This window comes from Lissotriton vulgaris, chromosome 9 (genome assembly GCF_964263255.1).
Source record: "Lissotriton vulgaris chromosome 9, aLisVul1.2, whole genome shotgun sequence".
Classification (NCBI taxonomy): domain Eukaryota; kingdom Metazoa; phylum Chordata; class Amphibia; order Caudata; family Salamandridae; genus Lissotriton; species Lissotriton vulgaris.
In genome coordinates, this window is record NC_141697.1 from 296410842 (window position 1) to 296482930 (window position 72089).

Here is a 72089-nt window from a genome sequence, read left to right on the forward strand (position 1 = left end):
CAATTCTGTGCCCACACATGTGCAGGTATTGTGTAGCCTGCACCTCCTGGCCTCCGGAAGCTTCCAGGGGGTAGTAGCGGCCGCTGGGGGAATATCCCAGCCCACCATGTCACGCTGCCTCAACAGTTTTGTAGATGCCATGCTCACCCAGCTACACCGTCACATCAAATTCCCCGCCAGCCAACAGGAATTGGACATGACAAAGCTACAATTCTACAATGTAGCCCATTTTCCACATGTGCTCGGATGCATATACTGTACCCACGTCGCCGTCTGCCCACCAGCTGGCATGGAGTATATGTTCCGCAACAGAAAGTGCTACCACTCCCTCAACATCCAGATGGTCTGCAATGCCAAGACATACATCACTGACATTGTCTCACGGTACCCAGGGAGTACCCATGACTCCTTCATCTTCCGGCACAGCGCACTCCACACACGGCTGGTCAGGGGAGAGTTTGGGGAAGGACACCTACTTGGTAAGTACACTTTGATTGAAATGTCACATTGCAAAGATGTAACAGCGCAGCACAGGCAATCACCATCTGCTCCTCTCATTCAGGTGACAGTGGCTACGCCCTCCGTGAATACCTCCTGACCCCATACCTCAACCCTGCTACACCCCAGCAACGGCGCTACAATATTGCTCACATACGGACAAGAAATTGCATAGAAAGGACATTTGGCCTGCTCAAGAGCAGGTTCCGCATACTGCACAAGACAGGTGGGGCCATGTATTACAGTCCTGCAAAGTGCTGCCGCATAGTGGCTGTCTGCGCAATACTACATAACATTGCAACCAAGCGCCGGATACCTGTTGACATCTCTGGCAGTGAATCTGAGGGGGACAACCGGCCACCTGCACATGCGCGCCATGCACAAGGGGAGACCCCAGCAGAAGGGCACAGACGTCGCAACCACATCACAGTGAACAGTTTCTAGTACAACCACTGCCATCACCCCACTAATCAACAATGCATGCAAAATGTAAAGAAGACACAACGCTAATGTGTGTAGGAAAATAAATGTATTTGTTCAATTCACAAATGTCAATATAAGGGTCTGTGCCAAAGGTCAAAATAAAAGTACATGTTCAATTCACAAAAGTAAATGTAATGGTCCGTGCCAAAGGTCAAAATAAAAGTACCTGTTCAATTCACAAAAGTAAATGTAATGGTCCGTGCCAAAGGTCAAAATAAAAGTACCTGTTCAATTCACAAAAGTAAATGTAAGGGTCTGTGCCAAATTAGTCCCACAAACAGTATTACGCCATACTGCTGTGCTTGCCAGGCTTGGCCTCAGCCTGTGCCAGTGGTGATTACAGTCCTCTAGGTGTGCCTAGAGCGTGTCCCTCCACAACGCCTCTGAGGGCCTTCCTCCTCCGGGGCGTCAGGCAATGGGGGGGTCCTGGTGCTGCGGGTGGGTAGTGGGGCCTGTGAGGCTGATTGCGAGCTCAGGCTGGACGCCCCCTCACTCGCATCATCACCCCCCACAACAGATGGAATGGGTGGAGGGTGAAGAGCCACGACAGCCGTGGTGAGGGTCTCCAGCACCCTCGACATGTCCACACTGCACTGGATGACAGTGTGCTGCTGTGTCAGACAGCGCCTCGCCAATAGGGAGGTGGCATTTGCCGACACATACCTTGCCCTGCTGTAGGTGCCAAGCTGGGTCAACAGTTGGCGGTGGTGCCGGCGTTGGCCACCGTACATTCTATTCATGGCGCGGGTGTTGGCCTCCACGGCTGCAGCAATGCGGGCCATTCCATTGCCCACACTGGCCAGGTCGGCCCTCGTGCCTTCAATCTGGGTAGCAACACATGCCACGTTGCGGCCAATGTTGCATAGTTGGAGGTGAATTGCCCCCTGCTGCCGTGCCTGGCGCTGGTGTATGTGCAGCATCCGTCGCTCGATGCTGAGCCGCGCCTGTCCATCACCATTGGCCCGCCTGGTAGCAGCTGCGGATCGCTGGCGTGACCTGCCACGCCTGCCCTGCTGGCCGGATTGTGAGGCTGGGGGCTGACTGGACAGTGGCGCAGCCCCGGATGTTGAGGTGCCAGCTGATGGGGGTGAGGCCACCGGTGTTGCAGGTGTGCTCGTCGCTGGGGGTGTGCCTGCTGGTGTGGCTGTGGCAGTCGCTGCGGGGGCCACAGGAGTGACTGACCTGGCTGCAGCTCTGGGAGGAGCAGCGGTGGCAGGGAGCACAATGGGGGCTGCGATGGCAGCAGATGAGGGCGCTGCAGCAGTTGCAGGTGGGACGCTGCTGGTGATAGTTGATGGTGGTACAGTTGCAATGGTAGGGGCTGGTGCCTGGGTATGTGTTGGCACCTCCAGGACGCTGTCGTCGATCACCAGCCTGTCACTGTCACTGGTATCTCCACCTGTGGGGGTAAGTGGAGGACCATTAGTTGTATGCATCTGGCAGACGTGCAGTTGCTACATGCATGCTGGGTGACATTACCTGAATGGCAGTGGCTTTGTGTGCATTGGGACCTGACTACATCTCCCACAATGGCTGCATTGTGGTACTACTACATTGTGGCCAGACTACATCTCCCACAATGCTTCAGGACAATCCTTGATGTGCAACAATTACATGCCTATGGGACATTGGGGGGGCCTATTTGGTCATGGACATCCATAGGGGGCAGGGTCGCAGTCGCATGCCACTTACCTTGGGTGTCTTGTGTGGGGGCGGATGAGTCCAGTGCAGTGAAACCCACAACGGCCTCCATCTCGAGGGTGTTTTCCACCTGGTCCTCCAGGGCGGTGTTCGGTGGTACCGTCGGACCTCCTCCTCCTGTGCCCGAGGACTCCCCAAGGCGCGCCGCCACCTTCTCCTTGGCACGGCCTCGGAGGTCGTACCACCTCTTTTTCAGTTCTTCCAGGGACCTGGCTGCCACTCCCACCGAGTTAACTGCAGAGGCTATCCCCTGCCAAATGCGCCTCTTCTCCATTTCTGGGACCCTCCTGGAATTGGCACCGAACAGTTGGTCGTGGTTAGCCACAACTCCCTCGATAAGGTGCTCCAGCTCCTGCTCGCTGAATTTGAGCTTTCGCTTCCTCCCAGCCGAGCTGCTGGTCCCTGGTGCAGCTTCCTCAGCCATGTTATGGGTTGTGGCTCTGTGGTTCACTCTACAAGCCAAGATGTGCAGCTGCTCTTCTATCTGCTCCCTGTCTCTCTGCCTCAATGTGCAAAATGGTGCTGGGAACCGGCAGCTTCCTGGTTGTGATGTCATCACTGGGCTCGAAATGCGACTTCCCGTTTTCCCGATCTCGCGAGTTTGCGATCTCGCAAATAGCGATATCGCTAATAGCGATATCGCTATTTGCGAGATCGCAGTCCAGCCGCGGGTAGGCCGAAATAGCGATTAATCTGCGATTAATCGCAATTTCGATCGGATCGCTATCGGATTTTGCGATCGCGTGCGAATCGCTTTTTTTATCGCAATTCTTCATGAATTCGGATTTGCGATTTCTGAATAGCGACTCGCTATTTTTCGCTATTTCAGAATCGCAAATGCCGATTTTCATGAATATGGCGGTTGGTTTACTGCTGAGCAGCCGCAGCCGGTAGTGGGAGTACCTGCCGGGCGGTAACGTGGGGAGGGGGAGGGGCAGGGTGGGGGGTAGTTATGTATGGATTACGGACCTTAACAGTTAAGTAAACATATAAATAAATAAAACGAATTTCGTTGAGCGCACTGCATTGCATTTGATGATGCAGTGCACACAACAAAATTCGTTTTATTTATTTATATTTTTACTTACCTGTTAAAGTCCGTAATCCATACATTACTAGCCCTCACCCTGCCCCTCCCCCTCCCCACGTCACCGCCCGGCAGGTACTCCAAATACCGGCCGTGGCTGCTGCTGAGCTCTGTCATTCGTGAGCCCGGCAGTGCAGATCTACCCTGGTCTGCGCTTCTCTCCTGGTCTGCAACCAAGGATAGCTGTAAAACTTACAGTGATGGCACTATGAAGTAGGGGTCCTCAGAATAAGGACATCATACCTCCTGCTGTATTTAGAGTGGATTGTCTGATGTCCTTTCCTTTTGCCTGCGACTGCCAGGTAATACATGGAAGTCTTGGACAGAAAAAAACGACCCTCCAACGCTCTGGGAAAAAACTTCCTGGATGTAGGGTCTGCTTTTTTATGTTTCTCAGAAACAAAATCTTGGTTTGGGAATTTGTTTCTGAAAATCAAATACATGTAAAACGTAGCTCTCAGAAGCATGGCACACTTGTTGTGCCTTCATAAGAACAGCCTGTTGTTATCTGCTGTGAAGCCACAGAGATCACTGCAGGGTCAGTGGGGATCTCATTATTTTTTTGATTTTTTGATTTGATCTCATTATTTGCCAGGTGGCAGTCTGGCCAGGATGGCCGAGGAGATGGCCTTTGTCACCCTGACAAATGGCAGGCCATCGATTAGAATCTAATTGACTTCTTAATTTTAATTTTTCCAACTTCCAACACACTCAAGTGGCATTTAAAATCAAAGATACATTATTCCTTCATTATTGTTTTGGAATGGGCTGTGATCCGATTGTGAATTAGAGGGGGGATTCATGATGAGCTAAAGTTTGTTCAAACTTGCCTTATCTGTGAACTTAAACTTGAGTGCTTGCCACAAGTACACCGAGCAATGAGATCAGGACTTCCTCTAAAATCTGCAGACTTGTTGCAGAGTCTATGAACTTTACACAGTCATAATATCATTCTCATATTTTCGTTGGCTGAAACTTAATATTTCCTTCCACCACATCGTAATATGCTTATCCCATAACATCCAAAGCCATTTTATGAAGAGTAAGAGACATTGAATAAAGGTGTGTGGAAGTGGAGATGCAGACTAAAGATTGGATCATGTGGAAGTGTCTTTACTCATCAGCCAGGAGTGCAGAAGCTGAATCTGAGAAGGATCACCTGCAAGCTCTCTGGCCAGAAGCCAAGCAGGGAGCAGATAGAGGTTTACAGCTTTGGCACTTCGAACATGAGAAGATATGTCAGAATGAATATTGACCAGCAGTATTTGAGGTTTCAGTGTTAAAAAGAAAGAACTCCCGATACAGTAACACACAGAATGTTCCTGAACAGGAGCTGCACAAAGCAAATATGGAAGCTAATCTTCATAAAAAATCTTCGAGCTTTATTACATGAAATGCAAAACTAATATATAGTACTTAGAGCAGAACCTGAAAATGAGAGTGAAAAGACTAAAGACTTACAAAAATAAATCAGTATTGAAAAGCCACCCTCAGTGGGTTGGACACTGAGCCTGGTTGTAGAACAGGCCTTTCAGCCAGCTTATGTAATTCACAGCCAAAGGGCAACAGCAGCGTCTGAGGGTTGCCAGCATAGAACAGTATGAGGGCCTCATTTATGAAAAGTGTTGCATTGTGAGTTAAAAACAGTGATGCAACATTATTCAGTGTGCCCTCCTTGCAACACCGTGGATATAGTGCTCCATGTCACAAGAACCGACCAGATACATCAGGAATCGTGACATATCTGTTGTAGCCGTAATGACACATTGCTGGAGTGTGTCGCAAAACAGACGCAACTCCAGCAATTTGCCATTACACTTGGGCTAATTCCTGGTTAAAGGGCCTGTGTCAGTCCTTAGGCGTAAGGATTTGACTCCGTGAACTCGTAGAAGTGGTGCACATATCACTACACCACTTCTGCAAGCCTTTTTATGGGGTAACGCCCACCCTGCAAACATTATACCTGACGCAGGTATAAGGTAGCCCAGGGGTTTACAAAGTGAGGCATCTGCCTAGGTGCGTCACTTTGCAAATAGGGCTCAGTTTGGCGCATTGTTTATGCCGCCGCACCTTCACAAAAACGTGGCACAACGGCGGCGTAAGGCCTCATAAATAAGGCTCTAAATGAGGTAAATCACAAAAAACAAAAAAAAATTCACTGAAATATTCAATTTGTTTTTTGAACGGATTATAAGACCTTAACGCCTGTTTAAAAAACCTCTGCAATGGACCTAAAAAACAATCTTAAAATAAAGTTCTGGTTTGAAATTGAAAATAAATGGGCACTGGAATCCACAGGTAACTCGCACATCAAATGTAATGCTTATGATCCTACACAATTTATACCAATAATTAAAAATTGCTAAAAGGTATATGTCAATAAAAAAACAACTAATCAAACCAATAAATAATATATTCATAGCTGTCTCCTGAAATAACTATGCTAATGTGTTAATGATGAGTAATGTCAAGTCCCAACTGAAGATATTTATATATTTGTGTTGCAGTCATGTAAGAAGTTATTGAATCCAAACTTCTGTTTCTCAAACACTGTTTAGACTGCGTTCCACTCCGGCATTTTCATACAAGTGAGTCTTTCGTATGTAGCCTTTTGTAAACTGTGTGAACTGAACGACAATATAGTACATTCATTTTTTGAATTATGTATTCGTTTTCTAAAACCCCAAAACTGGATTTCCCAGAATGTACTTCATAACATATTGATCCTCTGACCACGAGCCAAGGTGGTCTGAACTCTAGAAATATTTGCTTTTTATCTACACAAAAATATATTCGGCTGAAGGTCAGGTCAGCTTAATTATTATTTTAAACGGAGCCTTAAGTGCATTTATTTATCTATGTTTTCTGATAAATCATTGGAGATCGTTGTTTTTCTAAAAGTGGGGTTCTGGTGTTTCCTAGGTCTACTTTCATCTGTGTTTTAGGTTTTTGATCACCCTCCATCCCCAAACATTATGTTGATGTTGGTTTTAATGTTAAAGAGCAGGCCAGACCTTATTTCAGATTTTTTTAGCGTTAAAATTAACAATTCCTTTTCACATAAATAATTGTGCGGTTTCTTCCGAAGCGGAGAAACGCACACTCTCTCCTAAAATGACGCTGGCCACATGGCCTAATCGCGGCGGGATATAAATTGTCCTTCACGTTGCCAAGAATGTGTTACAAGAAGCTTTATGTGTTTTTTGTTGCAGGTTTGCACTTTGTTTTTTTTATTATTGCGGTCGCCATTTCCTGCGCATAGTCCGTGTCTGTTGGGCTGACAGGCTCATTTCTTAAAATCTGCAGGCCTCAATCTCGTGCTAATGAGCGCGTTTTTCAGACCGCCCTGCTAGGCCTGAAACTCCCGAAAGTCACATGAACTAGAGACGAAAGCTATAAGGATCAGGGAAGGGGCGAATGGCTCTCTGCATTGAAAGTCTCAGCAGCGCTTACGGAGAAATGCTTAGCTTATAATACCCAGTGGCGTAGCCAGGGTGTCCCGACTCCCAGGCCCTAGTGCAAGAAACTAGAAAGGGTATGGGCTGGCGTTTGAATTCTGAAATATGTTAATATTCGGGTTAATTGGGATACTCATGCCACCAGGTTGAAATTGCCCTTCACCTGCTGCACCAAAGGAAGCTATGCGCCTGGTACAACCACAAGGATACTTTTTGTTTCAATGTCAACCCTTTCATCAAGCTGACAAGGAGCACTTCCAGTCCAACAAATAGGATTCATAGGTATGATGTCCCTTTTATGCGCCGTTTTCTGTATATTTACCAATAATGCAACAAAGCTATCTAACTAGTGAGCAAGGACACTACCTAAAACAAGCATTGGAAAAGACACCTTTGATAGGTGCTAGCTGAATTTTTGGTTTTGCCAATACAACATTGGCAAAAATAAAAAAAAAAGATTATTGCTGATGCTGAAAAAAAAATGACAAAATCCTGCTCCAGCATGATAATGTATGTGTGACACATACACCAGCAATGTATGTTGATGTGGAGTTATATACCTTGCACATTTGTATAGTGTCAAGGTATGCAGATGTTGAGTTATGCGGTTAAGAGTTATGATTAGTAAACCTAGTAATTCCAGGATGTGGCATGGGTTGATATTCTGGATTCCAAATTGTGTAGGTCAGTAAAAAAAAACTCAATATTTGAAATAAAAAGTACATCCCATGACATTGTTACTCATTCTTTCCACCTGACCTTTGTGGATTCTAATATTTCAAAGGGTGGTGCTATGTTTTTAGAATGTATCAGTGAGGGGAGGGGGAATAAAACGCCTGCCTTCCAATTTGAGAAGTTAAAAAGACGATTTTGGTGTACAGACCAGGTAAACATTTAATAATTAGGGAAAAAAGTTTTTACAGCTGTGCAGGTTTTTCAGTACTCTTCATTCTCATCTTAGGCCTCATTTATGAGAAATGACGCATCGCTGTGTGAAAGCAGCGATGCGTCACTTCTCACTGCGCACTCCTTGCGACATTCCTGATGCGTCATATTTAATGTATGACGCATCATGTCGCAAGGCGTTACAGATACGTCAGTTTTTCTAATGTATCTGTAAGTGCAAAAGTGACGCATTGCGGGAGTGTGTCACAAAAGTGACGCAACTCCAGCAATGCGTCCTTTCACATGAGACAAGCCCCATGTGAAAGGGCCTGCGTCAGTCTTACGCCTGCTGTGAGGCAGGCGCAAGATTTTGACGCAACAGCGTACTAAAAGTGACGCAGTGAAATCTCATAGATTTCACTGGTCACTTCTACGACCCTTCCTTGCGTCAATACGCCCCCCCTTGCATACATTATACCTGGCACAGGTATAATGTGGCGCAGGGGGTTTACAAACTGACGCATCTACCTAGATGCGTCACTTTGTAAATATGGTGCAACAAGGCGCATTTTTTTACGCCATTGGTGCGTCACAAAAAGTGATGCACCGGCGGCATAGAAGTGGCACACAGCCTCATAAATGAGGCCCCTTATTTTTAAAGTAAAATAAGATTCCACTTGCAAGCGTTTGGGAGAAAAGAAAAACTGGATAATGTCTCTCATCCCTCCTACGGAATTATTGTCATGTAGGTAAGGGCATTAGAATCAATCAGACCTTTCAGAGAATCTGTCATCTTCAGATGATTATGCTCAACCACACACTAAACAGCAGATACACACCAATTATATTTGTCATCAATTTAGAGTACCTTATACTGAGTTATGTAAAATCCCACGTACCTTTTTGCCATAGGGCCTGATATCAGAGACCCTTCCTTCTTTTGGCATCCTGCTAGCAACCACTTCATCTGCCATGCCCCACCCAAGTCACTGATCTGTTATACAGTTTTCATAGATGGGGGTCTATAGAGCAGGGAAAGGTTTGTTAATGCTGGCCTCCTGTATTTGTGATATTAGACAGTCAGCAATGCCTCTGTTCATATTTTAGGAAGCACAGAGATGCTGCTGCTGCATCTGTCGTCTTCCTCTGATTCAGAACCATTCAATAGCTTTTGCACATGCCAACCCAATCCCATGCCATCTTGAAATGTAAATGCTTCTGAGGATTGAAACATCCCTTCCCCGACTTATACAATTGTGCAGCAGAACAGTGCATAACAACTGAGCAGATATCATTATTAAGTTTTCCTAGAGCTGAGGAGTCCACATTAGTAATAAACAGATCTGTCTTCTAGGTCTCAGCCCAGTACAAACAATAACCACCAAAACCTAGGTTACACCTACTATCTGGGCGCATAAAATGGCATGCTTCATATGTCAGTATACCACTGACACACACATAAGATATAGTGTATTAAAGACTAGAAAATAAACCCAAAGTAGCCAAACTGAGACCGGCTTCCAAACTGGATAAGTACAAAAGAATCAAGTCTAAAGTGCCAGGTCGATCATGAAGCATATTTTTTTCCCCCACTAATGAATGAAATATTTGGGATTTGGAGATGTTAACACTCAGCCTGTGCTTCACAAGTCTATAAAAAGACTCACAACACTGTAGACGTTCAGTGACCATAATAGCTGACTTGAATTTTTGTTTTGAAGATCACAGGAATCCAGTGCAGCTCTCTCAAGAATCTTATGTTTTGAAGTCAGAACATTATGTCTGCATGTAGAATGCATATGTAACAACTGCACTAATTATATTTTGTATTCATTTGAATGTACATAATCATTTGAGTGAAGAACCTGAAAATGAACAGAATTGTTGGAACGTAAACTGTGGTGGGAGAGGAGAAGGGTTTGGGAATTTAATATAAGGAGCATACAAGACAACGATAAAGTAAAGTCAGGCAGGAAAGTCATTGCTATGCAATATTAGTGCATGGGTACTTCTATATCACATAGCTTTAAAACTGTGCTCAGGGTATAGAAGATGTGTCGTAGCAACTGGCTATTAGGAGTGACTTCAATCATTTTAAAGGTGATAAAGTGATCTCATTGAATGGCAAGCTGATCATTGAATGGGGAAGAAGAGTGTGTGGTACTGCAGCTAGGTGGCTCGAAGGGCGGATGGGGGGTCAGATGTTAAGATGCTGAGATTGGGTGCAGTGTTTATGTTGTGATTGCTTTTGGCAGGTGATTGGGGGACATTCTGTGGTTCAACTTGTATATTTGTGGGAAGATCTTGACAGCACTGTTTCTAATTGAGAATCAGCGGATCTGCTAATGGAATGTGGTGGTGAAGGGAGAGAAGTGAGTTCTTTGAGCATGCTCTGGGTGTGAAATTCAGGATTTTTTGTAGGGGAGAAAGGAATAGTGGGGGATTTGAAGTCCTAGTCTCCTGCGGGGCTCTTGTTTGATAAATGTATCTATTGTCCTTTAGGATTATTTAGTTATATTTTATCAGGTGCACAGAGAGATTTGCCTACAAGATATTTCCATACTGCTAATGCTTTGAGATAGGTAGTGTCTTCTTCTTTACAAAGTAATCAGAAGTGAGCAGCTTAATGAAATGGAGTGAAGCAATATATAGGGGCTAATTTATGAGCCTTTGCTGCACTTTTGTGCCGCTGGTGCATCAATTTTGTGACGCACCGGCAGCGTAAAAAATGCGCCATGTTGCACCCTAGTTACAAAGTTATGCATCTAGGCAGATGTGTCACTTTATAATCCCCTGCGCCTCTTTATTCCTGTGCTAGGTATAGTGTATGTAGGTCAGGTGTTCCCCCGCATTAAAGCCTCGTAGAAGTGGCGTATTGAAATCCATAAGATTTCAGTGTGCCACTTCTTGGACGCCATTGTGTCAAATCCTTACGCTTGCCTCATAGCAGGCATAAGGGTGATGCAGTGCTATATGCATAGCTCTTGCTGCATTGCTCGTGTTGCGTCGCGTTTCGGACACAACTCCAGCAATGCATCAGTTTTGCACCAACAGATACATCAGTAATACTGACATATCTGTTATTCCTTTCAACATGATGCCTCATACAGTAAATATGATGCATCCATCATGTCACACGGGGGGGGGGGCGCACTGAAAAGTGACGCATCGCTTGTTTTCACTCAGTGATGCATCACTTCTCATAAATAAGGCCCTTCATTTCTTTGACCTAGGCAGAAGTAACTCTCCAAATCCATATCATAGTTTCTGTTTTAACATTGAGCGAGAGTTGAAAATCAAGATAATTAAGTAAAATAAATGTTGGAACATTAAAATTGTCGACATGTAATTGATTGTGAAGCAAACCTAGTGTAGTGAAAATGTTGTCACTGTTTGCATCTTACAGAATAGCATCCTTGGGTTTCCCTATGTCTGGCCGTAGCACATAAGAATGTGTCATGAAAATGTCAAAGTGATGATTGTGGATGAAATTATAATTGTTACTAAAATCAAACACTGGCTTTTGAAGTGAAAACTTGCCAGTCCAGAATGGATACTAGCCGACATGTAATCGGCAGTTCAACCTGCCAAATTAGGATTCCACTGCGTTGCAGGCAGTTGGAAACATGCTGTTTTCTATTGTGGCTTGTGGTGTGGCCCAGAAAAGGGCCACAGAATAACCCGCAATAAAAATAGGCATGTTTCAAACATCCATTCACCATGTGCCAGGCACGCCTGGCACATGGTGCATTGATGTTTGGGGGCACCACATTTCCCCCCCCCCCTCATTGCCCTCATAGCAGAGGACAATGGGTTACGGGGGCTCTGCTAGGGGCACCCAAAGACCCTTTGCATCTGCCTGTACCTGGCGGTGGGACCGCCATGTACAGGCAAGGGAAAAAGGGCTTCCTAATCCCTATGGAGGTACCTGAGCAGGCACCACCCCAATTGTAAGGATTAAGATCCCAGGCTGCCCCGACAGGCTCCTTGATAAGCAACAGTCAGTTCATACGACCAACTCCGGCTGTCGGCCAGCTTCAATGGATAATGGTGGGCCCACCACCTATTGCCTGCCGGTGACGGGCCCACTGACATTAGAATGAGGCCCTAAATTGTCTGACAACTTATTTGTTAAGTTTTAAGATGTATATATACTAAACTGCCAAAAACATACTACATTTTCAGAAAAAAGGCATAAATATGTTGACTACGAATGGGCATTTGATAGAAATGATGGCAATGATGGACATAATAAAGTGTTTTGGATAAAGAAAAACTGATGTTTGAGAAAAACTGGTATGATTTCTGGAAATAAACGAGGTTACATATGAATCATAAGTAGGTTGTTTGGCACAAAAACTGTGTGAGCCAAATAAACACAATTGGCAGCCATTTCTGCAAACATATATTTAAACATATGCCTATGCATAAATCTCTGCCTAACAGCAACTTAGCAAGTCTGGGTCGAGATTTCCACCGTGAAAGAAGGGACAAGCAGAATTTAAAATAGCAGTAACCTTTTTGGATGCATTATATATGTACATCTACCCAATGTAGTCCTACATTAAGTAGGTAGAGTTTTCTGCCTTTGCTGTGTGGAACTAAGAATTCAAACAACTTGGGAAACAGGGATCACCTGAGCAAAATAATGCACACCGAACAAACATTATTACTGAGAGCATATACATAGAGCTCAAAAACCGGATTGTTTCTCTTTCTCTTGTGCTGTGAGATCTTTCTCTTTCTCTGGAGCCAGACATCTTATAGAGTTGTGTGTTTCGGAAATGCAACTTGATATGATGTGCCTTAAAAAGTGTGTAGAGTAGTGAAAGATGTGAGATGATTATTGTATTTATTTATAATTATTTACAAATGTACAGATTTGTACTTTCTATATCTTTGTATCACTTATGTTTACGTTTAAATATTCTGATTTGTATATTGTTTGCAGTGCATACAATTGTAGGAATATTTTTTATATTAATTTGATTAATTATTTTATTTTTTTACATTTTGTTTGGATGTGTCTGTAATAGTTATAGACATACAACTAATTTTACATTAATAATATGTTTTACTTTTTTTAAAAACATTTATTGCGTGTGACACATTTAGTATTAATGATTATCCTTTACACATTTTCTTCAACTAATTATATTTGTAAATATTTGCTTATAAATTTTAAATATGATTTGTTTAGGTGTGTGCAGCATCCAAAGTTACCTTACCATGTATTTCTTTTATTGTTTTGTTTGTTAGATTCAGAGAATCTGCTATTGTTAATAATGCTGATTAAAGCTAAAAAGCCAGGTCGTTAATGTTTTTATAAAAGCAAAATGATTTGATTTGAATTTAGATGAAAATGTCTAGTCTTTGTAAAGCACAAACAATTACTCGAAGGTGTCAAGGTCTGGGGGCCGTCGGGAAGATTAAGCAAGCTATTTCCCAGAGATACATGGTGCTGGGGAGACCCCTGGTGCCGGGGATCGAACTGTGATCCCCAGCATCCAGCGTCAGTCCCCCTGGCCGCTGCGCCACTCCTCTTCCACAAAACGCAGCAAGTTACATGGTTTTGGGGCACAAGCAAATAAAGAATTCTCCCGCTCAGCCTTACTCTTCTGTACAGCAGAATAGAAATATAATGAATTGCTTACCCTTGTTGCAGGGGAAGCACTTTGTGCAAGACCACACGTCACACTAAAGCCCCTTGCATCCCTCAACCCCTCACTGCGAGAGAGCTGATCCTCAATTAGGTCCTGGAAAACACAATGGTGGAGGGGCATGAGCTCCATGGCATTGGATTTCTGGGGAGTTGGGACAAACAACCCAGCCCCTTCCGCAATCAATGTGCTGGTATAGCCTGGATTTTGGGAGACCTACTGGCGTCCACCTGGTATTCTGTCGGCTACCTGCTTGCTGTGCGCATGACTGTTCCACCTCCAAAGATGATGCTGCAATATCTCAGAACAATAAGCATCAGTGATTCAGGAACTCCAAGAGATCTGTTTGGAATGTATGAGTTCACAATATTTTTTATGTAGGACAGCCCTCTGTAATAAATGGCGCGATGGATGATATTGAGACTGTTAAACACAATGGACCTAAATATGATGTCACACCATTGCGGATTGGGAAATGCCGGACCTTAGGTCACCAGTTCCACCTGCAGTATTTGGATACAACCACCCATAGAGCAGTAGGAAATATACATTTTTCAATGAAAGCTTGTGCTGCAGGCAGAAAAGGCGAGCAGCACTAGCTTCAATTAAAAAATGTATATTTTCAAGTATCCCTGCACTATGTGGCAGGCACCATGCAGTGCCTGCCACACGGTGCAGGGATGTTGAGTGGAGCACCAGGCCCCACTGTTGGTGGCCACGGGGAAGGGGGCCCCGTTAGTGGCCCCGATAGACACTTTCTGACAGCCTTTCTATATCGGACAGGCCAACATGGATAGGCTGTCGGATGCTGCAATCAAAGTTCCGACGGCGGCGATCTGCTTGCATCAGTCAGATCGCAGCAGTAGATGGCGGATGGACTGCCGCCGACGAGCCGACCGTTGCAATCTGACTGCCATCGTAATCGGCCACAATATGTTTATTTACAGGAGGCCAGTGATGTTTAGCCAGAATGCAATACATCAAGTATACCTATGTAACCCTAAAACAGTACAGAGAGACTGGTTCTGCAGCAGTTGCAATTTACATTATTGTCATTTGGTTGAGCTCGATTAGAGAGCATTGAAGTAATCCAAATGTCCTAAAATTGTGACCCGAAAGACCACGTTACAGCAATCCAGTTGAATGAAGGGAAGCTTATTATAACATGGATTTAATTAGAACAAATAAGAGAATGTAATCTTGTTAATGTGAGGCCTTAGAGATAAAGCTGATTTTGAGAATTAATTATTCAAAGAAGAAACCAAGAAAAGTGAAGTGCTAATTTCGAAGGCCACCATTCAGGACCAATTATTATGTGAATCTCCAGGAATGAGAATTTCAGTCTTATCTGTGTTTAGTTTTAATGCATTATTTTCATCCATGAAGCAAGCCCTTGAATTAAAAGTCTTACATTTCAATAAGGTGTAGTCTGAGGTGTTGTGGAATACAATAACCATTTTTTTTAAAGTAATTTTTATTGCAGATTTACAGGTCACACAATTCTTCCATACAAAACTGCTATATCTGGTTTCAACAGTATGCTGAGCTCTATTCAATTCCGTACACAGCCACTAAGCCCACATCCCAGAGGGCGGGCGGCGTTAAGCGGGTAGATGATAGAAGCAAGAGCACCACAACAATCTATAATCAGTTTTAAGGTTTTCCATGTCCGCTTTTCCTTTTTTTTTTTCCCCCTTTAATTTTTCCCCTTTCACTTAAAACCATCTCACTCCCCCCCTTGAACTTATAACTTATTCTCAACTACCCAACCCTCCCCCCGAATTTCACCACCTACGCCTGCAAGCTTGTCTAGTCCCCATCTGTGGGTGTGGTCAGAACCAAAGAAGTGTCTAACCATGTGATGTGCCTGGCGTGCCTTGGGGATTGTCAATGTCAGCGTCAGGCCCTTCCTCCTCGTCGTGCGAGGTACAGTCGTATAAGGCCTGTACTAATGCTTCCCAAGCAGCTGCTGCCTCCAGCGCCCTATCGTCTAGTTTTCGACGTGCCATTTGGTATCGGAGTGTGCTTTCACTAGCGGCCCATTTCAGTAATTCGTTGTGCCATCTCCCGTACGTGGGACCTGATCTCGTCTTCCAGAGCCTCGGGATTTCTTTCTTGGCCAGAAGAAGTCCCATGTCTATAAATTTGCTAGTGGTCCTATTTTTGGGAGTGTGCTGGAACCAATGTAACACACTGGTAGCCATGTCAAATTGCATCTGCCTCTCCGTCACCTCATTCAACGTGTCACCCACTGCCTTCCAGTAATCCCCCAATGCTGGACAGGACCACAGCTTATCGCCCAGCTCTGCCCCCTCTATGGTACATCTAGGACACGCTGCCTCAGCTGCTCCGAAATATTTCTTGATTTTACCAGGTGTTAAGTAGGCCCTATGGAGGATAAAGAAATGTATCTGCTGAAAGCGTGCATTCCTCGTACTCTTCCGTGCTCGTCTTACAATCCGCATCCAGGCCATCTCGGGGATCTCCTTATTCAGATCCGTCTCCCATTTGGCCTTCAACGCCGTCAATGGCGGCAAATTCTCCCGGATCATTCTAGAGTATAAGCATGTGACTGCTTTGTAGATCCCCGCTGCCTTCATGGTGTACTGGCAGGCCATAGTCGTTGTGGGTTCTAATAGCCCTTCCTTCCAGTGTGCTTGCATAGCTCTAGTGACCGCAGCATGTAGTATGTATCCTCTTCTCGGGAGGTCAAACCACTCTTGGAGTGTCCGGAACGGCAATAGCGCTCCATCCTCAAACAAATCACCTGCAGCCCCGCGTCTTCCCAAACCTGTAATTGCGACCAATCTCCTCCGTGAGGTAGCGCCATTTTCATTCCGAGAGGAATCTCAGGTGCGTAAGGATGTTGCACGCCCGCTCGGCATTGGGAGCGATTCCAGCAAAGCCAAAACGTCTTCTCTTCAAGCGTTAAGTCACTAGTGGCTAGCCGCTGCTGTAGGGTTATATAAGCAAGGACATGCCGTGGGGTACCTCCTTCTCTATCATTTTCTGGACCTTGAAAGACCCTCGCTACTTCCTGCGTGAAAAGTTGCAGCTGAGCTGCTAGATAATAAAGCTCAAAGTCTGGGACCTCTAAGCCCCCCTCATCTTTCAGACGGGTGAGCATTGTTAGCGAAATTCTGCTCCTACCCGATCCCCTAATAAATGAGGTCAGCTGTGATTTCAGCTGTCGGAAGGTGGTACTGGGGATCCACACAGGTATTGTGAGGAAGTAATATAGAAGGCGCGGTAGTGCTATCATTTTCAATAGTGAGATCCGGCCCGTGACCGAGAGCAGCAGGATGGCCCAGAAGGCCATGCTACCCTTCAACGCTCGCATGCATCGGCCCACATTTCCCTCCAGCATATCTGCTACCGTGTGATATATATATACCCCAAGGTATTTCAGGCAGGTGGGCTCCCATTTGAGTAAGGGACGGATGGCAGGACATGCCTCCCCCCGTCTCACAGGGAATAAGCAGGTCTTGGACCAGTTAACTTTTAGTCCCGAGAGGTCACCAAAATGCATTAGTAATCTCTCCGCTCCCTCTATCACCGCTCCTGCGTCCTCCAGGAATAACAACAGGTCATCCGCATACAAGGAAATAAACTGATGTCCCTCTCTGTTGATTAAACCCTTATAATGTTTCCCTGTCCGGACCACCGCCACGGGGAGTTCAATCGCTAACGCGAACAAGAGGGGGGACAGTGAGCACCCTTGTCTTGTTCCGCACTCTACCGGATATTGCTGGGAGATGACCGAACCCACCCGTACTCTTGCCACTGCCGAGGCATAGAGCACTTTCGTCCATTGGATATAGCCATCTCCTAACCCAAATTGTTGCATAATATTATATAAATACTCCCACTCTAAGCTGTCGAACGCTTTCTCGATGTCTATTGATAGGATCATTGCGTTAGGTGCCTCCGGATGGGTGTCATCCAGTAGTCCTATAAGCTGTCTGATATTTGTAGTCGTGTTGCACTTGGGGTTGAATCCGGACTGATCTTTGTGGATCAGGTCGGTCATATATTGTAGCATTCTGGCCGCCAGAATGTTACTCAATATTTTATAATTGGTAGTGAACATGGACAATGGTCTATATGAATCCGTACTGCGGCTTTCCCTCCCTGACTTCAACAAGGGGATCACTAGCACCTCTCGCATTGATTGGGGCAAGCGGCCTGCCGTCTTGGCCTCCCTATACACCTCTTGGAGTCGAGGTGCCAGCAGGTCTGCATATTTGCTATAGAATTGTGCGGGCAGTCCGTCCATTCCCGGCGTTTTGTTGCGGGCCATCCGTTTAATAGCACCCCTGATTTCTCCCAGGTCTATGTCCCTGCCCAGATCTTCCGCCTGATCTTGGTCTAGCCGTGGTAGAAGCAGCCCCTCCAAGAAAGCATCAATGTCAGAGCTATCTCTCTCTAGCATGCTTCTATATGGCGTTTCATAATTGCAGTGAAACCGTTGTAGTATTTTAGTTTGAGCATGTATCGTGCCACCCTCTTCTCCTTCTAGCGCCAGGATAGGGGAGCTTCGTTTAGTTGGGTTAGCCAGCCATGCCAGTTGCGTCCCAGCCTTGTCCCCCACAGCATGAGCTCGAAGTGTATAAGCCTTGTAGTCGAAATTACGTAGTCGTTCCACCTCGACTGCCATTGCTTCTCTAGACTCATTAACAGCTTCCTGGAGTTCAGGGTGGTCTGGTCGTGCCACTTCCACCTCTCCCAGTTTATTCTCCGCTTTGTCGAGATCACTTAACAGAGCTTTACGTGCCCCTACATACTTCCCGATACAGTGCCCTCTAATAACTACTTTAAAGGCCTCCCATTCGGTTGCCCTAGAAGTCGATGTGCTAGCGTTTTCCACGAAATACTGAGTTATCTCCTCCTCCAGTGTTGCATGAAACAGGGGATCGTCCAATGTCTCAGGCCGTAGCTTCCAAGTTGGAACACATGAGGTCTTGGTCATCCAATCTATAACAGCAAGCATGGGGTTGTGATCCGATATTGTCCTGGCAAGGTACTCAGTTCGCGCAACGGTTGGCATCACTGATGAGGAGCACAGTATTGTGTCAAGTCGGACATGTAGGTCATGTAGACTAGAAAAGTATGAATAGTCCCTGTCATTGATGTGTTGAGTCCGCCAAGTATCTATCAGGTCCCATCTCCCCTGCCAGTCTATTCTCCCTCTAGTGAGTCTGTGTACTGGGGAGTCTCCTAGCGGAGGATGAGATCTGTCAAGGGTAACGTCCGCCACTGAGTTGAAGTCCCCTCCTACCACTATAGGGCCCGTCAGATAGTGCGCAAGCACTCCTGAAAGCCTTGTCAGGAAGGACAGCTGGTCAGTGTTTGGTGCGTATATACTGCATAAGGACACATCCCTGCCCCATAGCTTACCCTCAATAGCCACGTATCGGCCCTCGGGGTCTATCATCTGTCTGGTCATTTGGAATGGAGTACCCGCCCTGATCCAAACAGTGTGCCTCTAGCAATTGCGGAGTAAGTAGTGTTAAATAGTTGCCCTCGCCATCTGCGTTGTAGAGCTAAACCCTCTTTTTTTGTCAGGTGCGTTTCTTGAAGGAATGCGATGTGCACTCCCCTACGGACTAGATAGGCATGAACCTAATGTCTCCCCGCAATTGTGTGTAACCCCCTCACATTCCAGGTCATACATCTCAAAGTGCCTGTATTAGCCATTGTCCCAGAACAACAGATGTGGTGCAAGCCAGTTGCTCTCTCTAGCGCCAGTGGTGAAAATTCCCCAACATTTCTTCAGTTTCTCTCGTAAGCCAACTCCCAACAAAACAGAAGCAAGTGGTTCCAAGTGGATAGTATCCCCAAAAATCCCCTCTTCCCACCCCCAGAACAGGACCCAATATCAGTCTATCAGTTCCCATCCAAGCACTGATAAACAACCCAACCTCCCGCCTATTCCGCAGTCGTCACTGCGGTTGCCTTAAGGGCTAGTGGAGTGCGGCTCCTAACAGGAAGGCAGCTACGCCAGCCCCGCACCCCCGCACCCAGTGTCCCCCCATGAACAGCAACTGTAAACCTTTGCAGTCTGCAACAGACATCTGCATTATCTAGCATAGACTCCCCTGATTATCAGTAGTGTCCAAAAGGACTGTCAATGGTCTGTACAACTAGTGGGGGCAAAAAAAATGTGACGGACTCTGTGTCTACCTATAAAGTGTGCACAACAAAAAGGAAATGAATCCCATCAGACCACCCATATGGCAGAGCTTCATCATCTGGGATAGAACCAAAGATGGTCCAGTTAAGGAGCCACACACCTGTTGGAATTATGTGCTTCTCTAAACCCAAGGAACCACCAGTGATGGATCGTACCAAAAGTCAAATCAGTTTGGAATGGTGTGGGATGTTAAATTGCAGTGAGAAAAAAGTGTGCAAAAAGAATCAAAAAGTGACATGTAAAATTGGCTACCATGATTTAAGGAAACCTTTATTAGGGAAAATCATGGTGTCAAGATTAAAATGAGTGTGAGACCGTTTCCCCCTTGGCTCAGGATCAGTCCAGGGGCACCGACGGACAGAGCGGGGCCTCCAACCCTGATGAGTGGCCAGGAAGAGGTGAGGCTTTCTCCCAAGCATTTTTGGGAAAGAATCCTAAATACCTTATGAAACAGACATCCCCCGTCTGGAAAATCCAACGTACAGTAGGATGTTTTGTATCATTAATTTGTGTTAATTTTTGCTTTTTTCACTAAGCTTAGGTCAAGCTTAATTGCAGTAGTGTTCAAGAGGTCCTGACGAAAGCCAGGTACACTTTCCTACAATGGCTGAAACATTTTGACCAATTACCATCCTTAATAGACAGTTATTGTGTCAAACTGTCTCGCACTCATTTTAATCTTGACACCATGATTTTCCCTAATAAAGTTTTCCTTAAATCATGGTAGCCAATTTTACATGTCACTTTTTGATTCTATTTGCGCACTTTTTTCTCACTGCAATTTAACATCCCACACCATTCCAAACTGATTTGACTTTTGGTACGATCCATCACTGGTGGTTCCTTGGGTTTGGAGAAGCACATAATTCCAACAGGTGTGTGGCTCCTTAACCGGACCATCTTTGGTTCTATCCCAGATGATGAAGCTCTGCCATATGGGTGGTCTGATGGGATTAATTTCCTTTTTGTTGTACACACTTTATAGGTAGACACAGAGTCCATCGCATTTTTCTTTGCCCCCACTAGTTGTACAGACCATTGACAGTCCTTTTGTATTGTTATACTGTGAATAAGGGGTTTGTCTGTCCTTTGGTCTTTAAATAATTTTCCCCTTAGACCCTCCACCAACCTTGTTTTTTGACATATCAGTAGTGTCCGCCAATGTCCGCTCACCCATCATCCACTCAGGATTTCCTCCGACGTTTGTGCTGTTACTTTTGGGCCTTTGGCGCTGTGCACCTCCGACTGGTCCGTTTACGAGCCCAAGATATGACCCTCCGATTCTGTACCCCATTTTGAAGGGGAAGCGTCAGTTCCAGAGAGCTCTACCACCGCCTGCAGCGCCGACCTCCTCTCCCCTTCCGTTTGGGACATCGAGGGTTTCCGAGGTCCCTGTCACCTTCTACGGAGTCTCTGGGATTTCGGCACTTGTGGTGCTCGTCGTTCCTCCATCTCCTGGCATTTTGCTCCGTCCGTGCCCGCCTTGTACATCTCCCACCATTCCCATGCATCTGCCGATGTAGGGAAAAACAACATCTTGCCGTCCAGCATCACCCGTAAATTGGCTGGGAAGAACAAGGAGTACTGTATGCCTTCTGTTCTGAGTTCCCGCTTGATGGACAAAAAGGAGGCCCGCAGCCGCTGCGTCTCTTAGGTGTAATCAGGGAACAGTGACACCTTGCTATTGTTAACTTGGAATGGCCCCGCATCTCGGGCTCTCTGGAGCAGCAAGTCTCTGTCCTTGTAATGCAGTAGCTTGGATATTACTGGTCTAGGCGGTTGACCTGGTCTGGGAGGAGTAGCAGGGACGCGGTGGGCACGCTCAAGCGTGAAGAAGGGAGAGAGGCCTTCCGGCGCCACCGTCGTCTTGAACTAAGTGTCTAGGTAGCTGATCATGTCTCCTCATTCTGTTTTTTCCGGTAGGCCCACTAGGCGGACGTTGTTGCGTCGTTGCTGTTTTCAGCATCCTCAGCTCTCCGTTCCAATGATTGTATCCGGTCAAGGGCGTCCGCCATCGATGCCTCCAATGTTTTATGCGCAGGGGCCAACTCCTGCAGGGTGTCTTCTGTGGTCTTGACCCTGTCTTTTAGCTTGTCGTGGTCTGCGCGCAGGAGCCCCAAGCCCGATGCCACTTGCACAATGTCTTGTTGCAAAGTGTCCCTCGTTGCCGCAATAGCTTCCAGTATGCGGTCCTGGAGTTGTTGTAGGTCTGAGGACCCTGGGGCAGAGCTCTCCGCTGTTTCCGAGAGTGCGGCTCCCTCTGTTTTTCCCTTATTCTTCACCATGACCATGAAGCGCTTGACGAGTTTTTAGATTCCCCAGTGTGAGGGGTTCCCTCATGGCCTTAGTGTAAATGGGGGTTCCCAGCAACGATCCTTGATGAGTCAGTGGTTCTCAAAGCATGGGAATATGAGCAGCTTCTGTGCTAGGGATAGCCAGGCCTGTGGGGGTTATCGTTTTGAGTGCTCTTCTTGGCACGTAGGTGTGGGTCTCCCCCGTCTTGGCACGTGCGCCCTCTATCACCTATGGTGGTTTTCTAAGCGGTGATCCGCAGTTAATCAGCCCAAATCGTGTTTAAGTAGTAGAAGTCTTGTCGGTGCTTTGGGTGATGTCCGTTCGGCGCACCCACTCAAGGCAGACCCGAGCCCCTGCACCCCAACAGTGGCTAGCTCCCGTCTCCGGTCAGCGGGGCACTCTAGTTCGTGACCTACAGTCGTCCACCAGGCCAGGGCCTACTAGCTCTCGCCGCCATTGCTCCCCTAGGCCCCCAGCGCCTCCAGGCATCAGGCCTGTCGTCTTCCTCCGACCCTTTAGCCGTGGCGCTACTGGTGCACTGCCTCGGCCCCTCCCAGCCACAAAGGGCTATATTCCCTTCAGGGTCTCGATCATCCGAGCCGGTCAGCCAGTCGGCATGTGGTGACAAAGCTGGTCCCGTGTATGGCGCAGGGCTTTACCCGGATTACGCCAGAAGCTGTGGGCCTCTCCTTCGCAGGGCCAAGCAATCCACCCTCACTTGGTGCCCCGCCACCCCAGCTTCCTCCTACTCCATAGTCCTCGTGCACACTTTCTGCCAGCAGCGCATAGGATACCTTCTCAGGAGGCGGGGTGATTTCCTGGGTGTCCGACCTCTGACAGGATTCTCGATCTCTCTCCTAGCCCCTAATCGTCGTGGTCGTTGCTGGAAATCGGTGTTCCGTTCTCGCCGCCATTTTGTGATCCGACGTCTTCATTATCGAGCAATAAGGGCAGATTGGGGTTGAGCTGCGTGTTCCGCCGGGTACACAGCGCCTCCCGCTACATCCACGGTGGCCGTCTCTATTGCGCATTAAGGGTTAGCTCCTTTGTTGGCGCCGCTCTCTGTCGGGGCTCAATCGCCTCAGTCGTCACTCCCGGCAATGGCCGTCACTGTCGGGCGCTCCCGCTCCCAGGATTCGCAGAGGCGCCGTCTGGGTCGATGTTCAGTCTGCGGGTGCTTTTCTTCTTTCACGAGGGTGCCGTTGTGAGTCCTCTTGCCAGCGGCATGAGGAGAATCGCATCCGCGTTGGTCGTTGCAGTGTTTTTCAGGATAATTTGGGGGATTAGGCGCGGAGCCTTCAGCTCACGCCGCCATTTCCTCCGGCGTCCAAGCCACGCCCCCGCCGGAATACAATAACCATCTTGATATTATGCACATCTGTAATCATCCTGAAGCCATACATTTTCATTAAGCGAGCCAAAGGAGCCACACACGTATTAACAGATTGGGACTTGAGGAAGAGACCTGCAGCACATTCTGCTTTCCTAGCCAGTCCACAAACCTCGAATATTGCTTTCATGAAATCTGTTGCCACCAACGTAATGTGAAATGCCGTAAAGCGATCACGAAATCTAAGGGCTGCTATGCCACACTCGCTAAGCTTCTAATGAGTGTGATTCAGGATGGACATTGGGACTGTCGCTGCGGTGTACAGTATCTTGAATACCGATTGTGCTGGATTGTGCGCTGTTTGTTTTGTCAAAAGTGTGTATTTTGTCCAGTTATGTGCTACTACAATATTTCTATTTGTTCTTTAAGTTGAGAAATCGAGCAGTATTTTCTCAGGATTTTTGGCTCTGCTGTAGGTTTTTTTTATCTGAGGTTTTGTCATTGAGGCGATTGAAACATTGCACAAAGATGGTAAAATAGGGCTAAAGCTATCTAAACCAAGAGAGAGAATGCATGCTGGGGAGATGTCAAGATGAGCTCCAAATATTTTTTAGGTTCAGGTGAAATTGTATTTACGATGGCATAATCTCTTAAAATTTCCAGAGTTTTGGCTGGATTCCACTTGCTATGTGAAATGCCCAAGATTATCCCATTATGATACAGTGTGTGATTATTATTATTTCGGATACAAATCTTATTGCGGGAGCACAGGATTAGCAAAGTAACAACATAAACAAAGTGGACGTTAGCAGATTTTTGTATCATGGGAAAAAGTGTGCTATTTTTTGAGAAAAAAAACCATCCTCGTGCCCAAAAGAGATTCAGGGATGTATTTGACAGTAAAAAATAGTGTAACATGGTGAACCAGCCTTTCATGTGATAATGCATAATTTTGCACACATTTGTTTATTATTCAGGCCATTTTTTTATTTTCAGTCTTAAACCCTGAACTGGAGATGCGTTCTAGTTTTGCACAATCATGGTTTGATTATGCAAGCTCTGAAATATGGTGTTCCATAGCCACAAGTGGTGATTATTAGACATCGTGCTAGCAATCTAATTTGTTAAAATAGGAGGTGGATACAAAACATATGACGGTTTTTCTTACAAGCAACTCTTTAGCTGGGAAAACAGGTTTATTACTATTTAACATTTAGGGCTTGATTACAATGCCGGTCAGACTGACCATCCAACCGCCATCTTTATTAACCCTTTCCAACTGCTGAGGCTCAGAAGTTTCCATCAAGTTTCCATTATGATCCAACCGCTGCTACGACGGCTGTCGCATCTACAACGGAGCACATATCCCCGAATATGTTGCTGTAAATGCGTACAAAATCACAGAAAACGTGAATTGCACATACATGACATGTGGGAATATACTTTGTGTACTATGCACTCCACTGCTGGAGTGTGGCTCAATGTGTAGAGTCCAGTTAATAAGAATACATGCTGCATAAGGGCTTACCTGGATTCCGTCTCCACAGGATCATAGGGGAATATGTATCAAAACTCCGATTAGTGATTCTCAAAATGCGATTTTGTGAGAATCGCATTTTGAAAATCGCAAATCGCGATGTAAATAAAAAGTCGCTAACTGTTTGCAATTCCTTAAAAATCGCAGACATTTCTGAGAATACCTTGCGATTCCTTATTAGTGAATTTCGCAAATAAGAAATCACAATTTTAAGGAATCGGCAATTCAGTTGCAGCTTGATGACATCACACCCAGGAAGTGGGAGTGATTTGCTGCACCTGATTGCCTGAGGCAGAGTCAGAGGCTGTTAGGAGAGGCAGAGGAGTGAGAACACCAGTGAAACTGCTACAATGGAGTCCCAGGACAAACAGAAGGGCAAGGAGGGTGCAGGAAGAAAAAAAAAAACAGACATTCAGTGAAAGGGAGCAGGAGGTGCTCATTGAGGAGCTGGTGTGCAGCCATGAACTTTTATTTGGCAAGAAGGCACTCTGGGTACCTGAGTCCAGGAAAAGGAGGATCTGGCTTGACATCCAGTAAAAGGTGAATGCAGTTGGTGTGACCCATTGCACGGTAGAGGAGTTAAGAAAATGCTGGTATGACATGCACCAAAGGTCAAAGGAGAAGGTGGCACCCAGGCTGGCGGAGGCCAACCAGACCAGAGGTGGAACATCTACTACCACCGACTTTACACCGCATGAGGGGTTGGTGGAGTCAACCCACCTGCCCAAAAGCGTCAGTGGTGTGGCTGACATAGACATCTTTGACCCTGCATCCACCAGCCAAGGTAAGATGCATGTCAAATGCAGCCGCACACATCACCATCCCATTCACACAGTCAGGAATGCACCAAACACAAACTACAAATGTCACTCCGGTCCACTTTTATCAGCACACACAACAATGCATCATGGGAGATGTAGTCAGATGCAGAACAGTGGGGCAATGAGACCTAGCAATGTTAATGCAGGATGTGAATTCATTTACAGGGGAAAAGTGAGAGATAGCAGTTAGCCAATACCAATGCAGAACACTTTACTGAGTGAGAAATGCAGACAAAGACACAAAATCAAATATTCCCCTTTCCATCCACAGCAAAAGCCTGGACACTGGAAGACAGCGCAGGCTGCGAGGAGTCAGAACATTTGGAAGGCCAGGCAGGTCATGGGGACTCAGACACAGAGGCAACATCTGTCCCACGTAGGAAGCACTTTATTGTGCCACCACTGCTACCACTGGAGGATGAATCACAGTCCACAGGGGAGGAGGATAGACAGGCAGAGCCAGGGCAGTGTATCACCCAGGTGCGTGAGCAGCACACACCACAACATAGGGAGTCAGGTGCAGTCAGACGCTGGTCAAGGCCCAGGAACAGCTGTACGACTGACGAAGATGTCACAGTGTTTGCAGGACCGTAGGGCAGCATGCTACAGAATCAACCCCTTCAAAACAAATCAATGAGGTCCATTAACCATCAGCGATGCTGAATGAACAAGATCCTGCACCACATGGGGGAGGGCATAATGGGCATGGGAGGTGCCATCCGTGAACTCTTTGCAACATTAAATAGGAACCAGGCAGTCAGGCACAGGGCTAGTCAACACTCAAACCTATGTCTGCAAAACTACACCAAGGCGGTGCACCGCCTGTGCAATTCCACTAGCCAGCTGACATGTCGCATCGTCAGCATGCAAGTGGAGATGTCCCACTGCAGCCACGGCATTGCAAAAGGCCTGGCACAGGTCACCACTGACGTTGAGCAACTGCAGACGGAAAAAGTAGGTGGCACAGCACTCATGCCCACAGGAGAGAGTGAGGAGACATCCAGTAGGAGCAGTATCACCCCACCAGTGCCAGATCCAAGAAGGCGCAGTGGGAGACAGGGTGCAGCACTGTGTACCCAAGGGAGGGCAATCAGCCCCCAGAACAGCCTGCAGCAGTCCATCTAAGGAGGAGGTGAATTTTGAACAATGATTCACGCAAATGGGTGAGGCAACCTATTCCTAAAAGACTTAAAACTTACCTGACTACCTGCACTGTGGAACTAACTTGTGCTAAGGACAGTGACACTCATTTTGTTGGTCAGACTGTTTGGCAAACTTCCATCCTGCAGTTAAAGGTGTGAATAAACACAGATCTACTTCAAAATATATGTTGCCTCATGTCATCATTACTCACCTAGAAGTAGTTCAGTGTGAGCTGCCCCCACTCCAACTGCTGGTCCGCTAGGGGGAGCTGGGCCATCATCGTCCGACGTATCTATATCACTCAGTTCTATTGAGATGCCTTTTCTCATTGCTATGTTGTGGAGCATTGCACCGGTATCCACTATCTTGCAGCAGGTCTCTGGGCTGTATTGGAGTGCTCCTCCGCTCTTATGCAGACAGCGAAATGGCTCTTCAGGATCCCAAACGTCTGCTCTATTGCACAGCGCGTAGATTTGTGTGCACGTTTGTATCTCCTCTCCCTTGCATTGGCTGGATTTAGGTAAGGGGTCAGGATAAAGTCCTGCACTGCATACGCACTGTCACCTGCAGGGATGACAACAAGAGGTCAGCCAATGTCCCACTCACCAAAGATGTACTGTATGTAGGTATGTGTGCCATGCATTTACCTAGCAGGTAGCCCTCACCAAACTCGGCAGCATTCAGACATCTGTTTATCCCACTATGTCTAAAGATGAAGGAGTTGTGAGTACTGCCTGGGTATTTGGCTACAATGTCATTGATGATATGTTTGACATTGTAGATAACCTGTATGTTCAGGGAATGGAATGATTTTCGGTTTCTGAATATATATTCATTGGTTGCTGGGGGTGTGAGGGCCACATGGGTCGCATCTATGCAGCCAATTAGGTGGGGGAATCGTGCAATCTGGTAAAAGTCCAGTGTTGGTTGCTGTAATGCCTGTTATGTGCTGTGGAATTGTATGTGATGTTGTAGGCAATGTAGCATTGCATCTAAGAATGCATGGAAGAAGCACAACAGGCAACTCTGTGAGACCCCACCTGCCACTGCTATCACCCTTGAAGCCTCTGTGAGGCCAGTAGGTGCAGTGAGCACAGGACCTGCACATGGGTGGGAATGGTTTGAGTCCTACGTGTTTCAGATAGGGTTTCAGCTCCTCTATCAGGTCTAAAATGGTATTTGAGTCCAGCCTGTCCTTCTCATGGATCTCCTCCTCAGTCTACTGGAACAGAGTGACGCGCTTTAAGAAGATCCATTCCTGTCGCCTCCTTCTCTGTGCTGCTGCCCGAATTCTCAGCCTCCTGGCTATCACATATAGTGCTTCCATTGTGGGAGTCCCTATTACGTTGTCAGCCTGTTTATATAGCTTGCACCTAGTTACCACCTGCATTCACTTGGTGGTAATTTTGCAGTGCAAATTTGCGATTTTTCGGAATTAGCAATTTGCGACTTTTTGATACATTCCTTAGCGACTTCTTAAGTTGCGATTTCTCAAATTGCGATAATCACAGCCTGCGTATCGCAGACTGCGAATTCGCAAGGATATTCACAAATTTCCTGCCTCGGAAATTAAGAAATCTCAAAAAATTGTGTTTTCTTAAATTGCGATGTGGAAATGTGTGCTACATTGCGTTTCTCTATTTCGCATTTGCAAAAGCTGCTTTTTTGCGATTCACACTGTTTGCGAACGCGAAATAGTTTCTTACATATGCCCCAAAGTCATCCGGGTGCTGCTACTCAGGTTTAGGGGGAACCTGGAGGAAGGCATCCATGGCAGACATGCTAGAGAGAAGCGGATTTGGCTGAGTATGTGTAGATTTTGTAGATGGAATGTGGAACAATCTGGATGGGTGGAATGTTATACTTGGAATGTGAAAGGAGGTTAGAGCTGTGAAACTGGAGAGCCCGCTGGAGATACTTTCCTTGTCTCTTACTGAATAAATATACTACTTGAATCATACTGCTACTGGAGTTCATCTTTACATTGGCGATGACTCATACCCACCCTGCGCAGGCGGCAGTCTACTACTACCTCCACCCCTGGATTTCTATTTAAATATATGTACCCTCCTAAATTGTGAGTAATTTTTCTTATTACACCTGCATGTTTACTGCTATCAAGAAGCGAAGGATTGCTAATTTATTTCTGTGAGAGTGTGAAGCTGTGCTGAACTACTGCTGCTGAATTGTGCCAACGCTGGGTTTGTGAGGCTGTGCTGCACTGCAACTATAAATTTCAACTCTAGCAATATCTGTGAGGAAGAGAGTGTGAGGCTGCAATGAGCCAAATCTGAATTTATTTTGGCGATATCTGTGCCAGCGGGTAGAAGCACTTTTTAAGAACCGTTAGTTACGCTCACCATCTCGCGGACTACTCGTGCCTGTTCCATAATTCATGGGATTTGGCTCTCGCACACTGTGTCTTGCACTCCTCACGCTTGCTTTGTATCAGCTGCCTCCAATTTCCTAAAGAAAGCTCATGCAAAGCCACGCAGCACGGCGACCATCTTAAGAAGTTGGGATGGATTTGTCCTCTATTTCCTCTGAGTTGTCACGATGCGTCATTTGGTGGTAGACATTTTAAAGTGGACCTTTCTGCCGGAATTTCATCAAAATTACTTATTTCTACAAAAGAACTTTTCAATCCCCTTGTCATCTGGCACACTATCTATAATAGAAGCAGATTGATACTGGTTTGTTATTTTGTTGTTGTAATTTTATTTTTTTTATGTTAATTTATTGTTTTTGTTGAAGCAACATTCTTTTTGCAGGAAACCTGTTCATTCTGTTGGATCATATCATATTGAATTCTTGAATGTTAATTGGGGATAGTTACGTGTGACCGTAAAAGTTTATACTTACTGTTGTTTTAAGTGCATTTATCAAGATTATGGCTGATCAAAGTTTGTCTGCACCACCTACCTTTCTTGCCACTCCTGGTGAACTTCCTATTCCGTGGAAGATGTGTAAAAAATATTTCTTACTTACGTATTGGCCACAGGTGCTGACAAGTATGGTCTGGTGCGTAGAAAAGCAATTTTACTCCATCACTTCGGGGTTGAAGGGAGACGTTTATATGAAAATCTTCCTCAAATTTCTTTGGGAATGGGTGATGGTCAGCCAAATAATGTTTACAAATGACATTGCAAATGCTGGGGAAACTTGTTTCATTACTAAAGTTAACATTGTTTTAGAGAGACATACATTTTTCTATTGTGTTCAAAAGGTAGATGAAGATATTGCAACATTTGTTGCTGCTTTAAGGGGGCTTTCGCTTGCATGCAAGTTTGGAGAACTATACAAGATCAAATAGTTAAGTGCACTAATAACAAGAGAGTAAGAGAGAAACTATTGATTAAATATCCCTCACTAGATGAAGCTATTCAAATTGCTAAATGGTTGGATCATACAGATTTGTGGATTAAGGAGCTAGAAAAATGCAATAATTCAATGTTAACCAAGAAACATATTCCAAAAGTACCAGATGTGCATGCTATTGTCGATGAAACTATGAAAGCGAAGCCTGTTATGAGATTCCACTCTTCTAACAAATCTAGTGAATCTGGACAGACTGCTTCTACAACTCAAAAATTCGACACCAGAGTAGTAAAATGTTACTGTTGCGGTGCCCCTGGCCACATTGCTTCCAGTACTATGTGTGTGGCCAGGAATGCTACATGTCGAGCTTGTGGTAGGAAAGGTCACCTTGCGAGCGTTTGAAGAACTAAAACTCAATTCACTCGTTTATAGGAAGTACACGATACTTGTGAAAGTGTGCGTGAAGTAATGTTGAGTGTGGAAGTTTGTGAAACTTCAATGCAGTCTAGCTTCGATCCACATCTGCCAATAGACGATTTTGCCAGAGAAAGCACAAATAAATTAGAGAAACCTCATTGTGTTATAAGCTTGGACAAGTGTGGGGTTAAGATGTTAGTAGATTCTGGGAGTCTGTATACTTTACTCTCTAGAGTAACATTTTCCAAAATATGGAGAGGGGAAGAGTTTATGTGGGACAAGTCTGACAATAAAGTGGCTGGCAATGGTGGGGAAATTAATGAAATTTTGGGAATGAGATGGATGGTGATCTCGTTTAATGGTAACAAAGTTTTTGGTCGAGTATATTTCACCAAACAGGGGTCTGACCTTCTAGGTTGGCATCACCAAAAGTAAAGCAAAACACAAACTGGAACATTCAAACTGGAATGGCATGGTGAGCAAACAAACAATGGATTTAGGCCCAGATTTCTGTACTGGGGTGAATGTATGACATTGTTCTGCATTCTGTCTATCAACTGTTGTTTTTGCATTTGTCACCCCGAGTGGGACGGGTATGCTCAGACGTGAGTCCTGGGCTTTCCATGCCACTGGAATCAAGCTATCCTGGCTGATGAGGGCTGAAAAGAAACCGGTCCTAGGATGCTTGTTTCCAGACCAGGGAGGACCTGGCTTGGCAGTTCGGGCTGGACTGTTCCAATGGGCCACAGGGTCAAGTCTGATTTGCATATGGTTAGATTAAAACTGGAATGGCATGGTGAACAAAAAAACGATGGATTTAGGCCCAGATCTCTGTACTGGGGTGAATGTATGACATTGTTCTGAATTCTGCCCATCAACTGTTGTTTTTGCACGCATCACCAAAAGGATCCCAATACCATTCTACGTCCTAATGCCACTGAACCGGTTATGACCTCGGTTGTGCACAGTTTTGATACTTATGAGATGACTGTTATGGAGAAGGATCCTAAGGGGTTTTCTGATCATTTGGGGAATTTTGAAGAGTTTTCTTACAAAATCATTTTGAAGAATATTGTTGTGCCAGTTGTTCATAAAGTGAGGAGTGAGCCACATCCTATGAGAGAGCTTCTCCATGAAGAGCTTAAAAACTTCGTATCGCAAGGAATAATAGAACCCATTGAGATCCCTGAATAGTTGTCGCTCATTGTGGTTGCACCTAAGGAAGGAGGTAAAACTTGTTTATGTGTGGATTTACGCAACCTGAATAAAAGTATTAGAGTCAACAGTCAGCCGCTACCCAATATCACTGAGATGCTGACTGCTATGGGTTGGGGCATTTATATTTAGTGTAATCGATATGTCAGCTACATATCACCAAATTGACTTACATATGAAGTCTAGGCACCTCACGTCTTTTGTATCACCGCTCGAGGCATTTTGTTATTGTAGAATGCCTTTTCAATTGGCATCCACCTAAGCAGTGTTCCAGGAAGTTATGCAACCAATTTTTGAGGAACTGAAAAATGTTCTCTGCTTTCAGGATGATGTGCCGATTATGGGAAAGGATGGTAAGCATCATGATGAGGTTTTGGATGAGGTACTGCGGTGAATGGAGGACAAAGGTCTAACAATTAAGAAGGAGAAATGTCAACTGAAGAAAAAGTGTGTGACATATTTGGGGCATGAAATATCTAAAATGGGGATTAAACCAAAGAAGAGTATTGTCTCAACTGTGAAGAATGCTCCTACTCCCCTTACCAAGGATCAGTTAAAATCTTTCCTCAGTTTGGCAGAGTATTGGTCTAGGTTTGTGGATGGTTTTCACTGATATAGTAGAACCCTTGAGACTACTGATGAAGAAGGGGTTTCTATTTGTGTGAGATGAAGCTTGCAGTGAAGCATTTAATAAGTTGAAGAGTTGTATTGCTCATTCCCCGACTCTTGGTCATTTTCAAGTAAATGCCTATTACTACTGATGCCAGTGCTGTTGGAATTGGAGCTGTGTTAACTCAGATGTATGATGGCCAAGAATGAATCATTGCATTTATGTCTAGGAGACTTTGGGATGCAGAATTTCCTACTCAGTTATTGAGAAGGAGGCCCTGGCATGTTGTTGGGGGATAAATCATGTTAGATACTTTCTTTGGGGTCTATCTTTCAAGCTCCGTACTGATCACAAACCTGTTGTTCATTTGTTTAAGGGTGGAAGGGGTTTAGAAGGTAGTGTAACTCCCAGGATTTCCAGGTGGATGTTGTCGGTATTGGAGTATAATTTTGAAGAGGAATATGTGAAGGGCTTGAAAAATGTAGTTGTGGATTTTTTGTCCAAGATGGCAGTAGATGAAGTCGGATGTGTGGTGGTTGAAGAGATTAGAGTAGTACCGAGTGAAAAAGAGGGGTTGGCTCTTGACAAGATGGAATGGTTGTCTGCCACATCAGGAGATGATGTTTTAGAACATGTTATGAGGTTCGTATCTGATGGTTGGGGAAATCATGAAAATAATGTCAGTTTTAAGAGTTATTGTAATGTACATGATGAGTTTAGTGTGTGTCATGGGAGGTTGTTAAGGAGAAGTCAGTTTGTGCCACCGGTGGGAATCAGGAGGAGGATTATTGACATCGCACATGAGGGCCACCTGTAGAGTAGCATGAGTAAGAGGAGGATTCAACAGTCTTTCTGGTGGCCTGGAATGGACAGTGACATTGAAGAGGTGGTGAAAGAGTGTTGTGCATGTGCAAATACCGATAAACCTAAGATTGAGAGGCAGCCTCCCCTGAGTTGCATAGCTTTTCCTAAGCTTCCTTGGGAGAGAGTAGCAATTGATTTCTTGGGCCCAATTTCTAAGCTTGGTTCTCGTAACAGATTTATGATGGTTTTTAATGGTCTACCAATATAGGTGGTTTGTTATTGAGACTACTGATTGCATAGACACGGACAAGGTGGTGGGATTTTTGGAGAGAGTGTTCATGAATGAGGGAATTCTGAAAACCCTGGTATCTGACAATGGTGTACAGTTGGTATCAAGGAAGATGGTTGATTTCTTGAGTAAACTGGGAAACAATCATGAGAGGGTTGCCTTGTTCAGACCCTAGGCCAATGGATTAGTTGAGAGAATAATAATGTTTGATAATGGATATTATACAACTCTCACTTTCGAATAGACTGTCCTGGATGGTAGAATTGAAGAAATGAGTGTGGTCATACAGAGTGACACCACAGTCTGTGACAGGTGTGTCCCAGTTAATTTCTCTCAAGGGGCGTGAGCCAGGTGTGACGGAAGTTCCTGGTTGGTTGAAGGATAAGGAGAGTGTGTGGGTCTATCATGCCGCGGTTGAGAGTGATGTGTGTCAAAAGCAATGGACTGCTATGAGATATTATAATGCCAGGAAAGCTGTCAAAGTACCTGATATAAAGTACGGTGATTAGGTTGCTCCAGAAGGAGTGGGGTTGTAATCAAAGGTGAGAGCACATTTTCTAAACCTGTTCAAGTAAAAGCTGTAAAGAAGAATATTCTTATTGTAGCCAACAGTTCTGCTTGGAGCATTGGGAATGTTTGTAAATGTAATGCTCCTCAACCACCTCTCTGTAATTGATGTATGGTTGGAAATGACTTGTTTCCAACCTGACAAGACATTTATTTCTTCTATGTAATTGTATACGGCAATAGACTTGTCATTGTTTTTATTTTATTATGTATGAGGGGGAGATGTGTAGAGATGTCTTCATTTTCTAGATGAAATGTGGAACCATCTGGATGGGTGGAATGTTATACTTTGAATGTGAAGGGAGTTTAGAGCTGTGAAGCTGGAGAGAAACCCGGAGGTACTTTCCTTGTCTCTTACTGAATAAATTTAGTACTTGAATCATACTGCTACTGGAGTTCATCTTTACAATATGCACCCCAAATCCATAATTTCTGATGACTCGAGGCATTTGGCCGATCTGCCACTGTTGGGTCATCAGAAACCCACATCATAATACAGACAGTGGTTGAAGATTCCTGTACTGTCTTACTGTTTTTCTCAGACCACCATCTTGGCAGTGAGAGAAAGGCTGGTGGTGGTCTTTTAGCGGTCAGTCAGAGTACAGGATGCATGCATTGTAATCTGGCGGTCGGACTGACCACTTCTGATGAGACTACATTGGTCTGACCTCCTACAATCGGACCCTTACAGTCTGTGTGACCTGCATCATATTCAGGCCCTAAATGTTAAACAAGTCTTAGTGCCAACATAGATTTCAGGGGCAGCTTTTTTTTAGAGAAGCATATAAGCCAATATTTCAATTTGAGTGTCACCTACCATGTCAAGAGGGATCTCTAGATAATCCTACAAGATTAGAATCATCATTACAAACACTTGTTTTTTGATACTGGGCTACATTTCTGCAGACAATGATTTCTGAGTGGGTTGAAAAAAAACAATGGCTTGAGGCTATTAGAGAGAAATGCAAATGAAGTTGGTATCCACTTAGACAGCTAATCAAATTCACTTCACTGCTTTCCAGTTACTCTAACGTATTTGATGCAAATCATGCATGGGCCTAGCTCTCCACCAAGGTCAATATATCTGCAGCAAGATGATCTGTAGAATGATAAAGATCTTTATTGACCTGCGGATTGCATCCAAATGATAATTCATGAAGAAGTGAATGAGTGGCACCACCTATTTAATACAGTGCCACATGCCCTGTCACATCTAGATCCTCCTATCCTAAAGTAGAGAAGGCATAGTGGCTCCAAGAGATTTGTTTTTTCTTTTTCTTGAAGGCCAACTATTAGCCTCAGTAAAGAGGACCAATGATAGTGAAATAAAAAGTGGACGTGCAAGCAACTTCATCCCCTATTCTTGCAGCTTGTCCTTGAACATGGTATAGCTTATGCTTGCCAGAGGAAAGGGCTGGATATCAGAAGATTGAGGTACAAAATATTGATGTACAAAGCCTGTCACACCAACAAGAATTATTAATAAAAGGTTTTCAACAATATTTCAGTTTCACAAATACAGTACAAATCCGATAGAGATTCAACTTCGTTTAATCTTTAGAGGTTTTCCTCCAGTCCAGCCAACACGTGTTTCGTCGATTGGGATGGAACCCACGACTTCATCAGGGCTGCTATTCGAGATTCCTACTCTTTGCGCCTTCTGACTGGTGATAATTCCAACCCAGCCTTATATGGCATGGGTAGTCATATGCCTTCGAATCTTGTAGTTGCAGAATCTTTAAAGAGTGTTGATTCCGTGAATTTAGTCAATTCTTCACTGGAATCCAGATTGTATTATCTATTCTTTTCTTCAAGTAAGTTTCAAGCAATGGTGCTCCCTGCTTCTTGCTTTCGAAGTCCAGGGGCTGCGAGAGACAGCTATCCACAGCGCGGTCTTCCGTATTTTGGAATACGGAAGACCGCGCTGTGGATAGCTGTCTCTCGCAGCCCCTGGACTTCGAAAGCAAGAAGCAGGGAGCACCATTGCTTGAAACTTACTTGAAGAAAAGAATAGATAATACAATCTGGATTCCAGTGAAGAATTGACTAAATTCACGGAATCAACACTCTTTAAAGATTCTGCAACTACAAGATTCGAAGGCATATGACTACCCATGCCATATAAGGCTGGGTTGGAATTATCACCAGTCAGAAGGCGCAAAGAGTAGGAATCTCGAATAGCAGCCCTGATGAAGTCGTGGGTTCCATCCCAATCGACGAAACACGTGTTGGCTGGACTGGAGGAAAACCTCTAAAGATTAAACGAAGTTGAATCTCTATCGGATTTGTACTGTATTTGTGAAACTGAAATATTGTTGAAAACCTTTTATTAATAATTCTTGTTGGTGTGACAGGCTTTGTACATTTATATACCTAATCTAAGGATTACTTGGGGATAAGGATGACAACCCATGCCTAGGCACCCAACTACAGATACACCCAGTGGTGTGAAGAGTAATAAGAGCCTATAAGTTGTGAAGCGCCAATACCACCAAAATTGGTCATCCTTCTATCTCTATAACCTTACAAAATATTGATCTTCTACAATATTGACTACAACTATCCACTGCTTATATATCATCAAGGTAAGCATTGCTCCCTTTTTGTCTGAACAACGCTATTCTGTACTGCTGAACACTAAGTGAAATATATGTACCATGAGCTGCATTAGTTCATTCCAGGTTTAAGTGCATGGTATTGTACTGATCGAAAGTTACCATACTATTACTGAAATTATAGAAATGCTTTTTTTGTTTGATCATGATGGATAGCACTAGTTAACTGAGTGCTTATTAAACACTGCTACAAAAAAGACAAAAGTATTTTGTAGCTTCTTTAATTAGGAATGGAGGACACTATGCTAATGCAATACTTAAAAACTCTGCTAGAAAATCAGAAACTGGAAGTGAGCAGATTTAGATTGTCATTGGTGTTGTAGAGTGCTCCATATTGGTGCTATATAGTGCTCCATGTTAAGCATCTGCTCTCAAATACTAAACTTAGTAGCTATCCATGGTTTGCTACTTTTCATTTTTAGCAGAATTATTGCAGAAATCTAGGCCTGAAAGGACATTGTTTGAATTAACACTTGCTTGTGTATGCTTCTCTGATAAGTGCTAACAAGAGTGAAGCCAATGTGACAGGAACTGGGGACTGGAACTGCAAAAGAGCCCTAGCAATCCAACTGAGGAGCTGAAGGCACTGGGGAGTAGGACCCGAGCTCTACATTAACAGAGGGAGAGTAGTCTACAACAAGCTCCCAATAAAATCTGCTGAAAAGTTTAGAGGTCCGGAAAAATCTTCTAAAAATGCTAGGTGCTAGGAGGCCAACACTCCTGGTGGCTGAAGCATCTAACCAAGAGCAAAAACAACCAATACTCTGAAACTGGCCTAAAGGGGCTAGAGATATCTGGGTTGACTCTGCATTTTAAGTATCAGAAGCCAGACTGAAAGAATGTTTTTGACACCAGTGGTTTTATCCATTTACCTGAGAGGGCTAGTGAACCAGGTGGACCAGTGCATAGTAGGAGTCTGGTGCAATACCATAAATTTCCCTTGAAGCCCTCTGAAAAAGCCCATTTCCCCAAGGAGAAACATCCAGCTAATGCATAATGCGCTCTCCATATTTTGTATTGCACCCACATGGGACAAGCCATCTGCGGTCAGGCCCAGGCATCAGTAGGCCCTGCCATGTGTGGCCTTAAGGCAGGGCCTCCCCTGGAAAGAAGAGGTGCCATCATGCTCCACCGCCTCTCCTGCTTATACCGGTAGATCAGTAGCTCATGCAGAGAGAGATGTGGGAAAGGAAACAGAAGACTGATTCTCCATGGAGTGACAAATAGTGCACGGATTGGGCAGGGAGACGGGCAAGACCATGCAGCACAGAGGCTCATTAAAGTTTCTCTACTAAAAAAATATTTTTTCCGATCCTACTTTACGTTTATTGGTGGTAATGTGATTTTCAAATGCAGCACCTCTTTTAAACCAACTTGAACCAACTACATTTACTGCTGATCTTTTTTGAGAAATATGATGGAGAAGGAGTTTCTGGTTGTACAGTTTTTCATCATCCACTTGAACATTAATTACGAATTTGACATGCTTTATCACAATCAATTCGAATCAAGTCATATTTCTGAATAAAATCTGCATTAATTTCAGCCATAATTTTAATTTTATTGACAGTCAACTCATCACCTTGTCTACTTTTTGAATATTAGCCCAGTTCTGTACGTGAAATAAATTAATACCGCTTCAAATAATCCAGAATTGTCTTTTGTGTAGATGGCAGTGAGCTTCATTTGTCTATAATGGATTTAAAATGATGGTGGTTAGTTGACAATGTTGTTTCATTTTATGCTCAAATGATTAATGTATTTCTTCCAATTGAGGAAATACCATAATCATGGAAAGGGAATATATTTCACCCCATCTTAAGAACAAGCAGGCATTCATCGCCACTTAATTATAGGCTAATAGCTGCATGCTCCAGGTTTACTTCAAGACCTTCAAGCCTGGTTTAACGAAAAAAGTTTATACCTAAAAAGCAAACTGGATTTAGATCAGGCTTGGGTACAATTACAAACTTGTCAGATTTAACCATCTTAGCGGGAAAGGCAATACAGCAAAAATCGAGGTTGCTGGCATGCTTTATCGGTACAAAAGGAGGTGGTAATGGATGCTCCGTGCATCACCACCCCCTTTTGTACTGCTTTTGGCCACCATAAGTGTGGCAGGGTATGCTCAGATGTGAGTCCCTTGCTCAATTTGCCACTGGATTCAAGCAAGCCGGGCTGAAGACGGCTGGAATGCCAGAAACCGGTCCTCAGAAGCTTGTTTCCGGTCCAGGGAAGCCATGGCTTGGCAGTTCGGGCTGTACTGATCCCATGAGGCACAGGGTCAGACTGATTTGCATATAGCCATGTCTGAACTGGGGTGGCAGAGTGGGCTAAAGAATGGTGATGGATTAAACCCAGATCTTTTGACTGGGTGAGAGTGTTTGATTGATTCAGATGCTCCGTCCATCACAACCCCCTTTTGTACGGCATACTTTATCAACCTCAATTCTGCATTTGACAGAGTTCCCTGCAGCTGTCTTTGGGAAAAATTGGTGGGATAGGAAATCCTAGGAAAGCTGCTTAATGCAATAATGCAAAAAGAACAATTGATGGATAGTATGTATAACAATGTCATACATTCACCCCAGTACAGAGATCTGGGCCTAAATCCATCGTTTTTTTGCTCACCATGCTTTTCCAGTTTGGACCCAGCCATATGCAAATTAGTCTTGACCCTGCACCCAATTGGAACAGTCCAGCCCGAACTGCCAGGCCAGGTCTTCCCTGGACTGGTAACAAGCATCCTAGGACCGGTTTCGGGCTTTTAGCCCTCATCAGCCAGGATAGCTTGACTTCAGTAGCATGGAGAGCAGGGGACACATGTCTGGGCATACCCGTCACACTCGGGTTGACCCAGAAACCGGTCCCAGGATGTTTACGGTCCAAGGAGGATCTGGATTGGCAGTTCAGTCAGGACTGTTCCCATGAGGCACAGGGTCAAGACTGATTTGCATATGGCTGGGTTTAAAGTGGGGTGGCATGGTGAGCAAAAGAACAATAGATGTAATCCAGATCACAACACTGTGTACTCTGCAATGTGAGATTTTGCAAAGTTAAATTTGTGGCCAAAATCCGCAAAACTGGAAATTATGCGGTCCACTCGGCACAGATGCGGCCATAATTCGTCGTCTGTGAGATAAATGTCATCCACATACGAACATGCTTCTGTGTCGATCTCCTCCAACAGAAAGACCACGCGGGAAGCAAAGACGCCAGGACTATTCTTATAGCCCTTAGCCAAACAGCAAAATTGGCTCTGTTTGCCACCACTGGTAAAAGCTCTCTATTGACTACTAAGTGGGGACAGATTGTGGGCAAAAAAAACATTGGATATGTCAAGTGTGGTTTTGAACCATTTACGCACAAGACTATCCACAAAAGCAGAACTGTGAGTATTCTACACCGCGCACGTACAACAATGTGAGTTTAAGTGGCGGTAATCCAAAACCAAACTGTACAAACCATCCGGTTTGGTCACAGTAAAAAGGAGGTTATTCATCGGAGACCCAGATGTTTCAATTACACATTGATATTCCAACTGTTTAAGGATCTCTGCCACGGAAGCTTTCACTTCTCGCCCCATGGCGTACTTGGGTTGAGGCAGTGGCATCGAACGCAAAGGAATCTCATGTCGAGGGGAAAGTTTGTCCCATCCACAATGAGTACGGTACAATGCCAGCGCAAGCCCCTTAGCCCAATCTTCTGCAAAATGCAGCGCCTGCTCTTTTGGCACTGTGTGCACGAAACTAGGGAGGATTACTTCCTCTCCTTGGGGAGCAGCTAAGACAAAAGGAGGGGGTCAGACGACATCTGCCAACAATATATCATAGGTAGTCGTTAGATTTTCCCAAAAGACCCCTTTTATGGTACATTCTATGTCACCTTCAATCACAAGGACAATTTCATAAAGCCTGTCAGAGGGAGCCACTCTAGTGTCTGCTTTCTCAACTACAACGAAGGTGTCAGTCGCTGTGACCTTCAGTAGTGACGCAGAGCCTCTCGCACTATGGTGATCTCTGCCGCGCTGTTGTGACCAGACAGTTGAAGGAGTAGTCTTCTCACACGAAAGTATTCATTGGAGACACAAAACTTTCACTAATTGCAAATCAAAGAATGTCATTTACGGAATCCTGTGTCCATGTCCTAAACTGTACCTGGACAAAACAAGTCAGGAAGTATGCCAACGAGTTACTCACCATAAGTCAAGACTGAGAAGGAATGTTTTGAATGCCCCCCTAGTCAACCATTGGAGATCCAAGGAGCACGTTGGGAACGACTTGAGATGGACTGTGATTTCCAAAATCGAGATGGATACTCGAGGTGGCTACATTGAGGGTAAATTAAGCCAACGTGAAGCTTCGTAATCATGGAGTTTAACACAGCAATAGGTGGATTAAATGAGGTGTCCGAAACTTTAAAGCAATGAACTGCCAAGTGGTTTACTGTTGGTTGACATAAACATCGATTTGAGGCTGTTGACTTTCTTATAAAATAGCCGGAAAAGCCCAATGAACAGAAGGTGTTGCCGTGCTGGACGAGAGTTCACAATCCTAATTCGCAAATTGGGCTGAGAACTATTGTATTAGGAAAATAGAATCCATTCACGTTTCTTACCAAGGTTTAAAGCTTTGGTGAAAGTGACTCGATCAACTAAATTGAAGATGCAACGCTCTACCAGCATGCGATGAGCAACCCTCCAATATTGTGCGAATGCTTGATAATGAATAGGAGGACCACATTTATTGCGGCGCTGTGGCCAACGGAAATAGTTGGGGGTTAGTTTGTAAATCTAAACCATTCAGCCACCGATTTTCCAATACGGGCAGGCGAACAAACAATAAAATTGTACATTTCATGATCATCACTATGACAACGTGGCCCAGCATTACATGGTCACGCATAATGAGTCAGCTTTAAAACTACAATTCCCGTGAACCCTGCTATCCCATCATCCATTGCGGGAACGCCCTCTGCACATCAAACTGGAGGACGTGTATGCAGCTTTTTTGAGAGGGAAAGAGACCATTTTCAGGCAAATGACGTGCGGCTCAATAATAATCTTTCAATTGCACAGTTTGGTGGTGTGCATAGGAGGTAAAACTGGTATTTTGTCTCCTTAGAATCACCAATGAAAATGGTAGTTTGTTGACAACTCCAACGGACTTCGTGACGTGCGATTGAGGTGAGCCCGGCCTCATCTTGTCTAACTAACAAGATCATACGCTATGTACTGGCATGTTTTAACAGTTGAATATTCTTGGCAGGGCACCCTGACACCTAAAACAACAGTGCTTACAGAGTCGAGTTAATCAATTGGTAAGTTATCACGAGCAAGCCTCTCAATAATGGAAGTTCCTTGTGAGATGTTGACATAAGATTTATTGTGTATGTTGTGTTTTATATTTGCACTTCTAGAACGCTATCATCTTCAAAATGTGAAGTCACCGATTTAATTCAGACCAGGAAGTAAGGTTGGCGGTGTGTACCGGTGGGTCTTCCTTTGTGTAACTTTAGTTGGAAGTCTTGTAAATATGAACGTATGTTTTTGTTTCTTTCTCTTCTAGAATGGTATGGTCCTGATGAGAACCCGCCGAACAGTTGGGTTTAAAATGCGTCAACCACCTTTTGGTTCCCTTGTCAAACAAATCACACAATATAATTGTTTCATTGTCATAGCGATTGGGACGGGAGATGTAGGAAAGATTCATTACACTGAATCAGTTCTACATGCCATTAGAAATATATATGATGTTTTATGTCGTTTGATTTTGTGATTAAGATCATTCTCCACTAGAGCTGGGGGTGCACAAAATTATTTTCCAAACGCTCTGTGGTTTTTCTGGATGGAGTGAGTGCTTGGTTTGAGGGTCTGCATGAGGTATGTATGAAGGTTTGCATTGACTGTTTTGTTGGTGTCGTGTATGATGTGATTTAGTCTTTTTTATATAACCTTTCTTCCCCTCTGTTTTGTATTTATTACTGATACACATGTAGAAGGTATTGTTTGGCAAATTGATGTTGAAGAGAGTTGTCAACTAAAGCAACTGATGGTGCAATAATAAAAAACGAAGACCTATATGTTTTATTCAGAGGTTCTGGCATAAACAGTCTTTTTTGAAGTTTTGATCAGTATTGGCACTTGTTACGTTTTGTTGTTATATGAACTCAGCCTTACTGAGTAGAGTCAAGGCCCTGTGGTGTTTCTTGCCAATGACTTTCTGGCACGCAGTTATCTTGAAGTAAGCCAGAGTTGTCCTCTGATGAAGCTAGAGGCTCCGGCAATTGAAGAGAATGTATGTTAATTCCTATTACTTAATTGGATGGCTGAAATGTTCATGGATGATGACAACGACTTCCTATTGGAGGCAGTTGCAACGTAAGGTTCCTATACGCTGTTGGATTGAAATGTGACTTTTTCTGCTTCATAGACAAGTACTGAACTCATGAAGATTTTTTTTTCTCCCCCTGCACTGCCTTACTGTTTTCCTTTCTTTTTGAGGTCTTTTTTCACACCAAGGCCACCTGTGAATGTTTTCACCTACTTGGTTTCATTTTTAATTCAGATGTTGCTCCTAATTGTCAAGTTTGGCAATTTGGAAAAATTCCTGAACTTGGTTCTGTCTCTTTCGAACGTGGACTCTGCATGTACGTTCATTTCCATTACTTATTTGGATTGCTGAAATGTTCATGAATGATGATGACAACGACTTTCTATTGGAGGCAGTTGCAACGTATGGTGCCTATACGCTGTTGAATTGAAGTGTGACTTTTTCTGCTTCATAGACACGTACTGAACTTGTTAAGATTTTTTTTATCCTCCTGCACTGCCTGTTTTCCTTTCTTTTTGAGGTCTTTGTTCACCCCATGGCCAGCCGTGAATGTTTTCTCTAACTTGGTTTCGTTTTTATTTCGGATTTTACTCCAAATTATCAAGTTTGGCAAACTTCCTGAACTTGGTTCTGTCTCTTTCGAACTTGGACTCTGCATTTTATGGATCTTGCCCCCTTTATTGTACATTCTCCAATCAAGGTAGGGTGTAGTATGGCCTAGGGCCTGCTTTGCCTGCATGTTATGTTAGCATGGCTTATTAAAAGTTTAAACACCATTTTACGTTTTGCTGCTTTTGCACACGACACTGAATAGCTGTTTTTGTAAGTTAGCCTTCACGAAGGTCTACACATGAGAAAAGGTTTGTTTTCGGCATCTCTAGACTTGCATCGTGCCATTAGTCTGCACAGTGAGTGCTTAAGCCGCCATGGTTATCAAAACATATTAGTTGTTTTTCGACATGTTCGGGTAACGTTTTCTAGACACAACATTTTGGCAGCTGTGAGCCAAGTAAGATTCTGGCGTCCTTCTTATCACACAGTAGCCATGATTTCACACACTAGGAAGATTTGTTGTGGACTGGTATGAGAGTATAACAAAAGAGCGTTCTCATTTCCCACCATTCCTGAGATGGTACTAAGTCACATATTCTAGGTTGTCTAATCATTGGTTACTTTGCTATAGGACAAAGATCTAATGTGAAACTGATGCTAGCTGGTTAGGGTTTTTCTAGGTACGAAAGTGCGTTTCTGGTACACCACAATTCACTGAAGTCCTAGGTCTTTGTGCACAGTTCTGTGTATGAGCAGGATCCTTGCAGCAGGGGTACTCTAAGGGAAAACATGTAGAGCAGCATCATGCTTAAAACTGAAGCACCCAAATCTGAGGCAATCAGCGACACTCCCCCTTGTCATGAGGGTGAGGGCCTTTAAGTCACTTTTGCCAGGCCGAGGAGGTAATGCCCACAGGGCTGTGAAATCCTCTGCCTGGCAAAGTTCAGCCCAGGCAACTACGAGCTTGCACATTCAGTGCATATCTAGCTCCTGGCTGCCTGACCCGAACAAAAAGAGTATCTGTCAGGCTGACCTTTGCTCAGCCTGCCAGATACTCATCTTCTCTGAAAAAGTTGAGGGGGCATGGCCCCTTCGCCCGTATGGACAGGCCGTGGTTGGTTGTCCTAGCCTCATATGGTCATGTTGTCCAGTAACATACTTCACTGTTTAGTCTCAGAGCTAATGGGGTGTTAAGCTTCTTTAATCTTCTAGTAAACTTGAACATGAAGCTAGGGAATTTATAAGTTGTTAAGTTTCTTTTATAGGAACAGGCTATTGAAGGTTATGGATCACTGACAGAATATCGAGAGTCAGAATATCGAGAGTCATAATATCGACCTTCAGAATTATTGAAGCAACAATATCGATGTCCAGAATATCGAAGTCATATCTACATAATGGTAAGTACAAAAACATTGATAAAAAAAATCTCTGAAAATATCGTATTTTTTAAAGTATGAAGAATAATTTAAAATAAAGCTAATAACACATATAACTAAAATAAACATAGGTAAAATTATTAAAACATGTTTAAAATTATAAGTAATACATATAATGTAACATTTAATTAAACATATATATATATATATATATATATATCTAAAAAAGATAATATATACTTAGTTAATCATATTTTTAAATAGTTACTTTAATAACATACATTATCTTAAAACATATTAACAATTATAAATACATATATGTACACATACATTAATAATATAAATTAAAATTAAAACATATATATAACTAATACAATTATTACAATTTTTTAAAATCTTTTTAAAATAGATTTTACACTACATTCACTGAAACAGTAGAGAAAATATTAGATAGTGGAGGGGATACAATTACTATTCCTACTCCAGAGAGTGCAACAGTAGGGAAAGTGTGGGATAACGTAAGGGTAAAAATTACCATTCCCACTCCAGAGAGTGCAACAGTAGGGAACACTTTGAATAGTGAATGTGTAAAAATTACTATTCCCACTCTAGAGAGTGCAACAGTTAAGAAAGTGTTGGATAGCAAAGGGGTAAAAATTACTATTCCCACTCTAGTGAATGCAATAGTAGGGAAAGTGTTGGATAGCATAAGGGTTAATATTACTGTTCCCACTCCAGAGAGTGCAACAGTATGGAAAGTGTTGTATCACGTAGGGGTGAAAAAAATAAATATTCCCATTCCAGTGAGTGCAACAGTAGGGAACATTTTGGCTAGAGGAGTGGTAAAAATAAATATTCTCACTTCAGTGAGTGCAACAGTAGGGACAGTTTTGGATAGCGTAGGGGTACAAATTACTATTCCCATTCCAGTGAGTGCAAAAGTAGGGAAAGTGTTGAATAGCAGAGGGGTAAAAATTACTATTCCCACTCCGGTGAGTACAACAGTAGGGAAAGTTTTGGATAGCGGAGGGGTACAAATAAATATTCCCACTCCAGTGAGTGCAACAGTAGGAAAAGTTTTGGATAGTGTAGGGGTAAAAATTACTATTCCCACTCCAGTGAGTGCAACAGTAGGGAAAGCGTTGGATATCATAGGGGTAAAAATAACTATTCCCACTCCAGTGAGTGCAACAGTAGGGAAAGTGTTGGATATCGTAGGGGAAAAAATTACGATTCCCACTCCAGTGAGTGCAACAGTAGGGAAAGTGTTGGATACCAGAGGGTTACAATTTACATACTTATCAATTAAACAAATTATTAAAAATAAATAACCAATTAATAATTAATTATGTATACATTATTTAAAAGTACTAATAAAAAAATATTAATAATTACTTTGTTATAATTGCATTACTTCCCACCCTATTTCCCTATAAACCCACAACCCACTAATAATATTTTTTTTATAGAATTATCAATAAATTATTTAATACTAATTAATAACCACATTTTTTATTAATTCCTAATAGATTCATTACAAATAATGATAAATAAATATTAATAATGACTGTATTAAAAATAAATTACTTCTGCACCCTACTTCCTTATAAACCCACAACTGGCTCCTATAAATATAACAAAATTAATCACATCATCTATTATTTAAATATTATTATTTAATAACCAATTAATAATTAAATAATAATACATTAATGACCAATACTAATAAATAAACATTAATATTTACTTCCCAACCTATTCCCCTATAAACTCACAACCCGCTCCCATAAACTTTTTACAAATGTTCCTTTATTCTTATTTTCTTCACAGGGTAGCCAACACGTTTCGTTCTATTATACCCTATGAAGAAAATAAGAATAAAGGAACAATAGTAAAAAGTTCATTCTGTGAAGTAGTTTATTACTATTAGTGTGTGCTGATCAAGATCTTTTTGTATATTGTTGATGTGAATGTTTCACAGCCTAGAAACTACAAGGTCTTGTTTCTTTTGATCTTTGCACCACTGAATATTATTTTCCTGAGTCATAAATAAGTGTGGTTACATTTCCAAGACCTCTTTTGTAAACAGGAGCTTTGTGCAGTGTTATGGAATCCTTCTAAGGTGATAAACAACTTACAAAGATTTTCCTGACTTCCTCCCAGCACTGGAAATCATATTATCTTCCTAGATTTATCGTACTGATCTTTTTAATTCTTGAGACACGTTGTTATTGAACTCCATCCTTATGCGAATTCTTGTATACTTGTAAAACAGGGTGGCACCAAGAATAATTTTTAGTTTGAACAAGAATGATTGGAACAAAAAGCAGGGATGAAGGCATATAGAGCAATAGATAATTTTAGGGATTGAATGATGAGAGCAAAAGCCTCTAATAAAAAGGTGTTTAAAGTGAAATGTGTTTAGTATAACCAAAACTGTGAAAAATGAATTGGCTGTAAATAAAATGAACAGCAAGGAACTCTGGGAAATGGTGGCTCTAATTGCGGAAGGAGAGGACCCTCTCTAGGAAATAATAAAAGTCTTGATCTGTGGGTGTATCATTTCTCCAAATGAAAAAAGAATATAAAGGGAGGGTGATGAATGGTTTAATAGGTTCTAGTTTTATCCTCTTCAGGGAGGCGTCCACCCCACCGTAGTTTATTATGAGGTCAAAATAACTATTCTTGAGCAAAACACAAGTAAATGACTGACCAAGGTGGAGTCGTCTATGAGCTAAGAAATCCCAAGCATGAACAATTATAATTATGGTACTGCTATAATGGTAACGTATTGCCAAAGGTGAAAGAAGTCTGCAAACAATAGACCCACTTCGCTTTTAGATACAGCAGGGAGAATAGTTGTGAAGATGCTTCTTAAAAGGATTACTATGTGGATTTAGAATAGGGTTATACTAAGCAACCCACAGGTTGGCTCCACACCTCTGTCAGTACAATGGGCCAGTGCTTTCAACTGAACTAGGTATGCCATTAATATTCTATATTGGAAAAATTCCAGGGTTTATATTACTTTTATTCATTTGAAAAGCGAATTCAAACTGTTCAATGGAGAGAGCTTGTGTAATCTCTGTAATCACTGATGTCCCCTTGGGTTAATTAGGGGTTTACAGGATCTACTTATACAAACATTTGCAAGGATACGTTTTAGTGGAAAGGGTGAACTGAGCACAACTGCTAGCATTGCTGCTGGAAGGGTTATCTGCTGGTATCCATTATACTTAGCTTTTTTTAAAAATACATTTTATAAAGAGATTTTAATGGTCCAGAGTTTGGATTATACAAAGATGAGTGGATCAGTATCAATCCTGGTATTCACAGATGACGCTTCTCTTCTAACCCTCACTGAATTATCAGTGCAGGATCTATTGATTGTTTTCCAGGATGTTGCCTCTGTAAAGGTCATGCAATAAATGTTGGAAATAATAAAATAGTCGTGGCTGATATAGGATGTGGTATTGTATGTGACCTCCTTTTGGATTAGCAATTGTAAGTATGTTAGAAGTAGATAATATATGTATAGTGACATTTGCTCATTCAGCTCCACTTTGATTTACTGTCTGTGCAATTTGCTGTAATATAAAGTGGGTGCCTGTGATTGCTTTGTTTTAGGTTTTCATGATGCCAGCAATCTTAGCTATTTCTAGATCCTGACTCATATGACATCTTTACAGTAACACTGTTATTCTTTTTTTTGATGTGTTTAAGTAATTGAGCCTTTTGCATGTGAATGTTGCTTTGGTGTGTAAATGTTGCTCTGGTGCTGATTGTGGGTGTACATAAAATGTGTTCCACTATTCTTTTTATTTCAGTATTATTCTCTATGGCCTGTTACTGTGGTTCCTTAGGTTGCTTTCTAAGCTAGAAGCAATGCCACCAGATAACCGTAGAGGTTCTGAGGTCACTGCTTCCCTACATTATAAAATTTGTTTCCGTTCTTGGATGTTTATGTGATAGCCTAATGCATTCTAAGCATAGTAGTCTTGTTTTGCTTCCATTGAACTAATTGGACTAACACACCTGAAATCAATGATCAGTAAGTGAAAAGTTCAAGACTGGAGACTGTGACCATAATGAACTGGAGGGAGATGGTCACCAAGAAAGCAACCATGGACCTATGCTAGGCATGCTCTCCTGCAGTGTGTACTGAGTTGAACAATGTTGGTAGGGCTGCTTTTCAGTTTAGCCACATTTAATTGAACTTATGCTGAGTGGTCTTTTTGTGGTGTGTGAATGAGTATGATTTACTTCAAGACTGGGTGGGTGCAACTTTAACTATGGTTGGCCCATAGTACTAAATGAGTTGTATAGAATGCAACTTTTCTGAATTGGTCCTAACTTACACAGTTGTAAACTATTTTAAAGGAGATAATTCAGATGGGCCTCTCCCTGTCACACTTACATTTGAATCTAAGTAGTATATTTGTGTATGTTGAATGTTCCCCACACTGGCAGAATATTCTGAACACCATAGAGTGGCAACTACTTCATGTTTATTTCTTAATCATGCTTTATGGATTGCCATGTGACATATGCTGCATACATACACTAAGGGTACTTTCCACAAGTATTCAAATGGCTTTGTGAATTGAGTCTAGTGAGTTTGGGCTTGTCTGCCACATAATGACGCACAGTATGAAATGAGGCACAGGTCCATGCATTGTAAAGGCACAGGATGATTAACCAAATGCCTGGAGGTGATTAAGATATTGTGTGACAGACATGGCTATGCATTTAATCAGGACCATAGAATTCAATTCATTCAGTAACCACAGTGTTTTCTATCTTTTTCTGGATTTGCTGTGTGTGACACATAATCCACCCTGTGATGCATATTTGATATATGTCCCCCTAAAATGTTTGAAAAGAACGAATTGGTCACAAGTTCAAAAAGCAGTGCTTCTGCTCTGCTGGGTCGATCTGAGGTCCCCCCGCCTCCCATCTGTTTCTCATTCTTTGACTCCTTTACTTCTTTGCGCACTGCCATTCTCTTTTCACTTTCTACCATTGATACCATTGACGCTTTGTGCTTTTGCCTTTTCTCTTGGGGCTTTCCACCTATACCTCTTTTCAGCTTTTGTGCCACAGTCTTACACTTTTCATCTTTTTTCCACTCCTTTTTGCCTCATTGCATTCACTCTCTCCACGGAAACCACTTTTCACTCTCCTTCTCACTCTCAATTTGGATTTTATTTTGCCACTGTTTAGCATTGTCTGCTTCTCTTTCCAGAGCTTGTTGTCTCTGTATTTGCTTTTTTTCGCTTTTGCACGCTGCCTCCTTTTTTCAATTTCTTTTGCTTTCTGCCTCTTTCAGACACAGTCTTGCTTGTTCCTTCTTTGAATCTTTCTATTTCCTGTAGCATTTTCTACTGCCTTTTTCCACCTCAGTGTCACATGTTCACCTGCACTGTTTCCCACATCCTGCTTTCTTCTATCGCATACTCCTGCCTCACCCAGTCCTGCTCATCAATCCCAGAGTCTCCTACATCCTCCCAGCCTTTCATAATGGTGGCTGTAGGGTGGATGTGCGCTGCGGGTGCTTCACTGGTGCACCAAAGGTGCTCCAGATGCAAACCAGTCTGAGCGTATCCACACCTGGCTGCATCAAGCACCAGGTCCCCAGGCCCTCCCAAAACTCATCGCATCCCAAGATGCTACTCTGCAGCAGCTCTCTATGCCTGGAATCCTGGATATCCACCCCTGCACTGCAGCTGGTCCTCAATTACTGATGGTAAGTTTGCCTGTTCTGCTTGCCACTTCTCCTGCACTTCTCCCAACATTCAACAACCCTTGGTCCCCTCCCCACCATACAGACACATTTATACGTTTTGTGTGCCACAACCATGAAGGTAGCATCCCCACCACCATTGGGGAGCCCATATCTAGCCAGATGATTAGTGACAGTGTGTCTGCAATTAAGTGCAATAGTCACTGCTTGCGATATCTTTAATAAATGGAATTTAAAGAAAGAAAACCCTATAGGGGACTTTCCTTTTAAAAGTTCAGGCTGGATCAACCTATAGACATAATATGTGCTTCCTATGAAAGCTGTGGAGGATAAATCCTTATTACCACAGACGTCACCATATAAAGCTGCTAAAGGAGCCCTGTACACTAGAAAGAAAACTACTCAGGAAACCCATTACATAGGTATCAACCTAGAATGTTGGTGGCGCCGTGGTGTACAGTTCCTATGAATTTAGTAGGTTGGTGTATTATGTCAACAAGACCCACAATATAAAGACTGAGTCTACTCATATCATCAGTAAAGGTTGGTTTGGCTAGCTCACAGTACCGCATCTTTATCCATAAACTTCCTGAGTTATAGATGTTGTCAGTAACCTCTAACATGACCACTCCGATTCCCAAGGAATTTGTCAAAAAAGATGTAATCCTTTCGTTTGTCACTTTTACATGCCCAAAGTATCACAAAGAAAAGATGCAAGAGCACACTTTCAAATGTTTGTTGAAAAGAAGTAATCCTTGTAAAAAAAAACATGAGCTGCAAATATTGAGCAGCTGAAAAACGTCATTGTTATAAGCATTATTAGAATGATAAAAAACACAAACAATTCAAGTGTGTTCAGTTTTCCTAATCTTAATCCTATCTATCACTAATACCTCTGCACTAGTGAGAGCATATCAGGAGTACCCTTCTGCCATACCTGTTGAAATGAGATAACTCCAAACCCTGGTATAATGTGTCAGTAAGCTTCTCAGGGTGATGGTCGGTGCCTGCAGAGCTACATCTCAGTCACAGCAACTTCCATGATAACTTTGGCGTGAAGTGTCTCTTACTGAATTCAGTATGGACTCCATTTAATAAAACCTCAGTCTTATCGTACTGGGCCAGAGGTGCAGAACAAAGTCTTTAGTCAGTCTGAAGGGAAAGAGTCATCTCCTATGAGCACAAATAAAGGCCTTTGATTCTAATATGTGTGACCCTAGAACTAACTGTGCAGACTACAGAACAACAATATCTACCAGGAATATATGCGTGTGTGGCCTCCTATCAGGGGAAAACGTGCTAACCACCATCAGAAAATATGCTAAGTTAATAGAGAATGCTAAAATGGATACTAAATGTAATCTCTACAACAGTACACTGGCAACCTAAGACTTACAAAATGTCATTGCAAATAGCTTCAGTTTTGATGGAGACAGATCCATGATGACCATGACAGCCAAACCTACAAATTAGGTCGCCGGCACTATCACAAGCAACTCAGAACTAACAAGCACTCAGCCTGACTAAATAGATTGACAACTGTACAATAGCTCTAAAAAAGCGTCTCCATAATGAAGGAATTCACTTCCTCAGCAGATCCAGAGCTACTGATAAATCTCCATCCTAAATTACCTGGTGAAAGTCCTGAAAAAACTGATCAACAAAAGACTAGCCAATTGCCTCAATAATTATCATATTCTTGGCAACTCCATTCCGGTATTGGGACTGTCCTCATCAGTGCAACTGATGACATTTTTCTCATCATGGACAAGAGTGACACCATCGCTCTCAACTTTCTCAACCTCTCCAAAGCCTTTGAAAATGTCTCTCACATAATCCTCATCCCATACCTCCAAAACCCAAATGTTTTGAGAATGTGATCTGTGGAGAGCCCCAGGCTTATTTCTCAGGCCCACATTCTTCAGTGTCAACGTAGCCCAATTTGCAAGCATCATCCAAGCCTGAAGATTCAACATCACTTCATATGCTGGCAACACCAAGCTCATCCTCTCCCTTTCAGAGGAGAGCTCCAGCACCAAAAGTAAATTTGTTCAACTTTCTGAAGCTCAACTCAGAGAAGACAGAGGTGGTACTCTCCAAGAAAGGCAGCTCCGCTGTGTGGCCCTCAGAACTATTAGCCACACCCACTCTGTCTAGCCAAGCCAGCTACTGAGGGCTGCTGATAAACAACCAAATCTTGATGTATAACCATGTCAACTCAATCAGCTACTCCTGCTTCCACACCCTTAAAATCCTCAGGAACTTTTTCAGAGGGCTTCCATGCATCACCCAAGTCTTTATCACCAACAGGCTGTATAACTCACCAAGAGACTCTAGGTAATCCAGAATGAAGTTACCAGACTCACATGTGACCTCCCATCTAATACCACATATCAATACTGCCTCAAAGACTTCCATTGATTGCTCGTTACCAAACACACCCTTTTCACACACACATACAATGCCCTACACAACCAAGGGCCTGCCAACCTGAACAGCCATGTTACCTTTCACACCCCCACCAGACATCTTTGCTCTGCCAGTATAATGCATGCTCATGCCACTCACATTCAAAGAGCCTGAGATGGCAGCGGTGTATTCTCGTGTCTTGCTCCAGAAGCCTGGAACAACTTCCCCTTGCACAATTGAAGAATTTATAAAGCGCACTGCTATTCAAGAGTGTCCGGCACTATACGGTCAGTGAAAAGAAAGTGGATACAGATGGTGATTACTGAGAGAAAAGTCAGGTCTCAAGCTTTTCCTTAAAACAAGCTTTAGCTTTGTTTGATGCAAACCAAGAGGGAGCGTGTTCCACCATACAGGGCCCAGTCAGGAAAACAGAGGAACCTCCCGCAATAGATAGAAAAACCTTAGGGACCTTGGACAGATGATTACCACATGAGCATAAGACTCTCACCGGGCTATAAAAGGCAATCCCAGCTGAAAGATAGTCTGGTCAATGCTGATGCATTAAGAGAGCTACTTAAAAGAAAATCTGTTCAGCAAATTGTGCAGTTGACAGGAGATATGTTCCCTTCTCGGCCCATTGCCAGTCGTGCTGCTGTGTTCTGAACAACCTGAAGTCTATTCAGGAAATATTTTGGCAAACCTGCATATAATGCATTGTCGTAGTCCAATCTGGACATCACCAGGGCCAATAGAACAGTAATCTTAGATGAGAATGACAAAAAATGCAAACATTTGTTTGCCATCCACAGGATGCCAAAGAAAAACCTAAACCAGAGATACTTTGATTATGTCAAATTTGTTCCCCAAATTTTTTCCAACAGCATCTAGCATATCTGGTGAGAGTACCACTGTAGGCCAGTGGACATTTACGTTTATGACAAGGTTATGTCCAGATCTAAGTACCTCTGGGGAAGCCGTCAACTAAGCCTTAGAAAACTCAATGAACCTTGACGTGAAAACTCCAGAGAGAGCCCCAAGCCAGAAAAACCTAGATGAACAGTGCTTCAAGATGTACATGTAGGTCCATTTTACTGTAAACTTTCATATCCTGGTTGCTTGGAAGTGCCTACTAGGGTGCCTCTCAGCTACTGACTCTGCTTGCCATTGAGGATTCTTCGTGGACGCTTCGCTCCCCGTGTACTCCCTGTAGACGTGTCAGCTGGTGTGAGCGGGTCCGCAGTCGGCGTAAATCCAACGCGCTCCCAGCCTGACATCGTCCAGGTAGAGGAACTTTGATACACAGTGCAAGGAGCCTACCGGGGGACTGCGAGGCCCAGCATCCTTCATTCCTTGCAGCTGGTGCCTCTTCCCCCGGCGGCCATGCCTCTTGACTTCACGTACAAAATTGGTATACTCACTACCGTGCAGCGGGACGCGCGCGGGACGTAGCTCGGGGCGAAGACCGGGCAAAGAGCGGGCCGTTTGAGGCCGTTCCAGACCGCGAGATACCGGCCCGGCCAACTACCCTAAGCCCTGCTCATATGGACTAGAACTGTATGTACTCACTCTATTCATTGACACTGAAATTGTTTTGTTACTGACTTCTTGCAAAGTCCCCGTGAACCAAACCTATTAAAATAAATACGAGGGGTAGCAAACAAAAAAATTTTAAAAAACTAGGGGTGGGCAAGCAGCTGTTAGGGCCCATGGACGACTTTATCACTAAGGCAAACTCGTTCATAGACCAAGGTATCAGCTTGATTGAGGATAGAGTATCTATCGACCTTGCCATTGCAAGGCGATCATCCATGGGGCCACTGGCTGTAGCAAGAACCCCCGAGACAGGTGGAAATTTAACGCAACAATCACAAGGTAATAACAGACTTAGCCTTCCAAATGTTGTAGATCTTTCAGCCTCCCAACTCTCCCTATTGACTTCAGATTCAGACTTAGAAAAAACACCTGAAATCCTACCCGACTATACCCCAGAGGAAGTAAGACAAGCAAGAGGGAGGAGGGAGGGGGCAATCAAGAAAAGAAAGGAAAAGGAAAAGGGGGAAAAAATAATAGTTAAGGACACTGTTGAACTAACTGAAAGTTCAAACATGGCAGGGCCACCTCCGCAAACAGTTGACGATACTGACCGCCATGTGCTGGTACATAATTCCCCACACAATATACCAGACATTACCACCTTAGATTCCCCTGTTCTTCCATCCCCCAATAAGGAACCCAATACCTCAGAACTGGTAAACAAAATAGCTGCCCTATTAAACTCGTTTTTCCTCCCTCTAGAAAGTAGATTATCAAATATTGAGAACCACCTATCTAAGCTCATAAATTCCCCAAAATTAAAGCCGATCCAAGGGCCGCAAAAAAAGGGGATTAATAAGATGGCCGCTCCTACTTTACAAAAGAAAACTACAACTTTACCATGCCCATCTTCTAAACAACAAACAGTAGCAAAGCCCCCCACAGTGGAGAAACCTCCTCCGAAAGTCACAACGCCTATACCCCAGAAAACTGTGGTCCCAAAAACACCAGCCCTAAAATCACCAGCCCCAAAAACATCTGCCCCTAAAACATCAAACCAACCAGCAAATAAAGAAGGAACCAGAGGAACACATGAGGGTAGATCCCCCGATAACATGCCACCTGAGGCATGTCCATTCGTGGTTGTGATGACTGGTGTCCCCGAATTAGTGGGGCAGGGTGTAGAACCTAATTGGTCCTTAAAAAATAAGGTGCAACACTGGTTAACTACAAACCGTCCAATTCCTCCCAATTGGCCAAGTAGGATACTAACGGTATGTAGGACCCCATGGGTTGGCCATGGGAAAAAAATAATACAGGGAGATTGCATTGTGATAACTTTTGAGGATCCCAGAGTAGTCGATTACATTTGCTCCTGGGAACATCACAGCTCAGGCGGCGGGATAGATACAAAGCGTCTTTCCTTTTTCTATCCCTCAAGAAACCATAACACCTATCTCCAGGAATTTGATAGTTCCTGGCGTTACGCAGTCCCCCAGCCTTGGGAATTTGACATCCCCAGACCTAAAATGGCTCCGCGCTATAATGATCATGATAGCTCCTGATGGGCAGTGGACCAAAACCACCAAAATTATGAGGGCCCATGGCAGATTGCGGGATCACGGCACAGAGGCAGAGAATGGGAGCAGTGGGGTGGGCCTCCACAGCGACCATACAGACCCATCTATAGGGAGACACCAAATTGGGACAATTGGGCGGGTATACCGACCATGAACCGGTTCAGTGGACTAGAAATGGTCGATTGACCATTAGTAGAAAATCCAAACACCGAGCCAACCATCTTATTTTCTGACCCCACAGGGACAATAAATTTAGAGCCAGAGAATAAAATACCATCCCTGCCAGTCATTTTCTGGAATATAGCAGGCCTCCGCCCCAAAATAGAAGATGGCTCTGCTGCACACTTCCTAGAGGAAAGAAAAATAATTTGCCTGCAAGAGACATGGGCCATGAAGGAGTTACCTCTCCTGGGCTACAAAACATATTTCTCCCCAGCCCTTCCAAGTAATGCGGGTAGGCCAAAGGGGGGTCTATTACCTATGTAGCTAATACCATAAAAAACCTAAAGGTATTAAAAACAGAATCTGCCCCAAATTTCCAGCTACTTTGTCTTTCAGTAGGAAAAAAAATAACCATTATCCTAATAAATTTCTATAATAATTTAGAGGATTATCACTTCTGTATCATTCTTTTAACAATTCAGGAAAAAATTTGGGGAGGGGACTTTAATCTACACCCCTGCCCGAGTTCCGACAATCGGAGCTGTGGGATAGTGGACGAGTATGACAATCCTCTCATACACTTCCCCCACGTAAGAATGGGGACAGCTATGAATAACCTCCTTTTAGACCTAGAACTGTCAATAGCAAATAAAACAGGCTCCATTCGGAATCTTCTTGACCCAACATACTTAGGGAGGGGGCACGAGACCACCGTTGATTACATTCTTTTGACGGATGGACTAAGACACCTAACCAGGGATTTCACACTTATGAAAAACATCCTAAGTGATCACTCCGCCCTTAGGTTGGATGTTTACTTGAATGATCTAGAAAGTCAAACAGCAACCATTGCAAACACCCTATCCCAAAATAAGATAGAACTGGGCAAGAAAAACGGGTACACTTTGAAATGGGAAAAGATTGAACCCATTCAATTAACTGATAAATTGATAAAGACAACATACCCTAACATAATAAAATGCTTAGATCTTTCAGAAGATGATGGGGTGGTTCTTGAAAACTTTAAAATAATATTAGAAAACATAAAAGGATTGCTGACTAGAAATTTTAAATCAACTAATGCAACTCAAACAGGATGGTTTAACCACGACTGCACCGTGGCGTTAACCAAGTTAAAAACAGCCCTTAAACAACCAAAGAGAGTCCAGCAACAGATACAGCATCTCAGACTCCAATATAATAAGGCAAGGAAGCTGAGAAAGCAAGAGCTAAAACAAGCACTATGGGAAGAACTTCATAAAAGTGCTGTTATGAAAAACAGTGAGACCTTTTGGCGGATAGTTAAGACTCCCTTCCTATCTGATTTTAACAGCCCCAAGATCGAATTGGCCATAGAGGAGGAAATCTGGGTAAGCCACTTCTCAAAAATATTTAAACTAACATCTCTGACTGAAGGGCTAGACTATTCTTTTCCCCCAGTTGAATTTCCAATCCCTTTGCAATTCGACATTTCAGATGTAATACAGGCATTAAAATCAAGCAAAGGTGGTAAAGCACCTGGACCTGATGGGGTGCCAGTAGATCTTTTTAAACACCTCCCGGACCTCTGGGCCCCTAAACTCACAAGAGTATGTATTGCAGCAGCGAAACTGGGATTGATGGAGTCCTGGTCCAACTCCATCATGGTGCCAATTTTCAACAAGGGGGACCGCCAGGAGGTCACATGTTACCGTCCCATTTCATTGCTGGACTCCCTGGGCAAAGTAGTTGGCAGAGTAGTACTCGAGCGGCTCCAGCAATGGGCAGATGATAGGAATATTTTATCTGATCTACTATTTGGATTTAGGGAAGGTTTTGGAACTGTAGAACAGGCCCTTAATCTAAGCATGATTGTGTCTAAATACATCCACGCAAAGCAGGGGACAATGTACATGGTATATGTTGACTTGTCCGCTGCGTTTGACTGCGTATCTCATGCAAAGCTATGGTCTCTCCTGAGAACCATGGGGGTGGATCCCCCCCTCCTGGATTTCTTGAGAGAACTATATACAGAGGCATCTGCAAGAGTGCGCTATGGCACAAAAGGGGAGCTCACTGCGTCTTTTAGAGTGGAGAGGGGAGTCAGGCAGGGGTGTGTTCTGGCCCCTTTCCTCTTCTCGCTGTACACAAACGGATTGGAGGAGGAGATGTTGAGAGGGGGGCAGGACCTTCCCAGAGTAAACCAACGCTTGATCCCCGCTCTACTCTACGCGGATGACGCGGTCATCCTGGCCCGTACACCAATTGAACTCCAGAAGTCCCTGACTAAGTACACTGATTACATGAGCGCCTTAGATCTACATGTAAATGTCAAAAAAACCTTCGTTATGGTGGCTGGTGGAGGACGAAAACGAACAAAGAACATTTACTTAAACGAACAAAAACTTGAGAGGACCCCCCAGTATCCCTATCTGGGTATAATGATTGATGAAAGACTAAACTGGAAGGCAGCCATTGAAGCTAGGAGACATCTTTTTAAGAGAGCAATTGTAGCACTGATGAACTTCTCCCAACGACTTGGAAGGAGACCACCAGTCGAACTGTTAAGAATCTATGCTGCGAAATGCCTAGCAATCGCACTGTATGGGGCGGGGGTATGGGGACATTCAGATGTTGGCTCTCTTCAAATAGCAGACAACTGTTTCATGAGATTTCTCCTGTCTGCTCCAAAATGTTCCTCTATTTACGCTTGTCATCTGGAATTAGAAATCCCATATATAGAAGACTTGATAAAAGTTCAACTATTGTTACTTTGGAGGCGCATTTGGGTCTCGGACAAAAATGCGCTGACCAAACATATCTTAGCAGATTCCATGGCGCTAAGCATGAGCGAATTTTGCGGATCTCGCGTTCGCGAATTTTGCGGATTTGCGGATTCGCAATCCGCAAAATCCGCGAATTCCCGCGAATTTGCGGATTTTTTTTTTTTTTGTGTTCGCCCGTGTTTCTGCCAGTTCGCGAGGGTTTTGTACACTTTCGCAAATTGCGAACTTACCTGTCGGGTCGCAAGTTTCGCGAACTTGTTGTTTCTACGTGTCCAGCCTGTTTGGGACACTCTTCTTCATCACTGCCACTCTCTGTCACCACTGCCACTCTCTGACTACTCATGCCACCCTCTGGCCCACCCATGCCACCCTCTGTTTCATCACCACACCCTCTGGTTGTCCAGTGTACATTATTTTCGGCAAAGCAAAGCACACCTTCCCTGCCTCAAGTGACCTGAATTAATTTGGGGCTGATTCATGTGTCACAGAATATTTTTTTAGCTGGCACCTGCTTCCTTAGTGCGCCCTGATTAGTGATCTTTTGCACTTGCTAAGTGCTTTCATTGTTGCAAAATTAGTTACAACACCTGCCCTGCCCCAACTGACAATAATGAATTAGGGGCTGATTAATGGATTTTAACTTCCAGCCTGGCTCCTGCTTGTCTCCCTTAGCTGTAATTCAGGACCTTTGTGGCATATGTGTAACTATTCTGAGGTTCAGAGCAGGGTCACATACTAGTTTCAACTGGCAACTGAACTCTGGAGGGGCCCCTCAGGAAGCACTCCAGGAAATGGCTACTAATGATGAGCCTGAACTTTTGAACCTGGTAAGTAGTTACTTTCAGTTTTGCTAAGATCGTATTTCTGCAATTTTGCACTTATTCGCGGGGCGCGAACTCACGCGAACAGTGCGAGCAGTGCGAGCAAAATCCGCTGCTCGCGGATTTGCGGATTTTGCGGGAAATTCGCAAATCTCGCGGATTGCGGATTTCCCGAAAATCCGCAAAATCCGCGAGCGGAACGTATTTTCCGCCCACGCCTACATGGCGCTGGACTGCGTGCACAAAATAGCATGGCTCACTTATGTCAGACACTTTTTCTTAGATCTGGGTCTAGAAAAGTACTACCTCACACCTGATAAACTAACTGAAATAACCAAGAAAGAGTTAAAGCAAATAGCCCTGAACCATTTAGAGACTCTTAGGCTCACCCTGGTATCAACCAAACAGTCTGTATTACACGCAAATATGGTACAGCTTACCCCACAAATCCAGCCTTATCTTACATTAGAGTTCAGTACTTATGATAAGATGCTTCTAACAAGGTTTAGACTTAATCTTTTCCATAGACTCGTAGCCTTCACAGTAAAGAACACATGGGAATTAACTTTGGTTCTTTGCCCATGTGATGACATGTCGCCACAGTCTTGTATACATACAGTATTGTTCAGAAAAATGTAGCTATTTCCCCTACTAAAGCGCTGGGGCTTTAGACAATGCCGTCCCGCCATGCTATCCTTACAGATGTTAGATTCTGAATGCACTTGCTACCACGTACTACATTTTTTAAAATGTATTATTAGGCATAGGAATAACCTTTAAAAGCTGGAATTATTCTAATGGATTTATTCTTTTAACATTCTAGAATCTTGTTAAAATATTCTTTATGACAGATTTGATATTTTTAAATATGTAAATGTGTAACTTATTTTGTTGCTTTTATGGTTTTGCGATGTCAAAAACCGAATAAAGAACGATTTATTTATTATTTAAGTACCTCTGTCTTCTCTGTGTTACATGTCAGATGGTTGCAATAGAGCCGTCAGCTCAGTTCTGGAACTAAAAAGAAAATGAAAACATGGCTCTTTCTCCGACAAGGACAACACCCCTTTCTGCAGACACCCGGATACCCTCCAGGATTCTCATGCGCACACTACAAATACACATAACAGTTTGTTTGTTTGTTCAAATAACTTTATTTCGATTTCACAAAGAAATCATAAAACTATACATCAATATAAAAAACACCATCTACAATAAAATCACGGTACATATTTACATGATTCTATAATAAAACCACGGTACATAATTGCATAAATCTGATTTTCATAAACATTCAATATCGGTTTCTAATCACAAGAGCTGATCTAATAAAACTCAGTACAGAATTACAGATGTTTGCAGTTGACAAAGATAATAGAAATTCATATCCTTCTTTATAATAGCACGATCCGAGGGATAACAGTAATGATCTAATAAAAGTATTTCTTGGGACCTTATACAAAGTGCAAACAAGGATAAGGTGCAGAGTATTTTGCGAGACCTTATTATTACAGGGGCAACAAGGTAGCTTCTCACTCCAACCCCCCTGCTTTGGAAATGCAAAAAGGAAGTGTAGAGTACCAAGGCGAAACCTTGTCAGATAGAAACGCCATTGCGTATTCATAATATATGATAAATAAAAAGGTCGCACTAACCTTCCCCGGACACGTAATACATAGTCACTGTTCTTTAAGGAACCCAGTTTAGAGCTGTAGGCATTCTTGATAATTAATTTAGTATCTTTATTGATCATGCCAGGGTTTGTAAACATGTTGCCTAACCCAATCTTATAAAGGGTATCTCTGACATATCGAAGCCATGGGATTTCCCTATAGTGCTCAAGTTTAAGGCAATCTTGTAGGATATCTTTTGTCAGTTTCAATTCCTCAGATTGCCAAACTTTAGACCATAATACTAATGGTGCTACATGAATAATGTCACTTGCAAACTCAATACCAACCTCCCCGTGGCAAAAGAAGTTTGATGTGCCCGATGGGACAGATAGGAGACGTTTTATACATTTATTCTCCATAATCTGTAACTTTTCACAATTTTGTGACACCCAGACACTAGCACCAAAGGTCATAGCAGAGACACATTTAGCTTTATACAAAGATATTATTTCTGCTATACGTCGATGTCCTAATTTACTAGCAAAGCGAAAGAGAGCTTCAATTGACTGTGTAACCTTTTGAACCCGGGCTGATATCAGAGGATCCCAGTTCAGTTTTTTATTAAAAAGGTTTCCCAAATAATTGAAGTTATCAACTTTCTCTATATTTGAATCTCTCACCCAGTATTTGTGGATTTTAACACTTTTCGGACCGCAAGTCATGGCAAAGGATTTAGTGAAATTGACCCCAAGATCTAATTTTCCCATAAACATGTCAAAGGCATTCAGACAAATCTGCATGCTATTGGGAGTAAGGGCCATTAGGACAGTGTCATCTGAATATGACAACATTGGAATTCTTTTACCATTAATCTGAGGAAAATCAGCACCAGTTTCTAACAGAAAACTTTCTAGTCCGTTCGTATAAACCAGAAATAAAAAAGGGGCTAAAATACATCCCTGGCGGACACCTTCGGTGGATAATATAGGTCTAGTTTTCTCTCCCCTGTAGTGAAGAGGGCCAAGCGTAGGTTTGATTGAAACAGCTTTTATTCCAGGAATGACAACTTAACATCCACAGGTGGCATAAAGCAGTTAACACCAGAGAAACCCACAGCAGAAGGAAATCCTGACACTCAGGATTCTAGAAGACATCATAAGTTCTAAACATGACATCAAATAGGAATACAACACACCTCCCACCGAAAAACAAAAACAAAAAACAAAAAAAAAAAACGATAAGCCCTAAAAGAAAAGGAAAAGAAAAGAAAAGAAAAAAAAAAACAACATTAAGAGCAAACATAATCCTTAAGCTTTACAGGAACATGTTTTACACGAGAACTACTGCGTAAACTGACAGGCAGGGAAGAGCACGCCTGAGAAACAACATTTTGAGAAACAACATCATGAGGTACAGTATTTTGAGAAACAGCATGATGAGTATTAGACGGAGAGACCTGAAAAGGAATATTGTTAGGACAAATTCGAGGCAGAGGTACTTGAGAAGAATGCAGATGATCAAAAGCTTCATGAGAACCATGAAAACCAGAATCAGAGGCAATAGGATCTAAATGGACATACTTCTCATCTATGACATTTGACCTGCAAGCTGAAATACGCCTGAAGTTCCAGATCTTACCACCCTCAACTCTAACAGCTTTGCTAAAAACTTCTGTGACTTTGACAGGCGAAGACCATCTAGATATGCCTTTAGGAATGATACCTCCAAATTTCACCCTGACCAAATCGCCAACAGAAACTTTGGGCGAAACAAATTTCGGGGAAGAATTCTTAACCATTTTGTCTTGGTATTTACCAATATGGTCTCTAATTCTATTCATATCCAGCTCTAAATACCCAGAATCTTTCGTCTTCAGCCACCAAGGAAAGATCTTGGTACCAGGTTTCCTGCAACGCAACATTTCAAAGGGGGACAAACCAGTAACAGAGTTGGGGGACATACGATAGGTGAACAAAGTGGCCTGCAGAGCTTTTTTCCACTTCAATCCACTCCGTAGGGCCAACTGGCAGGACTCCTTAATCACTCTGTTAAAACGTTCCACCTGGCCATTGGATTGTGGAGAATAATTCGAAACCCTTTTGTGGAGAATACCACAAGTTCCTAGAAAAGCAGAAAAAACTTCGCTTAGAAATTGAGGTCCATTGTCGGAGACAATTTCTTCTGGTAAACCCTCTCTACAAAAAACTTCATTTAAAAATTCAACAACAACTTCAGAATTGACTTTTTCAACAATTTTTAGCTCGGGCCACTTGGAGAAATAATCTACGAGAACCACGGCAAACATATCTTTTCCTGACTGGTAATTGAAAGGACCGATGATGTCAATTCCTAACTTCCTCCAAGGTCCACACACAAATTCAATAGGAGAAAACCCAGAAGAAATAGGTTTGACAGATTTGTCGCTCAAAGAACACGGAGGGCAGTTCCTTACCCACCTGTCAACCATCGCGTCCATACTAGGCCACCAATAGTACTCTCGGATTCTCCTTTTAGTCGTGGACATCCCCATGTGACCTTCATGAGCTAGCATGCAAATGGATTCACGGACATTGAGGGGAGGGACAATGTTGTCATCTCTGTAAACCATATCATCAATTACTGACAATTCGTCTTTAACTTTGAAGAAAGAGGCTAAATCACCACACAACTTCCTCTCTTCAGGCCAACCAGTGCTCAAGAAGGTTTTGACCTTAGCAAGAACCTCATCGTGACTCATAGCATCAGACCAAACGCTTTCGGTAATGGAATTTCCTACATCCTTACCACCAATTAGATTAACATCACTAAGAGAGAAAGCGACATCACATTCGTCAGAAGGAAACGTGTTAGAAGTATCACCAACAGGAAGACGTGACATACAGTCAGCATGTACATTTAGTCGTCCAGGGACATAAATAACTTCACACCGGTACTCTTGCAACTTAGCAGCAAGACGAGCCAGGCGAGCAGTGAGAGTTCGACCACCACCAGCAGACAACATGTTAACAAGAGGCTTATGATCGGTCCTCAAAATAAATTTCGTGCCCCAAAGGAATTGTCGAAAATGCTGAGTAGCCCAAGTGCAAGCAAGAAGCTCCTTCTCTATAGTAGAGTAATTAAACTCGGCGTCCCGTAAAGTCCGAGAGGCATAGGACACAACATATTCACCAAAACGGTCCTTTTGCATAAGTACGGCACCAAGCCCTACATTACTGGCATCTACACAAACAATGCAGTTTTTGTGGACAGAGAAAGGTTTAAGAAAGGGAGCATTGACAATTTTGCTTTTTAAAGAATCAAAAGAGGTTTGCTGTTCTGTACCCCAAACAAATTTAGCCTGTTTTTTAAGCAAAGACCGCAAAGGGTGTACAATAGTAGAGTAATCTTTTACAAATTTCCCATAAAATTCGGTGAGTCCTAGGAAAGACAACAGTTGTTCCTTTGAGGAAGGAATGGGAGCATCTGTAATACTTTTTACATGATTAAGTTTAGGTTTTATGCCATCTTTAGAGATCTCATGTCCCAAATATTCAACTTTGGGTTGCCTAAATTTGCATTTGTTAAACTTTAAAGTAAGACCCTTTTTTGCACATTAGACAACACACAATGTAAATTCTGATCATGTTCCTTGACATCTGCCCCAAAAATCAGGATGTCATCTTGGAACGCGATGGCTCCTTTGCAGTCAAGAAGAACCTCTTTCATCAGGCGTTGGAACACAGAAGCAGCACTAGCGAGTCCAAAAGGCATTCGCAAATACTGGAACATGCCTTCAGGAGTCACAAAAGCTGTAAATCTTTTGGAATCTTCGTGCAGCTCAACCTGATGATAGGCGCTAGCCAAATCAATGGTTGAAAAGACAGTAGCACCTGTGAGAGAAGAAATTAGTTCATGGATGTTAGGGAGAGGATGTTTATCTACCCAAATCTCCTTGTTTAAACTGCGGAGATCCACACACAGACGGAGTTCCCCAGAACTTTTGAGCGATAAAACAATGGGAGAAACCCAAGGGGAGGATTCTATGGGCTCAATGATTTGTTTAGATTCAAGATCGCTCAAAATGTCCTTTAGCTTCTCACGATAGGCCAATGGAACATTCCTGACCCTGTGTTTGACTGGAATGGCATTATCATTCAGGATAATCTTGTGTTGAAAATCAACAAATTTACCTAAAGTGTCCTTGAAAACATCAGGGAACATTTTCTTAGTGTACTCTACAAACAGAGAATTGTCTTCCACATCACAAATACTCAAAACATAAGGTTCGCCTAAATAAACAGGGGGATTGGCATTGGGATCAAGTTTAATGCCAAGTAAACGTTGATGTGGCCAACTTAAGATAGCAACACCTTTGGTGGCAACATAAACTTTCCCTTTGGCGAATCTATCAGCAACCTGAATATCAGCCCAAAAGAAACCTTCCATGTTTATTTTTTTTTCAGTGTAACCACCTGGAGAAATGTCAGAGGTGAGAAGCTCTCTGTCACCCCAGAGGTTTTTGAAAAGATTCAAACCAATGATGGAATACCATGAACATGAATCCATCATTAGGAGAATGGGCTGGTTATCCACTAAAATGGTGTAAGAGGGAAACTCTTTCTGTTCAGAATCATCCACAGATAGGATACAATTGAAGCTTTGTAAAACTTCCTCCTCTTCCTGTGAAATGTAATTGACCCTTTGGGAAGAACGACAAACATTGGCAAAATGTCCTTTCCTTTTACATTTAACACAAACTCTATCCCAAGCTGGACACCCTCTATAATTTCCCAAATGATTAGAGCTACCACATCTATAACAATAAACATTTTTCCTGTAGGAAAACTTGTTTTCAACAACATTCTTGTTTTCAGGAACTTTTTTTTCATTGTCCTTTCTAGGAGGTAACCTATTAAAATTAAAATTAGAAGGCGTGTTTTGGCTCTTCACTAAGGAAACTTCAGTTTCAGGAACTTGAGGTTTGGAGGCTTGACCTCTGATTTCCGAAACAAAAAATTCGGATTGCTCAATGCCTTTAGCGATATTGATGACAGAACTCAAGGAAGATTCTGTGCCTAACCAAAGTCTCTCCTGAATTTTCTTGCTTTTGGTGCGCATCATTATCTGATCTCTGAGAACTTGTTCGTAGGAGATTGTTTCAAAGGCACATGAACAAGCTAGGGAACGTAAAGCAGAGACGTAATCCTCAATGGATTCATCCTGTTTTTGAACGCGGGAATAAAATTTGAAGCGTTCCATAACAGTATTTATCTTTCTTCCAAAGCGAATTTTCATTTGAGCACAAGCCTTCTCGAAAACATCCATATCTCCTGCATCATCAATTGAAGGAAGATTATCAAACTCTTTAATGCCAGCTCCACCAAGGCAGTGTCTGAGAAGGGCTAATTTGCGTTTAGCAGAACACCCATCCTTTTCTAGAACATCAACATAGGCTAAGAACATAGGGTGCCATAAATCCCATTCAATATTGGGATCACCAGCAGTTTGTAAGAAGTGAGGTGGAGCAGAGATATTGGACATGTTTGTAGTATTTGTAAGTAAAATTGACAGAAACTGAAAAATAAAAAAAGAAAAAATCAAGTAAGAATTCCAATACCTTGTGGTTAGTAGACCACTAACCAGCAAATCCGGTGAAAAAACGAGTTAAAATGATGAAGATATGACGAAAAGTAGAACAGCTTCGTGAAAGTTGCTTTCCGATTCACAAACAAGATGGCGGCACGTTGTGACGTCAGACGTCGTGAAGTTGAAAGGGTAATGCCCAGAATGCACTTGGTTTCCAGAATCGGCGAGAAGACAGAAGCTCTTCAGCGTTGCCAGGCGCAATGAAGGTTCTTTCGTGTTGCCTGGATGCAGCGGGTGCAGTTACAGCGGGTGCAGAGGTTCTACGCAGTTTAAAGGATGTGTTTAACGGAACCTAAGACTCGGTATGTAGAATATTTTCCAAATGGTGTAATAAGTAAAGAAAACTCACGGCTACCTCGTCGGAAATGGCAAGTTCAAGGTTGAATAATAAGAACGTCGGTAGAATTAATTCAAAGGCAGTTTCCGTGATTTTCAGCAGAAAAGTGAGCGTTGTCATCCACAATGTCCTTCTTGAAGTAGGAGTAGCTGTAGTTACCCAGTCGTCGCCAGAAATTATGTAGTGAAGAGGGCCAAGCGTAGGTTTGATTGAAACAGCTTTTATTCCAGGAATGACAACTTAACATCCACAGGTGGCATAAAGCAGTTAACACCAGAGAAACCCACAGCAGAAGGAAATCCTGACACTCAGGATTCTAGAAGACATCATAAGTTCTAAACATGACATCAAATAGGAATACAACATCCCCCAGGGCCATATCTAATTCTAACCATTGTGGCAGCATGAAGCCTGCGGAGCAGGGTAACCAGAGGCTCCTCAAACCCCATAGACTCCATCATCCGCCACAATTTACCCCTACATACCGTGTCGAAAGCACTGGACAAGTACCAATGTGATGGCAGCCATCTAGATCCTTTATCATCCAATCTCATACACGCTCGCTCAGCGCCAAGATGCTCCTTCCGGAGCGAAAGGCTGCGCTTAATAAATACCCACAAATACAAATACAAATGAATGCCAAATGAATAGAACTATTCTTGGCACCCATGCACTTGCCCATGATCAGTGCTAGATTCAAACACTGCTCGGTAGTTCCTTTCCCTCTTCTAAAACCGTATTGGGATTCTACAATAACCCCCGCTGACTCTGCCCATGTTTCAAGGCGAGCCAATATCACCCTACCCATTAGCTTACATGACGCGTCTATTAATGATATTGGCCTATAGCAATGTGGGTCACACTTGTCACCCTTTTTAAAAATAGGCACCACAACTGCCTCTTTCCAAGAGGTCGGAATGGGCCCCAGAACTATTGCCTTAAAAACATTCAAAAGTAATGGTGACCAGACCTCCAAATTATGTTTAAAGAGATCCAAGGGTACTGCATCAGGGCCGGGGGCCTTTAAAGCAGCCCCCTTGGTCAAAGCTAACTCTACCTCCGAGAGTGTTAATGAGTCACTGAGTGACTTTGCTGACTCCATGTTGAAATTATAATCACCCTCTCCCGTGGTAGCAGTCGGCAATATCTCATTTGGGTTAAAGATTTTACTATAGTGGGCTACCCAGGAGTCTTCAGGTATATGCACTCGGATAGTATTATCTTCCCCTGATTTTAAAAAAGGCCTATTTATTATCTCCCAAAAAAGCCTATTATCATTTAGATCAACCGCTTTTTCCAAATCTTCCCATGCTTTGATCGGCAGATCATTTTTCCTCTTACTGATTGCCTCACTATATCTTTTCCTGGCTGCTCTAACCAATTCCCTATCACGTGGGTCTCGGCGTAAGGCCTTTGTTAAATATGTTTGGGCAGAAGAGCATTCAGCATCAAACCATTGAGGCCCTCGATCTTGTTTCCTCCCCCCTATCCTTACAAGGTGTGAAGCAACATTTCCCAGTAATAATTCAAAATTCTTGATTATGTGATCTGGATCAAATGTAGGTGTCAGACAAGTTTCTATCTTATCCTTATTTTCCTTAAAGATATCCACTTCCAGTTGTCTCACATGCACTTTATCCCACCTTAAAGTGACACCCTGGTTTTGGCTATATACTATAGGTTGTTCCGAAAACAGATTTTTTTCTGGAGCCAGGTTAAAGTTCAAAATTAAGGGATTGTGGTCACTAGCTGGGTTCGTCTCAATTTTAAAATCTTTCAAAAAATGAGAAAAACCCTTAGACACCATAGCAAAATCAATTGTACTCATTGTGCCCCCTGTACCTTGAAAAGTGGGTATATTCGATGCACCAGAAAAGCTAGACATATCCAAGATACATAGATTATTGTTCATGACAATACTATTTAGAGCCTCCCCTTGTTTAGAATGGATAAAATGAGCCATAGGTTGGTCAGTTAAATCCATCAGCCCACACACCCTAGACCCGCTGAATTTACATAGCTCACAATTAAAATCACCTAACCATATAATGGAAAGAGGGAAGACCCTATTTGTCAACTTAACAATCTCTTCCTGTAAATTATCAATAATTACGGTTACATGGGGATCAAATATATTATAATACCAATTTATAAGAAGAAGGGTTTCCGGAAATAGATCCTTAATCATAAGTAATTGGTACCAAGGTGATTCCACCACTCGGCTCACATGTTTTAGGTTGTGCTTTACAGAGATAGCTGTCATCAGCCCACCCTTGGCTCTCCCTGACTGCGATGGTATTGCACAAACATTAAACATTTGAAAACCATCCAAGCTCTGATCCACAATACTCCATGTCTCCTGGAAGCAAGCAATGTCAAAAGAATCAACATAGTCTAGCCAGACCGGGTCCTCTACTCTTCGCGCAAGCCCTGCTATATTCCAAGAGATTAAACGGAAACATCTAGCCTCCTCTCGTTTACCTTCTTTTCTCTGTGGGGTTTTCACTATAGGATGAGCTAAATCACACCCATCTACTCTATTTCCTATACCATTTATTGCCACATCAGCATCAGGAGTATTTATATCTCTAAATGTACACGGGTTGTCTTCACACCACTGATCTAAGTTAGGATTAAGATTTGGTATACACATAGATCCCATATTCCCTTGGACAACATCATCTCCATCACTACCATAGGTTACAGAATCATTGTTTTCTTCACAGTGACTTTGAAATCTATCACTAGCCCAAAGGTTCTCTACATCATTTGTGTTATTATTAGTTATTGTCTTCATATTATCCCACGGGGTAATGTCGTGGTGGGACACCAATGTAAGCATAACATCCTCAGCTAAAGAAGAAAATGTAAACTTTTTGTCCCAGACTGATATTTTTTGTTGGGAAGTTAGATTCAGTCAGTCATTTAAATCCATAGGAGTTAGCGGATGGAACATATTTGATAAAGGAATATTCCAAAAATCCTTTGGATTTATAGGGAGGTAATTATTTGAACTAGAATACATATTAGGGTGGTTTGGCGGAGGGAAAGAATTAACATTTCTGTTAAAGTGGGTGGAGATAGGCTGATTCATAAATTGTTTCCGATGGTAAGGGAAGTCCAAACCATGTCTCATCCGGGGCTTATTCGAGGAGAGCATCATATTTTCCGGGTAAAAGTATGTCAAATTCCGGGTTGACACTCCTCCATCACTACCTCCCAAAAACCAATCGCTATAAGTGACCACCCTATGATCCCGGAAGTTAACAATAATCAGATCACCCTCTATGTCCTTAGGGCGTATGCCCACCCAATGACATCTTCTAACTGAGACGATGTCTCCATTCAAGTGTAGAGGTAGTGGTCTATTCAAACGTAGCCAGTGAATGACTTTATTTTTTAGAGTACTATTTGATTCCACAATTCCCTCTGAAACAACAGGAACGCCTGTTAAGATAATGACAAAATTAGAAGAGTCCGGAGGCAAATCTACTGTGTTTTTATAGTTTGATTTGCCTTTATTAGAAGAATTTATTTGGGTGGAGGGTAATCTATTGGTATGAACTGGCTTCGGAACCATTAATTGGTTCTTTTCTTTACTTGTGGCTTTCGAAGCTGTAGTAGCTGGTGTGCCAGCTAATGTAACGGGATTCTTATTAGCAGGCACATTATTTGGTTTCATAGTGGGAGTATGTTGCCTGTTTTGATTGTTTTCAGATTGTTTAGTTATGGTTTTGTTTTCAATTGGAATGGCTGGGGTAATTGGATTTGGGTTCTCTGGGGGAATAAACTCTGGTAAAAGGCGATCCAGTTTTTTATCTAGCCTTTTGAGCCTTTCAACAAGAGGGAGAATAAGGGCCTTTAAAAGACTTTCAACAGCCTCAAGAAGGCCATCATTAAGCGTGGATTTATTTTCCCTCACAACATTCCCTGCTATTACATCTGTTTCCACTGTTAATTCTTTCCCCACTACATCTGGCGAGGTTTCTTTATGGACAGCTACCTGTGGCGGCTTCCACGGGTTGCCAGACCCACTTTTATTTTTCCCTCCCTTCCTCCTTCTTTTCTTAACTGGGGAACATACCACACCTCTATTCTCTTGATTATCACATGCTCTACTTGTTTTAGTGATAGATTGAGGATCAAGCAACGTGACTACCTCAGTTTGGATCTTCAAGGGTGGAGGTAAGATGTTGCTGATAGAGTGGGTAACGGCATCCAAGGGCGAAGGGGTATTAAGATCTATAAGGTTATTGGATACAACCATGGACTGGTTACGTTGACCTTCCACAGCTACATCCAAATCTTCCAA